This window comes from Arachis ipaensis, chromosome B8, assembly GCF_059453495.1.
Source record: "Arachis ipaensis isolate K30076 ecotype BB chromosome B8, ASM5945349v1, whole genome shotgun sequence".
In the NCBI taxonomy this organism is placed as follows: domain Eukaryota; kingdom Viridiplantae; phylum Streptophyta; class Magnoliopsida; order Fabales; family Fabaceae; genus Arachis; species Arachis ipaensis.
This window is the reverse complement of record NC_142443.1, coordinates 5,472,682-5,543,690: the sequence shown is the minus strand read 5'-3', so window position 1 is coordinate 5,543,690 and position 71,009 is coordinate 5,472,682. Positions and strand designations below refer to the sequence as shown.

General features: G+C 32.2%; 8 protein-coding genes and 2 non-coding genes across 11 annotated transcripts; 6 read left to right on the top strand and 4 right to left on the bottom strand.

Moving 5' to 3' along the window:
• The first annotated feature begins 3,305 nt into the window (after window positions 1–3,305).
• Window positions 3,306–5,069, top strand: LOC107613912 (uncharacterized protein At4g22758). Its single transcript, XM_016316106.3, has 2 exons — window positions 3,306–4,234; window positions 4,376–5,069. Exons 1-2 carry the CDS (start codon window positions 3,841–3,843, stop codon window positions 4,576–4,578), a joined length of 597 nt encoding a protein of 198 aa, XP_016171592.1. The 5' UTR covers window positions 3,306–3,840; the 3' UTR covers window positions 4,579–5,069.
• Window positions 5,070–7,473: 2,404 nt separating this feature from the next.
• LOC107610407 (uncharacterized) lies at window positions 7,474–9,087 on the bottom strand. The gene has a single exon (XM_016312462.1). It carries the CDS (start codon window positions 9,085–9,087, stop codon window positions 7,474–7,476), a length of 1,614 nt encoding a protein of 537 aa, XP_016167948.1.
• Window positions 9,088–13,173: 4,086 nt separating this feature from the next.
• On the top strand, window positions 13,174–15,790 carry LOC107613503 (histone deacetylase HDT1). 2 transcript variants are annotated; one of them, XM_016315530.3, is made up of 10 exons: window positions 13,188–13,413; window positions 13,678–13,751; window positions 13,844–14,058; window positions 14,241–14,260; window positions 14,353–14,397; window positions 14,484–14,647; window positions 14,872–14,946; window positions 15,031–15,121; window positions 15,335–15,458; window positions 15,547–15,790. In XM_016315530.3, exons 1-10 carry the CDS (start codon window positions 13,401–13,403, stop codon window positions 15,602–15,604), a joined length of 879 nt encoding a protein of 292 aa, XP_016171016.1. In that variant the 5' UTR covers window positions 13,188–13,400; the 3' UTR covers window positions 15,605–15,790. The 2 variants fall into 2 exon arrangements, with proteins under 2 accessions (XP_088352603.1, XP_016171016.1); XM_088496477.1 differs by lacking the exon at window positions 14,241–14,260 and having other exon boundaries at window positions 13,174–13,413; window positions 13,844–14,069.
• A 1,487-nt stretch (window positions 15,791–17,277) lies between these two features.
• TRNAL-UAA (transfer RNA leucine (anticodon UAA)) lies at window positions 17,278–17,360 on the top strand. Its single transcript has one exon. It is a non-coding gene; the product is annotated as a tRNA-Leu (tRNA).
• Window positions 17,361–34,370: 17,010 nt separating this feature from the next.
• Window positions 34,371–39,209, bottom strand: LOC107612837 (glucomannan 4-beta-mannosyltransferase 2). Its single transcript, XM_016314592.3, has 9 exons — window positions 38,447–39,209; window positions 38,272–38,370; window positions 37,947–38,199; window positions 36,623–36,733; window positions 36,391–36,527; window positions 36,170–36,283; window positions 35,870–36,069; window positions 35,538–35,768; window positions 34,371–35,047 (listed from the first exon to the last, which is right to left on the bottom strand). Exons 1-9 carry the CDS (start codon window positions 38,783–38,785, stop codon window positions 34,894–34,896), a joined length of 1,638 nt encoding a protein of 545 aa, XP_016170078.1. The 5' UTR covers window positions 38,786–39,209; the 3' UTR covers window positions 34,371–34,893.
• A 9,789-nt stretch (window positions 39,210–48,998) lies between these two features.
• TRNAP-AGG (transfer RNA proline (anticodon AGG)) lies at window positions 48,999–49,070 on the top strand. Its single transcript has one exon. It is a non-coding gene; the product is annotated as a tRNA-Pro (tRNA).
• Window positions 49,071–49,199: 129 nt separating this feature from the next.
• On the bottom strand, window positions 49,200–52,224 carry LOC107614507 (uncharacterized). The gene is made up of 2 exons (XM_016316698.3): window positions 52,060–52,224; window positions 49,200–51,371 (listed from the first exon to the last, which is right to left on the bottom strand). The coding sequence occupies exon 2, from the start codon at window positions 51,350–51,352 to the stop codon at window positions 49,487–49,489; it is 1,866 nt and encodes a 621-aa protein (XP_016172184.1). The 5' UTR covers window positions 51,353–51,371; window positions 52,060–52,224; the 3' UTR covers window positions 49,200–49,486.
• Window positions 52,225–60,134: 7,910 nt separating this feature from the next.
• LOC107613925 (GABA transporter 1) lies at window positions 60,135–64,023 on the top strand. The gene is made up of 7 exons (XM_088497347.1): window positions 60,135–60,451; window positions 61,032–61,262; window positions 62,124–62,221; window positions 62,485–62,671; window positions 62,982–63,112; window positions 63,187–63,420; window positions 63,564–64,023. The coding sequence occupies exons 1-7, from the start codon at window positions 60,172–60,174 to the stop codon at window positions 63,942–63,944; spliced, it is 1,542 nt and encodes a 513-aa protein (XP_088353473.1). The 5' UTR covers window positions 60,135–60,171; the 3' UTR covers window positions 63,945–64,023.
• A 236-nt stretch (window positions 64,024–64,259) lies between these two features.
• Window positions 64,260–67,294, top strand: LOC107613926 (GABA transporter 1-like). Its single transcript, XM_016316128.3, has 7 exons — window positions 64,260–64,573; window positions 65,124–65,354; window positions 65,523–65,620; window positions 65,758–65,944; window positions 66,046–66,176; window positions 66,298–66,534; window positions 66,649–67,294. The coding sequence occupies exons 1-7, from the start codon at window positions 64,456–64,458 to the stop codon at window positions 67,027–67,029; spliced, it is 1,383 nt and encodes a 460-aa protein (XP_016171614.1). The 5' UTR covers window positions 64,260–64,455; the 3' UTR covers window positions 67,030–67,294.
• LOC107610408 (AT-hook motif nuclear-localized protein 6) lies at window positions 67,264–70,286 on the bottom strand. The gene is made up of 5 exons (XM_088497348.1): window positions 69,669–70,286; window positions 69,493–69,557; window positions 69,063–69,191; window positions 68,818–68,970; window positions 67,264–67,643 (listed from the first exon to the last, which is right to left on the bottom strand). Exons 1-5 carry the CDS (start codon window positions 69,697–69,699, stop codon window positions 67,449–67,451), a joined length of 573 nt encoding a protein of 190 aa, XP_088353474.1. The 5' UTR covers window positions 69,700–70,286; the 3' UTR covers window positions 67,264–67,448.
• Between the last annotated feature and the right edge of the window lie 723 nt (window positions 70,287–71,009).

Here is a 71,009-nt window from a genome sequence, read left to right as displayed (position 1 = left end):
ACGGAAGGAGAAGCCCGGAAAACGATGCGAGGCATACCTACAGTGGGGGTACCACTCCGTTAGTCTATGAGGTCGGGAGTCCAGGAAAAACCCAGAAACTATGTCCATCCTATTCAACAATTAAGATCAAGCATGACTAAAGTTATCTATCATGCAAGCTACCTAAAAGCCTACCCTGGAATGGTACCCCTCCCCTAACGCATCTACTTGGCACTAGAAAGCCATCTAGCAACAAAGATCAAACAAAAACAGCAAGAACATGGAGCAAATGCAAGCAGCAAACGTACGACAATGAGGCGGAAAAGAAAAAGGATCAAAGATTACCTGAATCGGTTGCGAAAGCTAAGAAGGAAGAAGGAAAGATGCACGGAGATGCTAGAATGAAGCTCTGAGATTTTCTGAGTGAAGAAGAAGGAGATAGTAGGAGCAAGAATGTAAAGGGAAAGATAAAAGCAAAAACTGTTTAAAACTGCCACCCAGGAAGCGCGAAAGACCTGGGGGCAAAATAGTCTTTGCATACGGGGTTTTTCAGCCCATTATAAGCATTAAATACCCTGCGCGAAGAACGAGGTGACAAACGGTCGTTCCAACAACGAACAGACACGCGCACAAGAGGCACGTCCACCCCACAGACGGCCGACCTGACGACAACACACGAGAAGGGAGATGACGCGCCACCAACAATCCTCACGGTCGTTGCTGGCGCGTCGGGGACACTGTTACGGCCTGGCCCAAGCAGTTTACGGGCCGGCCCGACCCGAGCAGCACCTGACCCGAACGGTCGGGGGGTGAGACGCTCAGATGCCGACCCGGACACGCGTCCCTGACACGCGTCCCTAACAGCTTCGCCACAGCTGTGCGAGGGAGGCCTCGAAGAAGGTGGGCCTGTCCCTGCAGGGCCCACCTCTGACACGATATATATGGGGAAGGACCTACCCTTCCCCCAAGGTACGTCACATACCACTCAATCCTTACTCGCCTGCACACTTCACTGACTTGAGCGTCGGAGTGTTTTTGCAGGTGACACCCCCTCTACATCCAAAGAGTTCGGGACCTCGTCTACCCTCAGCCCAGAGACGTACGGGGCAGACGACCTCCCCTTCAATGATCAGGATATCTACCCCACCCGTCTGGTATCCGACCTACCGAACATCATCAATTTTTTTATTTTTTTTATTTATATAACTACTGAATTACAATATTATTAAATCATGAGTTGTAATAAAATATTAAAAAAAAAGAGAGTAATATTTATTGTTTTTATATAATTATGTTTAAAATTTCAGGTTATCGTAATTCCTAAATGTATATGAAAAAGATAAAGTAATAGTTTCATCACTTTCATGCACAGAACAAAAACTATTAAATCAACATAATAACATAATAACAAAAGGAAAACCTAATACACTAATTAACTAAAAATAAAAGTAAAAAAAAAAAGTCTTCATCAAGTCTACTTTAATATGTGATGGCTTCAATTAATCAATTACAGCAGTGCCAAATAATTCCTATGGTTACTTTGGTGGGTTGATTGTACATGATGAAGGAATTGCAATTTTATTTGTTAGAAATGATGATCATTGTTTTGTATTTGAAAAATCCAAAAAATGTGAAAGAGAGTTCGAGGGAATAAGAAAGGTTGGTACGAAAAGAAATTAAATAAAAAAAATGTTAATCACCAGTAAGAAACATACATTTTTAATAAGATATGAAAAATTTTAACACATGTCAATTTTATATAGTTAACTAGGAAGACTCTGATCATTTCTCTTATCTTGAAAAGTGAAAACACATTCTTAAACTTCAGGATTATAAGAGAGTCATTAGGCATTTATATTTGTTCAAATAACTATATGAAACAAGAAAAATGTGTTACAAAATGAACATTCCCTTTAAACTGATTTTGGGTTCACCAAAGATCGAATACTTGACCTTTCGAATCCAAAGCTCTAATATCATGTCATGATATCACTCATCCCAAAAATTTCAGCTGATGATAAAAAGTAACATTAACAGTTATATATCTAATATTCTCTAATTCTTCATTGTACAGTTATATATCACTCATCCCAAAAATTTCAACTGATGATAAAAAGTAACATTAACAGTTATATATCTAATATTTCCTAATTCTTCATTGTACACATTGTACAAATATTTTATTAGCTCCTCATATTTTTCCTTAGTTTAATTGCTTAAATACAATGCCTCCTCTTTTCATCATTGGCCATTCATACACATGACTATGGAGGACTTAGATCGATTTTCCTCCCACCTTTTTTTATCTAACTTCTTTCCTTAAAATTCGAATAAGGCACACCACTAAATATGTAACTACATCTTGATATGAAATATGTACTCAATAGTGTTTTGGTTCACAAAAACATGACTTGTGAATGATTGAGGAGGCAGCAGTCGGTGGACCTTGACAAAAGAAGGGCATAGATAGGGATGTATTCATGTATACATCACTCAAACAAAAAAATTACTGAATTTAGGTGGCAGGTGCTTATTAAGGGTTGAGAAAATTAAATCATTCTAAACGCGGTTGTCGTCTGGTCCGGTGTCACATTTGAATAATTTGTTGCTAGGTCTACTGTTTCCCACGTTTTAGGAAAAACCCTTCCCATATTATTAATTTATATTAATATTAATCTCACTCTATAAACATACATAAACTATAAGATGGAAACTCACCTATAGTCGACTTAAATTATTTTTAGATGGATGACACGTGTTACTATTTGATTTTAAAAAAATTAGTTTATTTTATATAAATAATTTAATTAAAAAACTAATTGATATAGCTATAATGTTAGATTTTTTATCGTTTTTATTTTAAAAATAAATTGACTAATTTAAATTGAAAAATTGTAGTTAATTGTTTACTATATACTTTTTTTTAACCAAAATTATAATTAAAATTATTAAAAAAATAAAATTATTTAGTATATTAGACCAACTCAATGTTAATAAAATTTTTTTATTTCTATTATAAAATATAAAAAAAATTAATTCTCAAAAGAAAAATCATGTTATTTTTTAAGATTTAAAATTTTTTTATTGTATTTTTTAGGATTTAAACCCATGGAGTTAAGTATTATTCATGTTAAATTGTTAGGCATGTAAAAACCGTGGAATGACAAGAAAACCAAACAACTAGGCCATGCTCGACGGACTCCGTTTCCGGCCGGCACGGCGACAGCCAAGTTGGCTCCACTCTCCACAACACTCCACGTCCAACTTCCTTCCGCAGTTTCTTAACGTCCTTAAACTGTTACTAATAATATGAATATATGATAATTGCCACACACGCGTCCACCCAAAATTAAACATGACCGGAAAACTCTCCCGTCCCAATCCAAATCCGCATTATGCGCCCCTCCACCAATACCGGTTTCACTAACCCTTAATCCCAGTCTCCCACCATAACCGGCTACATCCCGTTACTAACCACTTCTAACTAAACTAGCTCCTTTTCTTTCTTTTTAATTTATAATAATTATAATTATTCGGCATATAAATTGGGAGAGAGGGTGCTGCTTGGTTCTTCGTAACAACAATCATTCCCATTTAACATTTGGATCCGTTCGCTGCCCCGGCGTAATTACAATTGTACCCTTACATGTTATGATATCTCCGGGTCGGCGTGCACCACAGAGCCGAAGCTCTTCCATAGCTCTCGGCTTCCCATGCCTCAGATACGTTAGGTACCGCCGTCTGAGGTAATCCAATTATCCAAAAAAAAAAAAAAACACCACATAGCCCTCTCTTTTAATTTGTGTATATATATTTCCTTCTTCTTTCTTTGAGGGGCTGTGATTCGATACGGTAATCACCATGCCGAGTCACAAGAGCAACCGTAGTGGCCAGATCGACACTCACCGGAAGAATAGGTTGTCCAATAAATCCTCATCGTTCCACAGCCACAACGCCATGACTCAAGCCGCCGCCGAACTCCGCCGCCCGAGGACCTTGCCGGACCTAATTTCATACCGGAACGCTGCTGTGGTGTCACCGGAGGTTCCGCCGCGTCAACCGCCGAAGATTCTCCTCAAGGTGACGTTGCTAGGGAGCGTAGCGCCGGTTCAGCTCCTTATGAGGCCTGAATCCACCGTCGGCGATCTGATATCCGCTGCTGTCAGCCAGTTCGTGAGGGAAGGCCGACGTCCGGTCTTGCCGACCGATGAACCATCCGGCTTCAACCTTCATTACTCTCAGTTTAGCTTAGAAAGTGAGCCTCATCATCAATCTTATGATTTCCATGATTAATTATATTATAATCCTTAATTAATTAGTAGTATTAGGTTAATTTGATTGATTTATTGTACTTTGGTTGGAAATTGATTTCGGTGATTTTGGTTGTTTTATGAAGGTTTGAATAGGGAGGGCAAGCTGATAGAACTTGGATCTAGGAGCTTCTTTTTGTGTCCGAGAAAGGTGACTCAGGGTGGCGCTGCCGTGGAAGGAGGTGTGACGAAGACGTATGCGTCGTGCGCCGAGGAGGCCGGAAAAGTGAGGGAAGTTAACGGTGGTGGTGCCTTTGGTTGGTTCAAGCTCATGCATTTCATGCTGTGATAGACGATATATATATGATCCTATCCGCATGAAGACATGGAAACAAAATTATATATCTATATATGAATATATTCTTGGTTAGTTGCCGTTCGGATACTTTATTGTTTTGAAAATTGATCAATCCACCACCTTTTTTTTTTTTTTTTTTCAAGAATGAATGGCAGGTTAAAAGTATTATTAGTTGCATTTACAAATGTATATAGGTCGTTATTGAGTGAGTAGAGAGTTTGAGCTTAGGTCCTGACTATGCAAATCCAAAATAGAAAAATTGTATTAGTCTTGGCACGTTTGCATATGTGATTATTTTCGGGTATATCTCATATATGCATATTGTAAAGCAAATGTGACTAGATGGAATAGTTAGTATGATATATACTATTGTAATATGCAATCATACCAAGGAATTCGTAGTAATAATTGATGTATACTTGGAAAAAACAATATTGTAATAGTAAAATATCACATCACAGATCAAAGAGTGTTGAACTAAATAATTTGCTTAAACAGTAAGATCTTTTTCTTATCAACGACTTTATGAAAAACTTAAGAGCTTTACTAACCAATAGCATAATAGCTTCAGCAGTTGAGTACAAGAGGCTACACCATTCGGATAACTTAGCTTATCAAGTGGAAGTAATCAAATTATAACAATTTATTGAGAGAACAACATTTTTGGATTGAATAATAAAGATATTTCCGTGAAGTCATCAAAGACATGAACAATTAAGAAGTTTTGATAATTAATACATGGAACTAGATAGTAAAGACAAAGTTAAGAATAAACAGCACAGGTGCCCAAAACTAAGATATCCATGACAAAATATAGAACAGATACTCCCTTCATTTTTTTCAGCGTGTTAAAAGAATGGAGGATTTTGTTTTTTATAAGTTTAATAATTCCTGTAATGCATGAGATAAAATAAAATTTATAATTTGATAAATTAAAATTATTGTATTAATTATATAAATTATAACTTTTTAAATATAAGAAATAATATATAGAATAGATATATAACTAGGGATGTATATGGACGGAAGATGCGTCCCTATTTTCCGTCTCTATCCTCGATTTTTGTTGTCGGTCTTATTTTTTGCGGGACCTATTTTCTATTATCTTATTTTTTGCGGGACCCATTTTTTATTTCTCTTAATAGTTCTGACTAATTAATTTTTAGACGAGTAGAATTGTAATAAAATTTTATACAAAAACATTTGACGTGCTATGGGGACGTGACGGTGAGGCAGAAGCAAAACATAAAGTGGATGAGGTGGGGGACGCGACAATGAAAGCAGAAAACAGCGCGGTGATAGTGCGGTAAAAAGGGAAAACGCGATACCGATAACTGCATAGAGATTGGATGGAATATAGACGATACTAAAAATTTCTAAATTGAAGAAGGATTATACAAATGAACGAAGATTAGAAATTTAAAATATATATATATATATATATATATATATATATATATATATATATATATATCATGTGAAATGATTAAAAAATATATATGAGATATAAATTAGGGCAATTTACCCAAATAAATAAAGTAGGTGAAATCTTTACTCAAATACACAAAACAGAAACATATTATGTGCATGTGCAATTTCCATTTTCTATGTAATCCGTGAGAAGCAACTACGGTTTCTAACTTCTACGTAAACCGTGGCTGCCAGTGACGGATTATGAATGGTTTGTGTTGTGTGTAAACTGTGGCAAGTGGCAACGGATTATGAAGGGAAGAATGAAGGCATAAACCGTGGCAGGCTCCCACGGTTTATGAAGATGGTGCAGTAAACGTAAACCTCTCTAGCCTTCCACGGTTTATGTGTTAGGGACTATAAATACATAATCCGCTGAAGCTCTTCACGGATCATTTGTGTCACAAACAAAATTTTGAAGGTTGTTGGTTTCAGAGAATTTGGGGAAAGCTTTGAAGGTTTCAAAGAGGTTTGGGTGATGGGACCATGGAGGATGAGGATCGCTTGTACGGATTAAATGGCGTTGCTCACGTGGCTGGATACATCGACGAAGAGGTTAGTTATTATTATTATTATTATTATTATTATTATTATTATTATTTATATAAATATTGATATTATTATGGTTGTTGTTAGTAAAAATATTTTATTATTTTTATTTTTATTGTTATTCTTATTAATATTATTTATATAAATATTGATATTATTATGGTTATTGATAGTAAAAATATTTTATTACTTTTATTTTTATTGTTATTATGAGTGCATAGTATTAGTAGTTTCATTGCTAATATTATTATTGTTGTTACCTTTATGACAATAGTAGTTATTATTGTTACTCTTATTTTTTGTTAGTGTTGGGAGCGTTTAGTATTATAATTACTGTTATTGTTAGTAGAGTTATTCTTGTTGGTGTTGTTATTGTTCCATTTTGCTTCGTGATTGTTATTGTTATAACAAGAGAATCAACAAAATCAATGTGAGGATTCTAGTAATTTTTTATAAATTATGTTTGATGTTATTAGTAATGGTCGTATGTTGAGGGATTTTGTTACCCACATTTTGCAGCCTACTAAGGTTATTAGCGACGTTAGGAGACAACAGAATATGCCCTTACACGACCGGATTATACCCTATCTGGAGACCGCGTGCTTGTATCATTTGGCTAGGCTGAACAATGAGTGGTTCTGGGTTGATGAGCCTCTCCTTAGTGCATTTATTGAGCGGTGGCGTCCTGAGACCCACACCTTCCATATGCCCTTTGGTGATGAGTGCACTATTACTTTGCAAGATGTGGCATATTAGCTGGGTTTGTCGATCGATGGTGAGCCTGTTAGTGGGTGCCTGATTGAGTTTGAGAATCTGATGGAGCACGGTAGACCAGCATGGGTGTGGTTCCGCAAGTTGTTCGGGGAGTTACCTTCGCAAAGTAAAGTAAAGCAGATGACAGTGTGCTACACATAGTTCCATGAGAGGTTCCGGGTTCTCGCAGCAGATGCTAGCGATGAGACCGTGCGTATATACGCTCGTGCCTATATTCTGATGCTGTTGTCCTCTCAGCTGTTTGCGGACAAGAATGCAAACCGGGTCCACCTTCGCTGGTTGCCTTATTTGGCATCGTTGGACGACTTGGGCAGATATAGCTGGGGCTCGGCTGCACTGGCCTGGTTGTATAGATGTCTTTGTCGTGGGACAAACAGAAACGTTGTTAACTTGGTCGGGCATTGTTGATTGTACCCCTAGCATCCAACGTGGCAACTCCACGTACGACTCTTCCCAATCTCCATATATTTGTGCCACTACCTTCTGCTTGGCCATCCAAACCTTCCTGTAACTAGGCCTGAAATCGTAATCGGCTTCTGTAGCTTGTTGCAATACCTTTACCGTAACCGCAGCATCTGCCCTAACCAATGGAAGAATCTTCGCACAGATAACGTGGTAATCCAGCTGACGATGATCACTGGAAATAGAGGTTGCCAAGTATGTGTGTGGCCCGTTGTACCTCCTAACCTCCCAAGTGCCCTTTCGTGCAAGCAGCGCTACGCGAATCAACCAAGTACAACCCTTGCCGAATTCCTTACATTTTCCATGATACTTCAGATGATCTGATTTGATCACTCTGTACTCAACACCTCGCCGGATGCTATAGTCCTTCACACTCAACACAGCCTCATCTTTATTCTGGAATGATTGCCCAATCTGAAATTCTGTAGAAGAGCCCCCGACTGTGTTACCACCGTCCTCCTGTTGGCCCAGAGCCTCAAAGTTTAGTGTGGAGAAGTGTAGAGGGTACTGTTGAGAAGCAGAACTTGAAGGCCGATGCTGCACATGTGGATTGGCACCTGTGTCATCGTCGCTGTCCCCTATGATATCAACAGGCTCCTGGTCAGAGTCATCGTCACACATTGCATTCTCTACTCGATCAGGTTCACCATCCCCTTCCCCATCCCCTTCCATATAAGGTAACAGGCCACCACCGGTGCCCACAACGTAAGCCTGCTCAAAGACTCCTGCATTCTCCAAAAGTACAGAACCAACAACCTCCGTTCGGTCTAAATCAGCCGCGAATGAAGGGGATGCTACTGGCGGAAGATACGGTCTGATCGCAGGCATCGAACTAGACGCACCTCCCGCGGCAGTCGAGCTAGGAACTGGAGTGGATGCCCCAGAACTATCGACACTGACCTCCAACTTCGCGAACAACTCGTGGATTCTGATCTCCGGAAAACTCCTTACACAATGGAACAAAACCCTAATATCTTCATCAGTCGCTAGCACAAAGGTATCATACTTAACACCGGTCGAGACAACTGCGATGGGAATCTTGTAGAATAGTTTCTTCACCCACTTGCTACCAAACACGCCAAGCTTCTGCAAGATGCTGTTTTTCAAATCTGACAAAGTGCTTGACGAACTGATGAAAACACTCAGTGGTCCTCTGTCAGTGAACTTCACCCCATAGGTTTTGCTTTTTTTAATTTTCCCAGAGCAATGCACTAAGGCAAGAAAACTCTCTTCCTCACTTGACATTGGGAGAATGATCTCTTATGGAGATTGAATCTCACCCTCATATATATAGAGTTTCTATCATTGTAAACCGTGGGAACCTACAGAGTTTTATGGCCATAATTAATCCTTCATAAACCGTTGTAGCCCACAACGGTTTATCACCATCTCGCCATCTTCATAAACCGTGGGAGCCTGCCACGGTTTATGCCTTCATTCTTCCCTTCATAATCTGTTGCCACTTGCCACGGTTTACACACAACACAAACCATTCATAATCCGTCCCTGGCAGCCACACGATTTACGTAGAAGTTAGAAATCGTGGTTGCTTCCCACGGATTAATAGAAAATGGAAATTGCACATGCACGTAACATGTTTCTGTTTTGTGTATTTGAGTAAAGATTTCACCTACTTTATTTATTTGGGTAAATTGCCCTATAAATTAATAAAGACATTTAAATAAATTTATGAATTTTGAAATTAGCGAGTGAAATTTTTTCTTGAATTCCCGCACTTACCTAAAAAACATTTTGCTCCCGGTCCTGTCTCTGAAAAATTTTTTCCACAGCTGGATTTTTGTTTGGAATGCGAAAATCTCTATGCCTCAAAAAGTTTCACCATTCTTATATGAATTTGGATTTTTTAAATTTTAAATTTGTACTTTAGAGGATAAAGTATGATCTTCTATCCTTAAATGATTTTTCTCTCATAATTATTTTTGGTCCCACCTATAAAATAAATAGTGAGAGATCACATTTTATTCTCTAAAGTAAAATTCAAATTTTAGAGAATCCAAATCCTTCCTATATATAATCACTTGACCAATAGAAAACTACAATAGCGCCGTGCTACGATAAATTTATTATTTGTAACCTATTGTTAAAAATAATGATTCGATGCTTATTCTTTTTTGGGCAAGTAGGGATTGAAAAAAAAAATTTTTTTTTCTTACAAAATCGTCCTTAAAGTTTAACTTGATTTTAAAATCGTCTTTTTGGACCAAAATATCCTTCCCCTTCTTCTCTAAAATCCTCATTTTCTATTATTCCTTTTCTTTTTCTCCATCTCATAAGCAGAACCAGATAAACAAGGCAATACACATTGGGGACAAAAAAAAAAAAACAGAAGACAACAAAGCAAAATCTTGCCTTCATCTTCAACAAAAGAAACAGAAGCAATCAGAAGCATCAACAACAACAATGAAATAAAAAGGAATAAACAGAAATAACCAGAAGCATCAATACGGCAATGCGGTGGTGGCGGGCTGCAAATCGCAACGAGAAGGTGATAAGAACAGCTTTGCGGTGGTCGGCGGCTACAAATCACGAGGGAGACACTGCGGCGGTGCAAATCGCGAGGAATGACAGCACTCTTGAGGGCTAGCGGCGGATTCCTTTCCCCACCTTTCCTTCTCCCTCTTCTTTCCTGAACAACCCCCCTCCACGTGATTTCCCTTCCCCTTTTCCTTTAACTCGTTTTTTTTTTTTTTATATATTTGTTTAGTTAGGAATAATTTGGTAATAAAAAAAAATTTAGTAAAAATGATAATTTTAAAATTAAGTTAAATATTAGGGACGATTTTGTAAGTAAAAAAAAGATTAAAAACGAAAAAATATTTTTAACCCCCTACATTCCGACCAAAATCGTACTTAACCCTTCTTATAGTTTGGACTTTGAAGCAAAATTAGTCAAATTTAAAATTATTATTTCAATAAAGATTTTTGTTCCGAAATTGTTAATTGAACTGCATATGCAGATTGGACATCAGGGGATGATGATCCCAGAAAATCAACAGATAGGTTATTGGATGGTAATTATCTAAATTATCTTTTTTATTGTGTTAATAATTTCAGCATGATAGAGAATTATTTTTTATTTTTTGCATGGATGTAGAGTTCCTAACTTACTCACCAAGTAAGAATAGGTTATGGGTCAAAAACCCGGAAGAGAGCCCGTATGATTGTGAGTGACCTGTTCTACCTATTGGATCAATTTAGATTGGTTTGTTGTTGGGCTTCTCAAATTATTGGGCTAGAAATATTTATTATTTTTAAATAATCTACTTTTTATTTCATTATTTGTTTTACTCCTAATTTTTAAATATTACAAACTTATCAATACCACACTTACAGTCTTACAAACAACATTAAAGATTTTATCTACTATTTTACATCAGTTAAATTTTAAATCCGAAAACACTCATTACAAGATATAAGAAGATGACCACTAAATCAAGACATTGCGAGTCTCATCCACTTTTTGTTTAGTAATCTAAAAAAATATACAGTATCAACTTAAATAATTGAACACAACTTTAACAACAATCATATTTTTATATGTTGCCTTTATTTAAAATAAAAAAGAATAAAATCAACTATACACAAGTAATTTTAAGTAAGACTTTCATAATATGCAACTAAAACAATAGTTCAACTTCTTGTCATCAAATATTACTATGATGTGTATAATTTATCTCAAGTAAACATCAATATAATTTAAATTTTCCAAAAATCAACTTATCATAACTATTTGATGTCTTTTAAAAATATATATGCACCTCAAACAACAACAATCAGTCAATCCGTTTTTTTTTTTTAACGTGTCAAACGAATGGATGCTTTTTTTTTTTTAATTTAAATTTCGGGAACTTATTAGTTATTATGGGGTTTTTTTTTCTTTTTGTCTTTATTAACTAATATTAAACCATAATACACTTTTAGGGTGCATTCAACCGAGACTTCAAAAGCACGTATATCAATAATTTATTGTATGATTTTATCTATATCATTAGTCCAATCCTTCGTAATTTATAGGAATTACCCATAATAACATTAAACTAATTTGACCCAAAAAAAAACATTAAACTAATTCAATATTTCACCATCACAACCTCTACATTTGTCTGCTTGTCAAGTGATTTGGTACCAAAAAAAGAAGTTCAAGCGATCCAAATATTGAAATATTTTGATAACATTTTACCCTTAATCTCGTACGTATCTCAACCTTGAGGTGAAAATAAATTAATTGTTAATATTATAAAGAACAAAAATACTATGTGTATCAGTGTATGTATACCATACGTTGCAACTAGGGGTGCACATGGGTCGGGTGAAGCCGGGTTTGATGTGACCCAGATCCGGTCCGAAATATACACCGGGTCTATTTATTAGACCCGAACCTGGCCCTAGACCCGATGAAACCAATACACTTTCGGGCCACAATTATACCGGGTGAAAATCGGGTGAAAACCGGGCCGTTAACATTACATTACGTTGATACCTTCTTGTAAGCTAGCATGTAAAAATATCCAAATTTTCAAGACTCTAACCATTATTTAACATAGTAAAATTCACTTAGAAAAATATAACAAGAACCAACCCTTCTTCAAAATTAAAGCATAACCACAATCAATACTAAAGTATAACCACAATCAATACTAATATTGTCTAATAATACCAAATATTTAAATCCATACAAATAACACAATATTATGCATTCTAAACATAAAACATTAACTTTATAGTCTTATAATGACTAATAACACAAAATATTAAGATTTACAATACTTAAATTTCACATAAGAATAGTCATGATCCATCACTAATAACACAATTATTAATTGTGTATGATGACCGGGCCACCGGACCGACTTCGGGTGACCCGAGCTATGGCCCGGACCCGACCCGAAATAATGACCGGGTCTATTTTTGAGACCCTTACCCGACCCTAAACCCGATGAAATCACACCAAATTAGCCCCAAAAGTGTTCGGGACCGGGCCGGACCTTCGGGCCGGGCCGGGTCCCCTAGTTGCAACAACTCTAGATGAACAAAGAAGACTATGACATTTGATAGCTCTTTGCCAATTTTTTTTTTTTTTTTTTTTGGTCAAGACAATTTTTCTATTTATATTCTTTGCCAAGTTTTCTATTTATATTCTCTGTTGATCAAGTTTTTTTTTATTGGGTCTGGACTCTGGAGTAGGCAGAATCTTAAAGCTTCCGATCGTTATTTTAAGATATAGTAGGCCCAAAATGGCCATATTTGCAAACTATCACAAACGTAGAATAGGCCCAAAAAAACTGTACCAAAAAAGAAACCAGAAACAAGAAACAAGAAAAAACGAATTGAGAGGGGAGAACCAGAGAAGATTGAAATTCGATCAAAAATCAGAAAAACCCTAGTATACTCAAAACCTTGCCATATATATAGTCACAAAACCCTTCGAGCCTTCTTTCTCTTTCGGTAGTAGAAGTAGTCATTTTCTCCCAGCTCCGTCTCTTTCTCTCTCACTTTTGCTCCTAAAACCCTAGCGATTCTTCATCTCTCTTCATTCAATGGAGTTTTGGGGTAACATACTCTGTTCTTCTCACATATAATTTCCCTCACTAGAAATGATTTCTGAATGCTAGTTATCATTCGTTATTTTTAGCTGAAAATAATCTGATTTTAAGTGTTGCTTTTTCCTTTATATGGCGTACATATATTTCTGTTTCTATAGCTTTTATTGTGTTGAACTTTATGCAATTTGTGAGAATGCTTGTGTTAGGGTTTCTTGATTGGACCGTGGTATGATTATTTGTTAGCTTTCTTTTTTTTTTTTTTTAAATTCAGGTGCTGAGGTTAAGGTTGGTGAGATTGTTAAAGTAGACAACAAGGAATCAGATGTCTGCATACACCTTTCTCAGGTTAGGGTTCTGATTGCTTGGTTCGGTTTTTCTACGTTTGTTATGTATTTGGAAAAAGGCTTATGATCGGTTTATTGTGGTTTTCTCTGTAGGTTGCTCTTGGTGAGTCCAAGAAGGACAAACCCAGTGAGCCTGTGGTTGTTTATTTGAAAGTTGGAGAACAGAAATTTGTTGTGGGAACTCTTAACAAGGAGAAGTTTCCTCAAATTGCTCTTGATTTGGTTGTTGAGAAGGAGTTTGAGCTTTCCCACACTTCCAAGAACGCCAGTGTCCACTTTTGTGGATACAAGACATCTGTCGCTGATGAATATCCTTTATGCTCCTAAATTATTATATTTGAAATTGCTGGTCTTTTTTACCCTTAATGTTTTACACAACTTTGAATGCGTGTATCTATTTACTAGAATCTAAACATGCAACCTTAGTTTCCGTATATTTTTGCTCAATCTTTTATTTTTCCTTAACTTATGATTTGTTTCCTTCTAGCACTGAGGAGGATGATTTTTCAGGTTAGGTTCAAACTGTCACTTAAACTTATCGCATGTAACATTTGAATTGGACTGGCTGCTGAAATTTGTTGTATTTTGTCTGACTTGTGCAGACGATAGTAGCGATGAGGATCATCCATTGCCAGTTGCACAAAATGGTATATTCTTCCTCTCAATCTGCCAAATATTTTTCTGTTTATTAATGTTACATGGATAATTAATGAATTTATAATACTTGTTCTAGGAAAAACTGAAGTAAAAGTTGAGGAAGTAAAGGTTTCTCAATCTAAAAAATCTGATGCTCAGGCTGGTGCATCAAAACAAGTGAAGGTAGTTGAACCAAAGAAAACAGAGGATTCAGACGATGAATCTGATGAGGATGATGAAATGGACAGTTCAGATGAAGAGGTATTTAGGATTGTTTAAAATAATCATAAGATGCACATTCTGTAATCCGTTATTTTTTCGTGAACTGCTATTAATCACTATCATGTTAATTTTGTTCTCCTTTTGAGAGTATTTTTACATATAGGTAAAACATTATTATTCACCTTGAATGAATAGATGGTCCTTTTTTTATTTCCTTGGTTTTAATATTGTCATTGTAACAATTATGCCATTGGTTGTTCTAGATGGAGGATGGCGAGAGTGATGAGGAGGGTGAAAGTGATGATGATGATGATGAGGAAGATACCCCACCCAAGAAGGTAATCATATATTCCGTATTCTTTGTATAATTTGCGTCCTTGTAATAACTCGATCACGAAATGAGAATTTTTTTTAATTTGAAGGTGGACCAAGGAAAGAAGAGGCCAAATGAATCTGCGACAAAAACTCCTATTTCTAACAAGAAAGCAAAAAATGCTACCCCTGAAAAGACCGGTGAGACTTGTATATATAATATTGATTGATATTTGTTGGATAATTGGTTTATTTATAAAATGTTTCCTAGTGTGTTTGCAATGCATAGTTTGGTGTTTTGAGTTGCCCAATTGGAATTTGCTTAGGATTGTAGTTTGTTCTTTAGTCGTACGTTTTCCGTATTATATTCTGAATTTCTGATAAAACAAAAATGTTCCTTAAATTTTGATGTAGATGCTAAGAAAGGTGGCCATACAGCAACTCCTCACCCAGCAAAGAAGGGTGGAAAGACTCCAAACAGTGATGGCAAGGACACTCCCAAATCTGGTGGACAATTCCTCTGCAAAAGTTGCAACAAGTATGTTCTCTTAACCCTTGCAATAATTTGAAATTGTAGTTTTGTTTAAAGGAGTAAATTGTTAATTGGTTTTCATTGTTTTATCCAGGAATTTCAATTCTGAAACTGGTCTCCAGCAACATAGCAAGGCTAAGCATGGTCAGTGATATTGGATTTTAAGCTGATTCATTTGGTATTTTTGCCGGATATATTAGAGTTTCGTAATGTAAGAACTTTAGGTATCGTTGGTCACATTTTGACCTAGTAAGTTATTATGGGGTTCGCATGTTTGAAAGTTTTGTTCTGACATTGCTGGGCGTCGCAATTAATTTCTTTAGTGGTTTTCTGCTTCATATTATGATTTCTTTTTCTATATTTTATGCCAATATGATTAAACATTCTTGCTTAACGTAGGCACGTTATCGATGATGGGAAAAAATTATCTTGTAATATTTCTTGATTTCATAATTAAATGAAGGATTTAACTAAAATATGCTAACAATATAATGTATAATAATGAAAAACATTTTGAATTTTCAATATATTCAATACGTTTTAAATGTGTATAAATACTTATTGGATAACTTTATGTTGAAGTTTTGTTGTGGAGAATGGAGAGGAGTGTATAATTTATCTGAAACTAATAAAAATTGAATGACAGGTACTCTTAGTTATTTAATTATCTACGAGAGAATCTTTATTTTTTCACTATTTTTTTTTACCGTAGTGTGCATCATATTTATTGTCAGAGCTTTAGTCGTATATATATACACATATATATATATATATATTAAAATTTGATCTTTGGATCCATATTAGTAAGACCTTAAAATGAACTCAGCTGAACCCAACGTACGATTCAGCTTCTGTAATTTGATATGTAATTGCTCAGTACCAAATAATGAGTAATGTAAATCTGCAGCAGAAATGTGTAAACGACGATTTCAACTGTTAGATAATGAGTTGCTTATCATTGTACTAAGTTTACCCTAATAAATTAAATTTATATAACGATTTATTTTGGGGTATTCATTTATATAACTAATTTAATTTTTAATGTTTCGTTTCTTTGTTTTTTGGTATCAAATGTTTCGTTCCTATATTCTTTTTGAGTTTACAAATGAGGGCTTTCAAACCCAATACACTAATAGAAAAATAACACTATTTTCTCCCCACGGGGTACTGGCATAACACAATGGACTCGTATGCAATCACGAATTTGTTTATATATTTTAATTCTAATTCAAACTGATCGCCTAAAAAGAAACTTTAATCATCATGTGGATCAAATTTTACCATTGTTTACCTTGCATATCTAGTTTTCTGGTTTCAAATTAGTTAGGCCAATTTTTATTTAATCTTGCAAATATAATTGGGGCTGTGAAAGGTCATAACAACTACTACTACTACTATTGACTCTTTTTACTAGTAAATTTGGATTACAACAGTTATGAGCAAAATAACCAGGAAAAAAAAAACTTAAATGAGCAATGAGCAAGGCGCAATGCTTAAACACAAATGGAATAGGGCGTTATCAAATTAAGTAGACCACCGCCAACTAAAAGGGAACAAATTTATTACATTGTTTCTTGCTATTAAAACGTTCGATCAGGAGTTAAAACAAATAACCAAATTAAATTAAACCACACATGAATGAGATATAACTAACTAACTAATGGGCTAACCGTCTATGAAATGTTCTATCGAGTTTATTGCGGACATTGAGGCTTTTGATTTCACCGTGGCTTGTGGTGTGGGTAGGCTGTAGAGAATGAGAGATATTTTATGTTTTTGGTAAGATATTGTATTTATAAAAAAGTAGAAATAAATTGACCAGCAAGCTGGTTTGCCCGAGAGGTTAAGGGGGAAGACTTAAGATCTTCTGCACATAAGTGCGCGTGGGTTCGAACCCCACAGCCAGCATTTTATAGTTTTTTAAAGTCAAAGTGTGTTTGCTTTGTCAATTCTGCTCATCAAACCATTTTCCTCTCCCTCTACATTTTCTTTTTATTTTCCCCTATGCATGTTTGATATGTTATGGGAGCCTAACTTATATAAAAAAATTTGTAAATTCATTTGAAGAATACATATCTTATTAGTGCAATTTTTCACCATGTGCAATTATATCTGTCCACCATATAGACTTTAAAGTCATATATACCTGAAAAATGAAACAATATTATATTTTGTGCGTAGGACATTGAAGGGGTGTTTATTAGTTTATAGCAATACCCACAATTGCAATGTGCTATCGCTCTCTTTCGTTCTAACCAATTCATATGATAAGCACACCACAATGTTTTTTTGTGTCCCACAATGAAATATACCAGTAGGACCCATGTGGTCCAATATATTTTGTTATCCCACACTATACATTTGTTACCACTTTCTATTTCTCTGCCTTCAATGTCTATGATATATGAGATTGTTGTAACTACATATATAGCCTTAAATTTAGCCAAGCTTTCATCAAAATCACATCATTTTATTTACTTTTTATTACATTTTCATATACCATTAAACTTATCAAGAAGTAGTTATTAGGCTTTAAGAATGGTTTATGTTGAGTCAAGAATTGATTTGGTTTCTTGTAATGACAAACATAATTAATAATATTCTAATATATTTATTTTTTTATAAACATTGTAGGTATTAATAGATTAACAATTAAAGATCATAATCAAACAAGCTATTATTCAAGTAAAAACAGCTTATAATTGATTATTTATAAGCAAAAATGGGTACAATTATAAGCAAAAATGGGTTTATATATAGAGAAAAAGTTGTTGCACATTGAATATAACCAAAGAGAAAAGTTTAGAGGCGGATTTAGAGGGGACTAGCATGGGCCATGGCTCTCCTAAATTTTTAAAACTTAAAATATATTTGATATAATGTCTAAAATTTTTAACAATATACCTTCTAGTTGAATGGTTAAAGGAAAACATTTTATACTCCAAAACATAGGTTCAAATCCATACATTTTAAATTTATTTTCTTTTGTTTTTTCATTTTTTTGTTTGTAATTTTTCTATCTATTATTATATAAAAATACTTTAGTTTTTATAATAATTTCTAATTAATGTAATAAAAAAATATATACATAAAAATAAATTAGATTAAATTTTATTTTTTATGATATTAAAATAAAAATATATTAAGTGAATTATTTATTAATATGAATATATCTTATATATTATATTCATTAATTTATTTTAAATACATATATTAAAAATATTAGAGAAATAATTTATATTATTTATGTTATATCTTTTATAATAAGGATAAAAATTAAAATTTTATGAAAATTTTTTTGATATAAATGATTTTTTAAAAATTAATTTTAGTTTAAAATAATATTAAAATATACAATTATTTTTTTTATTAAAACTGAACTTTTAATTTTTTGTTTTTGGCCTCCTCTTTATGAGATTTCTGGATTCGCCACTGGAGGGAAGGATTTCCTCTTCAATGCTAACGGTGAAGGGTATTTACAAATTTTATTAATTAATAATATTAATATTATTGATATTATTATTAATATTATTAATATTAATAAACGGTTACTAACCGTTTAGTACCATTTGGTTGAACGGACACAACCTTTTAAGGATTGTGTATGTTTAAAATATTGTGTCTATTGGCTAAAGGGACACTACTCTTTAAGGATTGTGTATGTTCAAAATATTGTGTCTATTGGCTAAAAGGATACAACTCTTTAAGAGTTGTGTATGTTCAAAATATTGTATCTATTGAGAGTAGAAAAGATACAACCATTTATATACGTAACTAATCATAATTGCTACGTGCAAGATGTATAAATAAGTCCTTATCCACTATTTCAGATTAGTAGTACTAAGTGTACAATTTACTCAACCATTAAGAGATTTTCTTTGTTCAAGAGAGTTGAGAATTTTTTACTATTGCTAATTAAGAAATTCTTAGGTTTCATTGTATCTTGGGAGAGTATTGTCATCAACCCTATAGCAACTAAGTGTGGGGACAAATATCTCTCTAAAAAAAGCGATCTAATCGTGCCTTGAAACCACTACACAAATATAAGATTTTGTTATCTTACCATCTTCATATACCCAACAATTTTAGAGAGATATTTCTTGAAGATGACATAAGATCAAAACACTACGTTTAAGGTCATGAATCAATAGTTTGTCAAATTAGATCGCTTTGATGGAACGAACTTCAACCGTTGGAAAGACAAGATGATGTTTCTTCTTTCAGTTTTCAATCTTGCATATGTGATTGACCTAAAGACTACACCAATTGCCGATGCCGCTGAAAATTCCACACCGAAAGAGAAAGAAAAGATTGTTCAACTGAAAAAGAAACGTGATGAAGATACTTTTGCATGTCGAGGTCATATTCTCAATACTTTGTCCAACCGACTCTATGATCTCTACATGTCAATTCAATCACCATTAGATATTTAGAAATCTTTGGAAGAAAAGTACAATACCGAACGACAAGGAATATATAAGTTTATTATGATAAAATATTTTGAATTTATTATGAATGATACTATGCCTGTCATGGATCAAATTCATGAATTACAAATCCTTGTAAGTAGACTTCGTGATCTACAAGTGGTGATCCCTGAATCATTACAAGTTGGAGCAATTATTTCAAAATTACCTTCATCATGGAATGGTTATAGGAAGAAACTTTTACATCTTGATGAGGACTTCACAATTGAGAAATTACTAAGGTATATACGTATAGAGGAGGAAACTCGAAAACGTGATGCTGTGTATCTTTCTCAAAGTTCTAAAGTGAATCACATTGGTGAAAATAACACCAATAAGAAGAAAAGAAAGTTCTCTAAAGATTCAAAACAAGATAAGAAGAGACAAAGAGAGTGTTATCATTGTCACAAGAAAGGACACTATAAAGAATGTAGACTTCTGAAAAAGGAAGCACCAAAGACCAACTTAGTGGAAGAGAAGGATCTAATTGCTAAGGTTGTAGAAAAAGTACAAAACATGCATATTGGTATGGTTACAGAAGTTAACATAGCAACACAAGAAAAATCACTTAAATGGTGGTTAGATTCAGGGGCTACTGTTCACGTTGGCAATATTACTAGAGGAGGAAAAAGATATTTTATAACCTTTATTGATGATTGTTCTAGATTTACTTATGTGTATTTGATTAGAAATAAAGAAGAAGCAATAAATGATGAAATAGACTCAATATTATCTAACAATACTTGGTTCTTGGTTGATTTGTCTCCAGGATCAAAGTCTATAGGATGTAAGTGAGTATTTAGAAGAAAGTATAACACTGATGGTTCATTACAAACCTTTAAAGAAAGGTTAGTGGCCAAGGGGTTTAGACAACAAGAAAGTCTAGACTATTTTGATACCTACGCACCTGTGGCAAGAATGACTTCTATTAGGATTCTTATAGCATTAGCATCCATACAAAAGCTTTATATACATCAAATGGATGTTAAAACAGCTTTTTTAAATGGAGATCTTAATGAAGAAATTTATATGGAGCAACCGGAAGGCTATGTGCTACCCGAAAATGAAAATAAAGTTTGCAAATTAATTAAGTCTTTGTATGGGCTAAAACAAGCGCCTAAACAATGGCATGAGAAGTTTGATTCAGTGGTGTTATCAAATGGCTTCTCACATAATAGTGCGGATAAATGTATTTACTCAAAATTTACTAAAGATTATGGAGTAATCATTTGTTTATATGTTGATGATATGTTAATCATCGGAACAAATTTAGAAGGAATTCGTATAACGAATGAGTATCTAACTTCTAAATTCAAGATGAAGGATTTGAATGAAGTTGATACAATATTAGGTATAAAGGTGCATAAGAATGAAGTTGGCTTTACTTTAAGTCAATCTCATTATATCAAAAAGGTATTGAAAAAGTTTGATCATCTCACAATTAAAGAATCCAATACGCCGTATGATCCTAATCTTAAATTAGAAGGAAACATGGGAAGACCTATAGCACAATTAGAATATGCTAGTGCTATAGGAAGTTTAATGTATGCAATGCATTGTACTAGACCTGATATAGCATTTGTTGTGTGCAAATTATCAAGTTTTATAGGAAAGCCTAACAATCAACATTGGAAAGCTATAACAAGAGTTCTTGGTTATCTCAAGAAAACCATAAACTTGGGATTACATTATAGTGATTATCCCGCAGTTTTAGAAGGTTATTCCGACGCAAGTTGGATTACAAATCTTAGTGACAACAAATCCACTTCAGGATGGATTTTCACCATAGGTGGTAGAGCAATAAGTTAGGCCTCAAAGAAACAAACATGTATTACACATTCTACTATGGAGGCTGAGTTTGTAGCTTTATCAGCCGCAGGTAAAGCAGCGGAATGGTTAAGAAATCTGTTATATGATATAAAGCTGTGGCCACAGCAAACGACAGCCATTTCAATCTTCTGTGATAATGAATCAACCATGTCTCGTGCATATAATAAGGTTTATAATGGAAAGTTTAGACATATAAGTTTGAGACATGAATTTGTGAGGCAACTAATAGATGATGGTGTAATTACCATTACTTATATAAGATCTCAAGGAAATTTAGCAGACCCTTTGACTAAAGGTTTGTCAAGGGATAAAATCAAAGAAACTACTGCTAAAATGGGATTAAAACCTATTATTGCTAAATGATGGGAACCCAACCTTATTCTAGTAGACCACTAGTTTCAAGGTTTAATGGGTAATAACAAGTTATTTAGCAATTGAAGCACTAAGGTATAAGATTTAGTGCTATTTACAATAAATTAGGAAGGTGAGTTTAAACTCTTAATGGAATGATAATATTATCTATCAAAAGATTCCACCTATATGAATATAAGAGTGGTGCCGCTCTAATCGAGAATTTTAGAGGTTTTATTCTCGTAAATATTCATGAAACCAGGATGAGCACAAGGCCATATAAGTGCTTAGAATTGTAAACTCTTGAACTTGGAGGGTATAAGTAATGTGTGTGATTTTTGGTACTAGCATATGGAGTATAGGTTTAATCGATTAGACACCTATTACTTCGTTAGAATTTTAAAATTTACACTAAAAGATTGTTTAATCTTAGTGACACATTCTTTATGCATATACTTGTATGACATTTAAATTTTGTAAATAGTGGGGGATTGAAGGGTATTTACAAATTTTATTAATTAATAATATTAATATTATTGATATTATTATTAATATTATTAATATTAATAAACGGTTACTAACCGTTTAGTACCATTTGGTTGAAGGGACACAATCTTTTAAGGATTGTGTATGTTCAAAATATTGTGCCTATTGGCTAAAGGGACACTACTCTTTAAGGATTGTGTATGTTCAAAACATTGTGTCTATTGGCTAAAGGGATACAACTCTTTAAGAGTTGTGTATGTTCAAAACATTGTATCTATTGGCAATAGAAAAGACACAACCATTTGTATACGTAATTAATCATAATTGCTACGTGCAATATGTATAAATAAGTCCTTATTCACTATTTCAGATTGATAATACTAAGTGTACAATTTACTCAACCATTAAGAGATTTTCTTTGTTCAAGAGAGTTGAGAATTTCTTACTATTGCTAATTAAGAAATTCTTAGGTTTCATTGTATCCTGGGAGAGTATTGTCATCAACCCTATAGCAACTAAGTGTGGGACAAATATCTCTCTAAAAAAAGCGATCTAATCGTGCCTTGAAACCACTACACAAATATAAGATTTTGTGTAAATGACTAGTTTGATCAATTTAGGATTGATTCTAATATTGAAAAAAGCAAAAGCTCTATAAAAGAAAATTTCATCCAAGGTAGAAGTAACTATTTTCGTGCATATTTTCAAACCATACAAATACCTTTATTTTCTTTATTTTTAATTGTATTCATATTTTTTTATTGTCTAGATTTAAGTTTATATTGAGAGATACAAAAGATAAAGAGAGTTGATATGAAAAAAAGATAAACAAAGTAACATGAATTGAAATTGAATAAGAAAGATACATTAAAATTGAAATAAAAACAAAAAAGATAGATTAAAATTGAATACAAAGAGAATCACTCTACTTTCTATCCAATTTTTTGATGCAACAAGAAAGAGACTCTTCAACCTAACTTGTCCACATCATAGTTTGGGAATTGAATCGAAGGGACTCCTCAACCTTCTACCCAATTTTTCGTGCAACAAAAGAGGGACTCACTCAATCTCACTTGTTCACATCATGGTTTCATCACAAAACAAAACAAAAAAGTGCTTTGACACCTCTAATCACTCAATACTACGATTACAATAGTTAAAGGAGTATTTATAACCTCTTATTAGGTTAAAATAAAGAAAACCTTAAAGCTCACAAAAAAGTCCAATCTAGTAACTAAATAAATAAAAATAAAAATATATCAAAATAAACTAATAACTTTTAAATAATATTTGATCTTTTCATATCACGAACATTTAAAGTATGTATCATTCTCCTCCTCTTTAAAAAAATTTGTTCTCGAATCTTGTAACTTAAAAAATAGTATATGAAAAGGGAAAAATATAAAAAAAATAATTTCTTTTTTTGTATTTTTCTCTTTTTTCTATATTTTTTTGGACTGTATGTTTTTTTATTTTTTAAAATATAAAATCAATAAGAACGATAAGATAATAATAAAATATAAACAAGAAAGATAAGAACATAATGAAGGACGTGAGAGACACTTGAAGCATTTTTTTTTGGATACAAAAAGAAGATACATAGATTAATAAGGATTAATCAAATACCTGAACTCTGATACCAAATGATACGAAAAAAGATAAACAAAAAGACATGAATTGAAATTGAATAAGAAAGATATATTAAAATTGAAATAGAAATTAAAAAAATAGGTTGAAATTTAATACAAAGAGAATCACTCTACTTTATCAAATTTCTTGATGCAACAAGAAAGGGCACCTCAACCTAACTTGTCCACATCATAGTTTGAGAATTGAATCGAAGAGACTCATCAACTTTCTACCCAATTTCCCGTGCAACAAGAGAGGGACTCACTCAACCTCACTTGTTCACACCATGGTTTCATCTCGAAACAAAAAAAAAGTGCTTTAGCACTTCTAATCACTCAATACTATGATTTTTTTTAAAAGATAATTATTTTTATTTTTTGAATAAAGTTGGTCCAAAACTGGACATCACACATAATAATTGTCCACATAAAAAAGTTTCACCAATCAATTAAACAACTGTGTAATTGAAGTAATGAAAGAAACTGGTAAGGTCATCTTCAAGAAGGGGAAATGGAAAGGCAACAGGTTGTGCACTCCTCCATGAGCTTTCGCACAGCGTGAACAACTTTTACCGGCAACTTTCGCTTACTTTCAAAACTTGCTCATTTTTGGATTTTCAAATCTGTCATGCCACGTTAGCTACAAGTTTCTTTATCTCCTTCAATTGTCTTCGTCCTTTGTTCTGATTTTGCAATTCTTCCCACTACCGCCAAGGCTCATCGGTAACTATTGGGAGATGAATACCCAATAGCCTCCAAGCTTCTGCTGAATCTGGACAGACCCACAAACAATGTGAAGTCCATTCCGTTGAGTTACATCGTGGGCAGATAGGGTTAACTTGGGAGATTCGAGTGTGGAGCTTTAATTTGACTGGTAATCCATTATGCATTAGTTTCCATAAGAAATTTGTTTACCTTGGATTGGCTTTTAAAACTCCATATTCCTGACCATATGGATTTTTTTTGGCACTGGATAGAAAAAAATTTCTCTAGAGGATGATAAACCTGAAATGCAATTTTATAACCAGATAAGATTGAATAGCTTTCCTTCTTCTCCTTCAGTCAGGTAATGTAGTCTTCTCCTTCTACAATTTCTGTGTTAATAATTGCCTCTGCTATTGCTGGGTTGAAATGTTCTTTTATTTTTGTTTGATTCTATTGTCTGTTTAGTAGCATTAGTTCTGCAACCCATTGTGGAGTGTATTCTGTATTTGCATTAGTTATAGGTGTTATGGCAGTAAACTCTTTAACCCATGAATCTTGTGTAATACTTATCATGCTGCCTCGTTCTATTCTCCAAAAAATGCCTTTTTTCAGAATTTTTCGACTCTCCAACACGCTCTTCCAACCCCATGAGGGTTTGGTTCCTATCTCAGCCCGTAGAAAACTAGAAAATCTGTAGTATTTACTTTTATAAAACTTAGAAATCAGGGAATTAGGTCTAGTCAATAGTCTCTACCCTTGCTTAGCTAACATAGCAAGATTGAAGGCTTTTAGATCCTTGAAGTTCAATCCCCCTTATTCTTTCGGCCTACAAGTAATTCTCCAACTTATCCACTGCATCCTCATTTCGCTTCCCTTTTGTTCCCACCAGAACTGCAGAATTTTCCTCTAAATTTTTTTGAGCAGTATTTCTGGCAACTTGAAATAGTTTAAGGTGTAAAGTGGTACAGCAGTTGCAATGGCTTTTATTAACACCTCCCTGCCACTTGATGAAGGTAAAGCCCTTTTACAATGTTGAAGCTTTTGCGTAATTTATCCTTTATGTAATTAAATGTTGCCCTTTTAGACCTTTGGATGACTAATGGAAGTCCTAAATATTTGTCTTGATTGACAACATGAGGAACTTCGAGTATGTTAGCTAGGAAATCTCGCGTATACACTGTTGTATTTCTGCTAAAGAACACTGATGATTTATCCAAGTTGACCTTATGACCACGAATCTCTTCATAACTCTGTAAAATATGAATTAGTTCCTGACAATCCTCTTCCGTAGCCTTACTAAATAGTATTGAGTCATCTGCAAAAAATAAGTGATTGATTTTGGGACAACGGTGATTAAGTTTCAATCCAAAAAATTTCTGTCTCTGTTCTCCTTTGTGGAGCAGATGGAAAAGTCCCTCTGCACAAAATAGAAAGGTAGGGAGAGAGGGGGTCGCCTTGCCGTACCCCTCTACATGGTTTAAAGAAACCATGCGGTTGACCATCCACAGTAATAGAATAATAAACTGTTGTCACACACTCCTTAATCAAGTCCACCCATTTATTACAAAAGCCCAACTTTCTCATCATAGACCATGTGAAAGACCATTCCACCCTATCATATGCTTTACTCATATCGATCTTTAAAGCGAAATCATGACTCCCATATTTCTTGTTCTTTAGAAAATGCATGAATTCATGTGCAATTAATACGTTGTCACTAATCAGTCTTTCATTTGAAATTTTAGGAATTAAGCAAATATTTGTATGATTAAAAGCCTTAAGCAGTTTACCTCCAAAGGAAAAACTTCTAACTGCTTTGATAACGTCCTCTTTAATCACATCCTAATAAGCCTGATAGAACTTAGCAGTGAGTCCATCATCCCCAGGTGCAGAGAAGGGGTCGATAGAAAAAACTGCCGCTTTGATCTTTTTTTCTGTCACTGGTCTGACTAGCCTCCGGTTAGTTACTGCATCTATCTTCTTTGGAATATCCTGAATCTCTTTGGTTCGGGTTGCTTGAGGTAAAGAGAGTCTCAAAATACTTCTGGGCTATTTCTGCTATTTCTTCTATCTCTGTTGTTGTATTCCTTTCTTCGTCCTCCAAATACTGTATTCTATTTCTTCTATTCCTCACTTGGAACTTGGAGTGAAAGAACTTAGTGTTTTGATCACCCCAATTCAGCCAATTAACTTTAGATTTTTCTCGCCAATATCTCTCCTCTTGGTCCAGAACTTCCTCCAATTTAGCCTCTAGATTTCAGATTACGATATCATTGGCATGCTCTCCTTTTCCAACCTCTTTACCCAAATTTTCTTTGACATTAAGAATTCTGACCTTACAGTTAGAGCAGGAAGACTTTTGCCTATCCACAAGTTTATGTCTGCATTTTTTCAGCTTAGTTGCAAGCTGAAACATTGGTGAACCCTCTGTTCCTTCTCTCCAAGTCTCCTTCACAATGGCAGTAACATCTCCCATCTCACACCATCTTTCTTGAAATTTGAATCTTCTCTTAAACCTCCTCCTTTCCTTCTCTGTACTTAATAAAATCGGTCTATGATCAGATCATGTGTCCTCCAAGTGCATGACCACAACATTTGGCCAATCATCTCTCCAAACACTGGTTGCTAAGGCTCTATCCAGCCTCTCCTTAACAAGGTTTTCTTCGAATTACCGATTACTCTACATGAACTTATTCCCTTCATAACTTAAATCAATTAAACCTCCATCATTGATGAAATCATTGACATTTTGTATGAATGAACTTAAGTTTGCTCTGCCACCCTCCTCATGATTTGCTTTGATTGCATTGAAATCTCCTATGACAACTAACTTATCTCCATCAATCTCCATAAGCTGTAACACTTGTTTATATTGATCAATCCTTCTCACCTCTTTCGTACCCACGTGCACTCTTATAACCTTTTATTTTTGCCCTGCTTGTTGATCATCAGCTGTGAAATGAATAAAAAATGTTTAAGAATCTGAACTTGAATATTATCTTTCCACACTACCACCAGATCACCTGCCAACCCAATCGGGTCCACTAAGAACATAGAATTATATCCTCGGGAAATTGTTCTTTGTCTCGCATAAGAACAAAACCTCGGGAGAATGAGATTTAAAAATCTTTTTGATGCCGTGAACTGTCAGGGATACCCCCAAACCCTGACAGTTCCACATTCCCATCTTCATGTCTCTTGGGGCACCAAATTATGGCTGGCACCCTTTCCCTTTTCAGCAAAATGTTGTTCTTCCGAGCATGATTTTTTATTTTGTGATCCTTCTCCAGCGTCTTCAAATTGTCGCTTAACCCCCGAAATTGATTTGAAAGAATATTTCCTCCTTGCTATATATTTCATATTCTTCTTCTTACCCCCTTATTACCTTCAAATTCCTCCCCTACTCTAATAGAAAATACATAATCCGAACAGCTTTTTTGTATTTGTTCAGCTCCATTTTCATCCACCTTTTCCTTGTCTCTCAGAATATGTTGATCCTCCAATCCACCTTCATTTTTTTTCCACTGTACTATTACCATTCTTTCTACTCTGTACTTCATCTTCTTCCTCCCGCACCTGTGAATTATTATCTTGGACAGATAGGTTGGCAAAATCTTTGATTAGACACACCGGTGTTGGTTTGTTTGATCTCTCTCTCCCTTCTCCAGTCTTGTTCCTCCAATTCGGGTGCGGATGTTCCTTTTGGTTCTCAATTCTCCTCCCAAGTTGTTCAGCTCGTAGCCAAGGTCCCCACTGTTCCCCCTATTGACTTCCCTTCATCGAGTCCTCCACATATTGACTACAAGCTCTGATTTCATGCCCTACACAACCACAGTAGTGGCAGAAGTTTTCGATTCTCTCATACTTGATCTGAGTCTCTATGACTTTGTTATTTCTACCTGCAATTCTTAAAACCCTTCTCAAAGACTTAATTATGTCCAATAGTATTTGAATTTTGAGAATTGTTTCTTCTTTCTCTCTCATAGTGAACACATCAGCATCTATGACCTTTCCCATCGCCTCTCCCACCTTTTTTCCTAAACGTGCCATCTTGCATTGTTCAAGTAGTCTCCATATCTGTACCCATGTGAGAACCAAAGTAAATTCCTTCTCATTAATCTCAATCTCTGCTGACCACCTCCATAGGTTTAAAATATAATTTTTAAATAGCCACGGTGCCTCTTTCTCTATTCGAATTAGGTCAATTTCCTTTTCAAAAAAAAAAAAATGGAATAGATTTCCTCTATGATCCATCACCTTAAAGCCCTCTGGTTGTCTCTATATAGCATACACCGATTCAAGAGTTCCAGCACTGAATTGTCTGTCTGCCATGAGTTTGACCACCAGGCTCTTTGTGCATTTTTTCATTCCTTCCTTAATATCTTCATCCTCAAAGTGAAAAACCTGATCCTCCTCTTTATCATCCACGAACTTTTCGTGATCTTGATTATCAACCAAAGCTGCCATGGTTACCTTTAGGCACTTTACAAGCAAAACTTGCAAAATTAGGATTTCTCTGCATACCCTAACAGAGCAAGAAAATAACCCTAGTAGCAGGGCAACTACTCAATACTACAATTACAATAGTTAAAGAGGTATTTATAACCTCTTATTAGGTTAAAACAAAGAAAACCTTAAAGTCCACAAACATAAAGTCCAATTTAGTAACTAAATAAACAAAAAATCAAAATATATCAAAATAAACTAATAACTTTTAAATAATATTTGATCTCTTCATATTACAAATATTTGAAGTACGTATAAAGAGTTGTTCACATAAAAGTCATTTAATCTTTGTTTGAGTATTTTGATTTCAAAAGTGTGCTACGTTAGAGTACACTTTATTTTCCTTAATTAAGTTGAGTTAGCATCTAGACGATTTATTAAGCTTGGGATAGCTTAGGTAGTTTAGAAGAGTGTGAATCTCTTAGAATTGGAGATTGTAATCTATCTTGATTATAATAAAATTTTTACCATTATTGTAGTAAGACTGAACGTAAATCATATTGCATTTTTTTTAACATAGGTAGCTCAACACAATATAGTGGAGCCGAAGGAACAAGGATAACAAAAGACAAACACAAACATAAATGAAAAGATGTTATCCATTGTCATCTCCGACATTGCCATCAACAACCAAATGGATCAACTCCACACCATTCCTTGTAACTCAAGAAGGACAGAATCTTTACTCCTTCAACACTTGTCTCTACTCTCTGGAAAACTCTGCTATTTCGCTCCAACCAGATGTTCCAAATAACCGCACAGAATCCTATCAGCCATTTCTTTTACTCAGACTTCCCACTTGTTACTCCAGTCCAACTCTCAAAGAACTCTTTAACGGTTTTCGGGATGGCCCAAGCTCTATCAGTAAATGTCAACCATGCACACCACACCTGCCACGTGAACTCACAAGCAAAAAAAATAAATAAATGATGTACAAATTCTATATCCTTTTTACACAATACACAAATATTGTCATGATGATTAATAATGCCAAGTCTACTCAGCCTCTCCTTCGTGTTTACCCTGCCTACTAGCACAAACCAAGCAAATAGTTCAACTCTTGGAGGAACCAAGCCTCTCCAAATGGAGCTTGTGAAGTTGTAACTCGTGATGTCGGCTGAAAGAGTCTCTTTCTGTAGCACCTGCACAAAAGAATTAGTAGAAAAAACTCCATTTTTATCAAATTTTCATACAACTGAATCCTCTCTATCAACCGATAACCTTATAACCCGTAACCGGTCGTGTAATTGATTGAGCAACTCTAGCTCCCATTGGAAGAGTTCTCTCCTCCATTGGAAGTCCCATGCCCACTCTAGCTCATCCCAAAACCCACAGTCCCCTATTATGGATCCTTGTTGATTTGAAACAGAGAAGAGTTTGGGAAAACAATCTTTCAAAAAGTCATCTTGTAACCAATCATCCTCCCAAAAACGAATATTTTTGCCATTTCCCACCTCCATGGATAGACCCCTGATCATCATATCTCTTGCCTGTTGCTCCTTAATATTAAGCTGGCAAATAGTGACCAAACCAAAATATATCGAAGCGTCACTCTTCTCTTTTTCTATTTTTTTTACTTTTTGTTCCGGATATTCTAAAAAACAAAATCGCAAATAATCTCTTAATACCAAAATTCTATATAACTTTTTTTTCAACTCACTTATATATAAATATCCCAACATTTTTCTTCCACCCTTCAATTAAAGAACTTGGTTTCAGGACATAAATTAAGCTTTTATTTACACAGCTGCCAATTAGACAGCTCAGGAGAATCAATCTCGAACAATTACCAAACAATAGACAATAAGAGTAAAGGAGACAACTACTTCACAATACAATGTACTTTATCTTCAATAATGTAAATATTACTAGCCTTACTTTTTATAACTCTAGCTTCCCCCAATAAATACCTTGACCAGATCTCTGCCATTGATGTTGGGACATAATTAGTAACTTTCTGGGTTTTTTTTTTTTTTTTGTGTGCTATATGTTCAATCAAAAATACTTACATGTTTCTAGAAAAATAATATATTTAAAGTGTAATATAAAATTATTTGTTTTTATTTATAATATATAAAAAATTTAAGAATGAGTGATTGTAACATGAAACATGCATTGAATATATTTAAGTATATATCATGTCAAATGTGCAATCTGGCAATTTTCTCATTGATCAATCTATACAAATTGCCACATGACTCTACCAATTTTTTCAATTTCTCATCACGTGAAATAAATCATGTCAAAGGATCATCGTCAGTCTTCTTTTGGTTCCTTGCCAAAATCAATTCCTTTATTTAATTAATAAAGGAACAATGCCAAAAATCATGAATCTTCTAAGGATATTATTGTGGTCGAATTAGGCCTAATAGACAAAGAATGCTACAAATATTTTTATAATTTTTCACTGAAATTAACATCTACATTTTGTCTTTCTTACAAATTTAATGAGAGTAATAATACTTAATTAGTATTTAGTACAACAAGGTAATTCAACTTGACTGTTCATTTTATTTTAATTTTCCAGGGGAATCTATTTAGAGCCACAAGAATACTGCAGTGTTACAATAATTGTCAAAATGCTAATAACTTAATGCTTTCAATATATTGTACAGCGTTATTATATGTATGTGAGATCTGAGTTGTATTAAATAGATTTAAAAAAAAAAAATGCAATAGATCTGAAGAAATTTGATGACATGGAACAATGGAACCAAGGTTGAAGCCCAACTTTGCTAATAAATAAAATATTACAGCATAAAGAAGAAATATTAGTTGACTAGTAGTTAACAATGATCTTTGCTGCCCTTCAACTGATTTAGGAAGTTAAGGGTGCATTTGGTTTGTATTTTTATTTGTAGTATTTTTTATTTTTTAAATTTTATGAAGAAAAAGATGAAAACAGAAAATAAGATTTTATTATTTTTATTATTTTTACTTTTTTTTTTTCACAAGATACGAAAAACAGAAAATATTGAAAATGATAACAAAAAATGAAAATACCAACCAAACGTATTTTAAACTTCATGGCCTCTTTATTTTTCTTTAGTAAGCTACAAACATGTATATAAAAAGTTAACTATCTGTATAAATATACATTAAAATATAAAATACACCAAAAATAAATTAAACAAATATATATTTATATATAAATATATAATGACTAATTTATTAATTAATTTTTTGCATATAAATAATATTTTTTTAATCTGTTAGCATGGTCACTTTTTAGTATATTTTATCTGAATTAAAGAACATATTTATATTAAAAATGTATTGATTTAGAAATATACAAAAAAATTAGTAACCATGGATAAAAATAACAAAAGTAATAGTATTTTATTCATAGGGAGGATTAGAATGCATGTGCTTAAAATATTTTAATCGGGAGATAAAAAAAATTAGGGAAAATTTGTCACAACTCACAAATGACAAATGATGTCACTTTGGCTTGAAGAAACCAAAATGACAGTTAATATTTCGTGCCATGGCAGGGTTTACACATGATTGGGCACGAGGCATAAGATGAAACATGAAAATGTTCACTAGGGTTACATCATGCTTAAAAAGTTTGTTAACAAGTTAAGAGTGTGTTTGGTGTGTACTTTTTTTTTTATTTTTATTTGTAATATTTTTATTTTTTAAACTTTGTGAAGGAAAAAAAATTGTAAAAAAAATAAAATTTTGTTTTTATTTTCACCTCTAATTTATTTATTTAATTTTTATAAAATTTTGATATATAAAATATTAAAAATAAAAATACAAACTAAATACTCTTTAAAATTGTTATAATGGGGTTATAATTAAACCAATTGGGTTAAGACAATTGTCTTAATAACATTGGATACTTGAGGCACAAGTCTTGCTTATGGTAAGAACCTATGTTTGATAGTGTGTGTACTGAGAGGGTATAACAAACAGCATATGCTCAAGGGCATGTGATCTTTGGCCAAATGCTAAAAAATATTGCATGTGATCTCTTATCCGTTTATACCAGTTTTTATTTTATACGGCATTGAAGATGTGAACAAAAGCTGAAATTATGGTATCCCATGCTTTTAGCATTATGTTACGTTTGTTGAATAATTAAATAAGAAAAAAAAAGGTGGCCCACTTTATTGCAAATTCAAAATGAATTGATTTAATGACTTGAAAAACTTTTGAAACTATTTTTTATTTTTTACGATATTTTTCAATCCGACAAGTCAATAATTAATCTATGAATATAAGTTTTAGTTATCAATTTATCACTAGCTAATAAATTGATGTATGTATAAGACGGAATTCGAACACTCAACACTTGTTTAAACAAAATAATAAACTAACTACTAAACTAACCTAAGTTAATTTTTTTCGAACTATTATATACAAATACACTATAACTAATTATAGCTCATTTTTTTTTATGTCATATTAATATTCGAAACAAAAAAAATACTAAAAACATTTCACACACTGTAAGTCATGAAAATAGATCCTCTCTAGTTTTTTTAACAATTGAGAGAATAAAGTGTAATCTCTCACCTTTAATTCTATAAGTGGAACCAAAAATAAATAGGAGAGAGAGAGTAATGAAGAGTAAGATTAAACACTGGATACTATCCAATTTTTTTTTCACTGAAAAAGATCTACTTTTCACTGGAAAGGATCCACTGGAAAGTATCCACTCCCGTAAGTCACTTCATAGTGAGGTAATTTGCAAGCACTCTATCAATATGGCATGAAAAAAGGAAATTGATGGTGTCAAATGTGAACATGTTAAGGTTTTGGAAATCAAGTTTGCTTACAACATAAGAATCAAGTTTTGCTCTTAGAAAAGGTGAATCATTATGAAGCATTCATCCACTCTGGACTATTTACTGGTCCATGTTCTCACTAGTATTGCTCCATATATCAATACATATAACATCAACAAAAAATCATTCCTCAGGAGAAAGAAACAAAAATGGCAAACATCATGAATTAAATAAAGTTCATGTTTTATCCAATACATTTATTTGGCTTGAACTATGGATAAAGAAAAAAAAATAAGGAACCAAGAAAAATAAATAACTGTAAAAATCTCACAAAAACAATTCAACCTATGCAAACAAAAGAAAAAACATTATCTAACTTGCTGACTCTAAATTTAAGACCATATATAATGGTACAATCTTCTTGCTTGTCCTTAAGCCTGTTGTGATGGCAATTTCAAAAGGCACACTCTGATCTTTGCCTTTGAATTTGTTTGGAACTTCAATTCTTCACTGAAAGGCAAGGAAATCTTGGGAAGAACGAACTTCTCTTGCTCCACATGAAGAAAATGATGGAGATTTTGCTCTAAAGTAGCTGTAGATTTTTTGGTACAGCTTTAATTTGTTGCTTCAAGAAATCATTTTGCCCCTTTTATATAATGTTACAGAGAGGAGGGAAACTACAAAGATATTGACACTGACACGGATGAAACTTTAAGTAACTGGAGACATTGGCTTAGACAATGGTACCAACGTAGCCAAATCCAACAATTGAGAAGGTTATGGTCTGAAGGAATAGGTAAATAAAGTAGTTGTTCTTTCCATGCACAAAGTCATAGCATCCACAGAAGAAGAGGAATGCAGCAAATCCAAGCTCCAACGTGTTAACTCTGTTTAGCCAAGAATAACAATAATCAAGAATAATTCATTTCAAAAATGCTTTGTGCAATTGAAAAATTAGTCATGAAATTAACTATTATGTATTTGTGTATAAATATATGTGTTATTTAACTCATTTTCAATGTGTATTTTGTGTTCGTGGCTGATTTAGTAACTAATTTTTTATGTGAACATAGCATGGTTGTAATAATTTCAATCACGTGTTGCTTCTAAAATATTGTACCATGCGCAACTGGAAGATACTTATTAATACAGTGAAGAACATAAAAAATGGATTTAGAACAATGAAGAATTTCTAAGTACTTCACTGTCATGACATGTTCAGTTCTTCTACCTATCAAAAGAATCCTAAGTAGTATTATTGCTACAAAATTAGGCGCATTAAAAGTGCTACCCAATCATTAATTAATTTGGGGGCCATCTGGATGATGATAATGCCAGCCAGGGTGCAAATGAATTTATTGTAGAAATTGAACTGACCTTTCGAAAAACCTGGATCTTGGTTTCTTGACTGGTGCTTTGATGGCATTATTGTTGGCTTTGTTCTTGGAAGCATCTTTGTTCTTGTTATTGACAGAATCACCAAGTTTCTCAGTAACAACCCACTCATTGGCTCTCCCAGCTTCTAACAGACCTATGAATGTTGCTTTTGTTCGATGCAATGACATCACATTCTCAAAAAGGATCCAGTAGAACAGCAGGTGAATTGACCTGCATACATGCACGCCATGTGTTTGTTAAATTGCCAGCTTAGCTTTTTAATGTTTTAGGAACTAGTGGTTAGTTTAATTAAAGAATAAAAAGATAGATACCTTGGTGTTCCAACTGAATTGAGGATGGTGATGATGGAAGGGATATAAACAGCACCCCAGATTGGAACATGAACCTCAGGGACCAAGATTGTGAGTGGAAGCACAACACAGTAGAAGAAGAATGTGACCATGTGAGCTATGATCTTTCTAACAAAGAAGAAGCTGTATATAACGTACACTTTCTTCCAAAATCTCACTTTCTGCAAATCAAATAGAAGAAAAAACACTGATCACCAACTTGTTCATTCTCACTTCGTTCACTACTAATCATATAATAATTAATTAATTCCTATAGCTCACCTTGTTCCTTACAATCTCCATCACCATTTTGCGGAACAGATTAGCAGGACCACAAGACCATCTGTGTTGCTGGAACCTGAAGGCCCTCAGAGTACTTGGAAGCTCACTTTTGGCCTAGTTAGTTAGTTAATTAGTTGGTTTATTAACTCCCACATTATTAATTCATTAATTACTTTGATTTTGATATAATGAGTTAAAGTGGGTATAATGTGTATATGTACCTGGAGGTCTCCAAGGTAGACAAATTTCCATCCCCTAAGACTAGCACGAACAGCAAGATCCATGTCCTCCACGGTTGTTCTGTCTTTCCACCCTCCTGCTTCATTGATTGCACCAATTCTCCAAATACCTGCTGTCCCTGCAATTTTAATTTGCAACTTTATGTTATAATGTTTTGGAATTGCATGCACAGCAACAACATCTAATTAAGGTCAAATTATAATTACTACGTACCATTGAAACCAAAGAAAGCATGAGTGGCTGATCCAACTTCTTGCTCCACTGTGAAATGGTAATCAAGGGACATCTCTTGCATTCTTGTCAGCAAACACTCGTCAGCATTCACTGTCACACACAAACCATACTTAATTAATTCTCAGTTTTAATTTTATAGATATTCTTCATCAAAATTATTACGCTACTGTTATTATTATTATTATTATTTGGAATTGAAAGAAAGAAAAGCGAAAAAAACAAATCCATATAAACCTAAAAGTATATGAAAATGAAAGAAATTGAGTGAGTGTGTTTGTCGTCACGTGAGTGAATAATAATAAGAAAAGATGCCACGTAATTAGATGCAAAGAAGGATAAGTGAAGTGGAAGTGTCGGCAACCAAGGACCGAGGTCCACACCATTAGGCACATGGTAAGACCCACAACCACAACGTATACATAATATAGATTGGGAAAATACTATATACTAGCGATATTAAATTATAACCAAACCACGTGGGAAGTGGTCTCGTTGAATTCATGGATTTGCAACTTTGGAATCATGGAAGAACGGAAGCGCTATTATTATTATTCAAGGGGGCAAATTTGATATAGTATATTGACCAAACAACCCTGAAATAATTTGACAAACTTGGCTCCATCTTCATTCTCATGTTAAAAGAAACATCCCACCGACGACACCATTGACTGTGACCATCACCCCTTCAACGTTTTTTCGTTACTTATATTAGAAATTTGATGATTCAGTGACCATAATTGAATGTTGTTCACTTCATACGCTATGACACTACACACCCCACCACAGATTTTCCCTTATTACGATCTTGATTTTGATGCATGGCTAAGTTAGGGGGTGGTAGAAGGGGTATGTAGCATATATAATTGCAGATTTTGTCTTTTAAAAGAGAGGGGAGAGGGGGGCCATAAAACAAAAACAAGCTTCAGAACCATGGTCATAGCTAGGGTGGTCCCACCCTTCTTCTCAGCTTAACAAAACTTCACTACTCCAATGCCTCTGTAAATTTATTTAATTATTTAACTAAAATAAATAATTGCGACCTTAAGATCACAGATTATGAAGTACATTATACCTTTTGTACGACTCTTTTTCATTATTTCCATTAAGACGACATGTTTGTGCACTGAGTTTCTCTTATTTAACTAAAATAAATAAATAAGACGTAATGATAAGCAGTGATTAGTTGTCACCGACAGCTGGATTTGATAATAATGAAGTTATAGATGTAGTAGTATTAGTGTGATTTAATTATAGTTAGGGAGTGGGGTTAGGTGATGGTGGAAAAAAGTAAATAAATAATTACCAAATCTCCAGCGAGCTTGAACAAGTGCGATGTCAGGGTTGCCAATCAAGAAAGGAACGGCTCTACGGAGGAAATCAGGCTCAGGCCTGAAATCAGCATCGAAGATTGCCACGTACTCACAGTGCTTGACGTAGCTACGTTTTAGACCTTCTTTGAGTGCACCCGCTTTGTACCCCGTTCTGTTCTCTCTGATTTGGTACGTTATGTTTATCCCTTTGCTCGCCCATCTCTGACATTCCATTTCCACCATTTGCTACAAATCAACACAAATTAGTTAATTAATTTCACTTCTTAATCCCTCACTACACAATTAAAATATATGCACCTTAACCACGGGGTCGGTAGAATCATCCAGGACTTGGATCACGAGACGGTCAGCAGGCCAAGAAAGATTACAAGCTGCTCCAATCGAAACCTTGTAAACCTGAAATTAACGCCATAAAACTAAGAAAAATTCTTATAATAAAGTCACTTTAGAGAATGGAAGTGAATGAATGAACCTCTCTTTCGTTGAACATTGGGATTTGGATGAGGACGACTGGGAAGTTAGAGCTACCAAGCTCGACATCATCTTGGATGGGCTCATAATTGTAGCGTTTTTCCGGTTTCTTCCAGAAGAGCTTCACGAGGATGATGACAATGCCCATGTAGAGCCTCTCGATGAAAAGCATGAGCGCCATTGCTAAGGAAATGTAGACGGAAAGCTTCAACAGTGGTACTATCAATGGCGCCTTCACAACCTCCCATATCATCTGAATCTGCCCCGCCAAGTGGTTACTCACACCCTGGATTGACTCTGGTATGAATACCTTCACTCCTTCTGCTCCCTCCATATCCATAATGATACTAGCTACAATCGGCAACAAGACTGGTGGCACTTAAGAATAGTGACAATAAAGAAAGCAGTGAAGTGGTTTTTATGAGCTTTCAAAAGCTATGGATTTTAGAATAGGAAGGGTGGTTATTCATAAATCTCCCTCCACCCCGCATATGGAAAAACTAACAACAAAAAGCTAAGAATGCACTCACTTTTTTTTCCCTCTTTCTCTCTCTCACACACACACTAGTGTGGTTGGTTCAGCCAAGAAATGCTGGGGTGTTTTATGGTTTCTTTCTATCTGAGAACACAACCCAACAGAGGCATGAACAGGGTGTGTGTGAGACTCTGAGAGCAGTGAGTGAGAGAGAGAGAGAAGGGGCAATAGATGGAGAGAGAAATGGGTTACTTTATAGTTAGATTTTGGTGATTACATTTTGCATTTACTGCATTTTTTTATATTATAATTTATTTTTATTCTTTTTCGGACGTTTGATTATATTTCATCAGGATTCAGATGTGGTTGCCTTTTTGGTCACCAGGGAAAAAAGAAGGAAAAAAAAAAAAAGGCTTGTGGTCCATGGCTAAACTTAACTGTTCCTTACCTTGGTGTTAATTTTAACTTTTCAGTCTGTTCCTGTATCCTATGATTGGAGATATAATAGTATCAAAGGGTATTATAGTCATTTTATATAGGGGTTTTTTCCTCTTCTGTTTTGGGCTTTTGGCTGCATTGCCAGGGAGATGAGGTAAAAAACGGATAAAATATCATCCAAGGAAAAGTGGAAAACTGACAAATAATGCTCATTAACACACTGGATTTTTTTTTCTTTTCAAAATCTTTTATTTACCGTTCGGTAGAGAAGAACATATCTAACTTTTGTTCACAAATGGGAAGCTTCATAAATATAATGCAGGTTTAATTTAGTGTTTTGTTTATAGGGAGATACGATAATTAGTCAAATATATTTAAATAAATATATTAAATAATTAAATGATTTGCAGTACTATTTTGTATTTTCATATAAAAAATGTTATCACCAGAATAGTCATTTTATTTCAAAGCTTAAGTAAAATAATTTACGTTCGTTAATTAACAATTTTTAAAAATAAAATAAAATAAAATCTGAGTAATGCCAAATTAGTCTTTTCCTTAGTCAACAAAAAAAAAAAATAGTCGTTCCTTTTATGAAATATGAAAAAGAGGCAATCAAATTATTCAAAATTCAATAACATACACTAGATGAGTGCATATATAGGTCTTTATTTTTATTCCTGTAAAGTGTAATATTTAAAATTCTTCATTACGCTAATGTGGTAAAATAGGTAGATCCTCAGTTTCAAATTAACATTTTTTATATTTTATTTAAAAAAAAAAGAATATTCAAATTATACAACGAATTAGTAACGGATGATTAACATCTCAAAAGAAAAAGTAAGTATTAATCTTAGAGAAATAGCTAGTAAACAGTGATGGATTCCAATTGTATGAGATTTTATTGTTGGTGACCCCTGAAAGAGACTTGCGTGTTAGTGTATATATATGTGAAGGGAAAAATGAGACACGTTTTGATGATCTGAGCGATTTTACACACAAATGAGACAGCCAAAGTAGGGACACTCTTGTCTTTCAATAATGCGATATATTATGATGAACCCATGTTGGAGTTCACGGAAATAATGTTTAATCTCCATATTTATTTATTTTTAATAGAATAATCTCTATATATTTATATAAATATAAAGAATATATTTATTCAAGCTTTCAATAATTAAGAGAAAGGCCAACATGGGCAGAGAAAAGCAGGCAATCCTATTAAGTGGTCTACATACGTTTCATAACTTCCTCCTTTACCCTTTGCTACAAACTCATTGATTAAATGGATGTTCAAAAACACCAATACACTTGCCATCTACATTGATCCTATTTTTGTTTCCCATTAATAAAAAAATCAAAGTGAAGAGTTACGTGCAGTTGTCTTAATATAAAATTGATAATTAAAAACTGTTAAATAATAATTTAGTCAAATATATTAAATTATTTAACTGCAGTCTGCATATGAGTTTTTATCAAAAATAAATTAGAGTTGTGAGTAGTTTAGTCCAAAATCTCAAATTGTAAAGGATAAAATTAGAGGTTTAATTTTGATATGAAATAATAAGATAGATCCATCACTAACAATCGTTTCATTCAATTTTATCATAATGTTGAGTGAAAGAACATGTAAATAGAAAGTTTATTCATAAGATTACACACACGATACATGCATTGCTCTTAAGATGTAGAAAATTAATAATTGAATTATAAATAATCAGCACGTTTTCAATATCATATTATTTCGAATCAATTTGATGATGTTGAAAACAATCAAGAAAAGTAGCGTGTTCAAATATATTATTACATTTACGTCCGTAATGAATTTTACACACTTTTATATAATTCAAGTTGTAATAGGATACTGTAAGTAGGAATTATAATTTGAGGCCAAAGTAAGAGAAGGGTGATGAATCACGAACATGTTAATTAGTGACTTAATTAGTTCAACTAATTAGATAATCAACGAAAGTAGTGAAGAGACATTAATTACTAGCGGATACTAATTCAAAAATGCAATAGGCAAAGGGATTGACTTTGTAATTGTGAAGAAGTGATTTGAATCTTTTAAGTACATATATAACTATTCGTATGACTTTAGATTCAATTGTATATATGATAAAATAATTAGAATTTAATTTTAATATGTTGGTAGAAATTTAGATACGGTTGTCTTCATGTGAAGTTAATATTTAAAAATTATTAGATAATTTAATAAATTTAACTAAATCACCATCTAATGATTTTTAATTATTAACTTCATACAAAGATAAATACATATGAGTATTCACCATAAATAAATTTTATATAAATATTTAATCACGTATTATTATATCAATAAAAATAATCAGTTTTTATAATTACTGTATAAATAATTATAAAAAAAATAATTACACGATTATATAAAATAATTTATAATTAATCTCTCAACTTTTGGATAAGTACAATGCTTAAAAAACAAAATCATACCTAGTGGTCAACTCTACAATTAACCTTACCAACTACGAATGAGGAGGTGATGGCAATAAGCCAATTAATAACCTTGCATTATTCTTCCTTTTCATTAATCTCAATTTTTAAAAACTAAAAGTTAAAAAATTTATACTAAAAGATATAGTTATAAATTTATATATATTTTTTTAAATTAGACTAATTTCAGATAGAAACACAACAAAAATATAAACAACTATTTGTTAGTCTATCTTATATGTAGTGAAGTTGCTATATTATACACTGAATGATTAGGCGTTGGAACTTGGGATAAGTAGTAATAATGTGAGGTATATATAAAAATGGCATGAGACTCAGCGCTATGGAAATGGAATGATGCCTATCTAGTTATTAGTTGCCTTGCAAGTTGCAATTGCATACACAATGCAACAAGCCTTTGATTTAGGAATCATGTTCATTATTATACACTTCAAATCTTAACCTCTTTTCATGATTATTTGTACTTATACTTACCACTCTATATTATATTTGTTGTATAGTTCTTTTTGTGCAATAAACAAGAAAGGACACTACACAAATCTATAATTACAAAATTCCCTTGTAATTTATTATTGCTGTTTCACTTTTCAAAATGTCAAAAACCTGAACCTCACATGTTGTGTCTCTTGCTCTCTTCTAAGTTTTGTAGATTAGGGAAAAAAAAAAAAAAAGAAGATACACGATTTAGAGTAAACTTTTACGAAAAGATTTTTTATCAAGTAATCTTTTTTAAAAAGATATTTTAAAAAAATAAAAATAATTTATATTTAAATATCTCCTGTAAAAATATTTTTATTTAGCAATTATATTTAAATACAATAATATAAGAATACTTTTTATTTATTTATTAGGTTAAAAATATCTATTTTTTAGATTAAGAAATAGAAATTATAACTTTTAAAAAAAAGATAGTTTTTATTTTTTTAATTTTTTTATTATTAAAATTTTATTAAACAAATTAAAAATAAAAAAAAATTTATTAAAAATTTTTTTAGAGTGAATATCTCACCCGGTCTCTGACAATTACTTCGAAAAGACAACGAGACCCCTAAACAAAAAAAAAATACCAAATCTGGTCCTTAAGATTTTTTTAGGAGCTCCCGTGAAAAAAAAACATTGACTTTTTTTTTATATAGAAACTTCGTTGTTCTTTCGAGGTAGGAGTCGAGTTGGATTTTTTTTTGTAAAGGCTTCATTATCTTTCGAAATAATTCTCAGGGTTGTTTTAGATTTTTCTTTTTCTTAACCAGACAATCCGTAAATAAGAGCCTTGCCCAAATTAGGACATTAACGAGTAACTTCTTGTTCTGCTTGTGATTGAAAACTACGTAACTTGGCTCTTGCCTCTATTATTCTTGTCTCCCTGGTTTACAAAATTATAACCAATAATCCATTATTGTTATTATCACTCTGCTCAGGCGATCCAAATTATTCTCATCATTAATTGGATCCTGTTTTTCATTAGATTAGACTAGGAAACTACTCCTGTTATTGTTTTTGAATTGACTTATTGGTCTCAACCTTTTGTTTTTCCTTCAATTAATCAATAATTTCTTTAAACACTTTGGTTGAGCTTAATTAAAGATATACAGTTTTTGGATCAATTGGATTTTAATTTGGTTGTGATTATTATTATTACTATTATTATTATTATTATTATTATTATTATTGAGCTTCTAAAGAGATTATTATCACATTAATCATGTGAGAAAAGGTTAGAAATATATGACCTACCACAATGAGTGCTGACTAATGAGGAACCTACCATACCTTTTTTTTTTCCTCCTTTTCCTTTTCTTGCTTTATTTTACTAAAGATGGCTAATATTTATTTCACCTATAGTAGAATACATATAAGAAAAGGATACACACACCGCCACGACTGACTTTAGAAAATGAATGGAAAAACATGGAAAAGGAAACTAACAAATAAAGAAGTGGGTGAAGATATGAATAATAATAGAGATCATGCGTTTCATGTACAAAGGTTCCTAAAGTTAATAACAGATTGGAAAAGATGTTTACTCATATGAGTTCTGTATCTTTATGTGTATGCATAATAATGTTACATGTACGAGTATTTTTGACAATCAAATTCAACTAAATTAAAAAGTGATAAAACGGCACTTAAATTAAAATTAAACACCTAAATAATATAAATAAAAAAATATGCCTAAAAATACTTAGTTAGACTTAATATAAAAATTAAATTAGTTATATAACTCATATTTTATCTATCATTTAGTGAAATATGAACATGATTTAAGAATCTTACATCATTTTCTACATCATATTCAATAGTAAATAAATTATAAGTTGGTCAACTGTGTCACAAGATATTTACATGTAATAAATAACTTTTAACGTGTGTTACACACTTACATTACTGTTACATTATACTTTACATAGATAAATCCTACAATCTTTGATAACAAATTAGTCATTAACACCACAAAAGATCTACAAAATATATTTAAAATACACCACATTAAAATAAGTATAAATTATAAAATGTAAATATAACTATAAAATTGTCATTAAAAATAAAAAAATCATATTTATGAATCATATAAATAAACAGAAACTAAAACAATTTAACTAAAATAATAAGACAATTTATCCTTCGTTAGATAAAAAGTCATAAACTGTAAATACACCCAAACTTTTCTGAAATACACCTAATTATTACTGATCTACACTCGAATATCTGATATAAAATGGACAAAATTATTTTAATTCTACTGAGAACTAGTATATTAGATTCAATTTAAACAAGGAAGAATAAACAGCAAATATCACAGGCAAGGTTCACGCATTATTCAACTACACAATAAAAACTACTAATTGGAATCAAATTCAGATTCAATTACTAACTAAAACTAAATCACACCTCAAGAACTTCATTGGATTCAATTTCAAAATTCAATTTGCTCTGATTCAGCTGGCAATCTGAAATTAAATCATCCATTATCTTCAAAAACGATTTTCACAACTTGATGTCAAAAAACAATGGATAAATGCATAATGATAAATCTGAAGTACGTAAATGAAGAAGGAGAAAGTAGAGAGAAATGCACGTAAAAGACGAAGAAGAAGGCAGAGAAAAACACACTAAAGAAATTGAAGAGAGAAGGCAAGAAATTTGAAAAAAAGAAACGAAATCCTTTCAAAAAAGGAAGTTATATATTCGCACGTTGATTGAGTTAAAATCTGTTAGAGACGCGTGAAACATACGTACATAACAGACGCATTTCAACTTTCAACGTAACATCAATTAAAAGACTTGTAAGACTTGTAGAGCAAAATTATGTCAAGATTAATTGTATTTATATTTAGAACCAGCCAATCTTATAATCGTGTGACATAGTTAACATCACATAGAAGACACAACATGTCAATTTATGCTGTACCTTTCCAAAACCCCAACCATAATTTTACCACTATTAATTTTTCTCATTAAAATAATTTATGATTAAACTTCTAATGCTTGACCTAAGGAGGAACAAGAACTTTCGCTCTCAATAATCAAAATTGGACAAAGACCATTTGTTTTCTTAGATAGACAAGGATTCAAGGAACATAAATAACAGGCCTATGATGAGTATGAGCTATAGTAACTGTCGGTGGATAAAACCATATATAGCAGAAAAAAGAAAAAAAAAAAAAAGCTAAGATTCTAAAGAAACCTTTTCTTTAACAACTCTATCTACTATCTAGTCCGAATTTGTCACGTGATATGTCACGTGCATAGCCTGAAATTAAAGTTATTTTATGTAATTATTGGATATTTTCTCACAAACACTAATTTTTAAAAAAAAATTAAGAATGAGATTCGAACCTACGACTATTATGTGAATATAAAAAGTATATGTCATTTAAATTATAACTCGTTAGTGGTTCACAAGTCACAAACACTAATATGTCAAATTAAGTCTATTATTATTAATTGTAAGTCTATTATGGTGGTTAAGATAATTATGTAGATGTTATTAATTAAAATTAAAGTTATATTTTTTCTATAGTTTGATTATATTTTTTAAAATATTATAATGACTATACCATAGTCATATTATAATGACTCTATATATATATACTTTCAACAACTACTCAAATTTGTTAATCTCTAAAGTGTGATCTCAGCAAAAATAAATAAGTGGACTTACCCACCACCCAAAATAATTATTATAGATATAGAATATACCCTGGATTCATTCTTTATATAAATCATAACGTATGCAGAGACCGCTCCAAAGTCCAAATATTTTTCTGGCTGCCATCAATGGCTAACTAAACCAACCAACGACCTCTTCAATATAAATCTATATATTATTTTGTATGCATTATGCCCTCTCTCAAAAGATTGACGATTCATTCTATCAAAGGATCCTCTTATAAGCTAAGCTAAATAGATATGAATCCTATCTCTAATCTCTTCAACTAAAAATAAAAATGAGAGCGGATCATACCACCCCTTAAATGAAAGAAGTTCAAGTCATGATTAATAATAATTGATCAAATAAGGGAACAAGGCAACCCAATATTGGTTACTTTGCTTTTACTGTACACCCGTGGGGAAAATAAATTTTCTATGCACTGTCACTAAAAAAAAAAATCACTTTTAATAATAATTTATTTTGTTTTTTACAATAATAAAAATAGTCACTAATATATTTATAGACAATAAACATTATTCATCTTATACTTTATTGCTAAAAAACTTTAATGATACTTATACAATTATTAATAAAAACTTTTTTAATAATCGCAAAAAGTATACAATTATCATAATAATATATAGTAACAATAATAAATATATAATTATCACGAAACATATAAATTAAATAACATATATAATGATTATTATATTATTGTGGTTCAAAATTTAGCGTTAATCTACCTTATTCTTTTACGATACCATCACAGTTACCTCCTCTATTCTAAAGTTGGCTTCTTCAATTAAAAATTGCATCGCTTCCTGTAATCCTATTAGTATATATTGCTTCTATCATTGTTTGTGTATCGGTATAAATTAATAAAGTTAATTACCATAAAAAATATTGTAATAAATATATGATATACATGCTGATTCAACATGTTATAATAATTTATTAATAAAAATGTGAAATTTGTGATTTTATATATATAAATAAAAAAATACCCCACCAAGAGCAGCTTTAGTTTGTGGGTTCTAAATCTAATTGGTGTATCAATCATCTTGGATGCCATTTATGAGAGTGTCGGTGGAAATGGTTCTCAATCTTCTAGACTTCTAGTACTAATAAAAATTGACAGCGCAGACACTAGTGATTATAATCACCAATGCAATTTGTAATAACCCGAATTTGATTAATTATTATTAAGTATATATTGTTAAACAAATGCTACTTGGTCTTATTAAGAGACGTTGGGTCCTTTAGGAACATCATATGCACATCAAGTCTTGTCACTTTCATCCTTTGCCAATATAATTCGTGGTTGTAGGGTGTGATTTTGGGACGTAAATTAATTAAATTATTATAGAATAAATTAAAATAAAATTTAATTATTGTGACAGTTTTTATAATTTTATTAAATTTTTAATTAAATTTTTATATTTTTTTTAATTAGATTTTTATACTATATTAAATTTTATAATTAAATTTCAATTGTGATAAAAATATTAAAATTAACTAAATATTTTATTAAACTATACAGAATATTCAGTTAAGTATTAAATATATTCATTTTATTTAATAAAATATTTTATTAATTTCAATATTTTTAACGTGGCAAAAATTTAATTATAAAATTCAATATAACATAGAAACTCAATCAAAAAAATATATATAAAAAATTAATTAAAAATTTAATAAAATAATAAAAAAAGAAATTGAATATCTTCCGACATTATTTCCTTAATTATTGTTTTTATTTGTGAATCCAGAAGAGCAACGCTAAAATTACCCCCCCTCATTTTAATTGGGTGTCTCTGCCATGGCTCCACTTGCCAGCTATACTCGATTCAAAATAAAATAAAATAAAATAAATCCACAAATCATCACCAATTCAATGTGTCGGCCAAGAAGAAAAAATGTGACAACTGACTTAATAGGGTAATAATATTAAATCATTAATTAGAATCCGCTTGCATTACGAAATTAATTAATTAAAAGTGTTAGTTATTGTTTTGTAATTCTTAGATATCTACCAACTAAAGGAATTTAAATTATGCTATTATTGTGTAGTCATTCCTCACTACTATAATTAAACTAGCTAGGGGGTTTATAACTTATTATAGTAATATAGTCACTATCTTCAGACCCATTTACTTTTTTGAGTTTTTTCTTTACGTCTTTACTTTGTCCCTTTTTTCTATTCAAAAGCAAAAGAGAAACCTCTTGTGTAGATATGTATATAAATTTGTGTATAATATCATTCTCTGATTTGTGTTTTTTCCTAATCAAATTTGTCTAAGAAGGTTGATAAAGTAAAATATAAAAAGTTTAATTACTTTTAAATTAAAAGAATAAAATTTATATGTTACAAAATTAATAATAACTAATTCTCACCTTATTAATTTTCTTGCTTTTTAAAAGATCATTTTCAATTTGTTTTTTAATATCGTTCCACTTTTCTATGCATTTTGCTGATAATTCCATTTGCCCTTCCTATGGATTGACTTCGAGTAATTAAGAGTCTGTATAAAATATAGTTTTATATTATAGGAATACTTAGGTCATACGTAACAGTGATATTTGTATAATATAGCTAGGTAGGGTACACACTCGTCATTTATGTTTGGGACACTTTACCTTCCACTAATATAATCCATATTCCATAGATCTAAGACAAGGAGACAAAAAAGTGATCATAAAACTGTCAAAGAATTTCTTAGTATATAGTCTCTCATGCCCTTTCAATCAATGTGATGATAGTGACCAATTTTAACGATTTCATGGGATTTCGAAGCAATGAACGGAAGAGTATGATACTGGTATAAGTACTGATAATAATAATAATGTAGTTTCTATATAAGATATAATCTTCTTATGCATATTCATTTGCATCCATGATTGTGTAAATTTTTTTTTTTTTTTTTTGTTGAGATTTTGACAGATCAAAAAGTATGTTGACTAATGGTAATAGACTTTATAAAGATACTGACTAATGAAGGGCATTTGGTCTAGTGGTATGATTCTCGCTTAGGGTGCGAGAGGTCCCGAGTTCAATTCTCGGAATGCCCCGTTTCTTTTTCTTTATTCATCTTCAAGTTTTTGGAGGCTGCTGGGCTGGGCCGAGCCCAAAACACCTGCTTCTTGCCTTGAAGATCCTAAGGCCCTAAAGTTCCCAGAAAAAAGTGCATATCAGGTAGATTGTAGACAATAAAGCTAGTTAGAGAAAAATGATTCAATTACGTAAAGATGCTAGGAGGATTCTAACCTAAGCTTATTAGTGTTACTTGCATATAATTTGTACAAAGATTAATGGCCTAAGATATCTTACCACAATGAATATCAGCTAAGATAGTCCTATTTCCCACTCTAAAATTGTTAGACATAAGAACTCCAGCTGCTCCTCTTCCAGCACAAACAGAAATTTCTACTACAAAAAAAGTTCAGAGTCTATGCATTATTTACAAGGCATCCAGTAACATCATAGGCTAACACAATCTGTCAGAACTAGAAAGCACTTCCTGTCTCTTCAATTCTATGGGGGAACTTGGTACCATGTCTTTAACATGTGTAGCATGAGAATCCATTCTGTGACTTTGGAGTCTTAGATTGTTCTTTACATATACAAGGTCTTCCAACCCAGCATCTGTTTCTTGGCATGGATTACCACCATTATGTTGCCAACTCTCTTCACACATTGCAACACTTGAAACCTGACTCAGCACTTTTATGGCAAGTGTTTGTAAGTGTGGCATCTCAAAACCAAAGTTCTCCCACCAAGCAACCGGATCCATTTTATCTCTACAGTCCACTGCATCTTCCTCTCCTAATGATCCTTCGAGTCGCCAATAAGAGCTGAGCTGCTCCCGCAGAACTCTTCGACTAGCGCTTTCACACTCATATCTCTCCAATGTTGTTTTCCAACCCCTCATTATGGTTTTGTCCTTGGCCTGACCTCGGCCGAAGTATTTCGGATTCAATATATAACCTGCAGAATGAAGGGGTGAAAACAGCACATCCCACCGGTTATCTATCAACCCTTCTAGCTGATTGAGTGCACCAGCATCTATTATTCCTCTACTCTTTACAGCCTCGATAGCCTGAACACGCCACTCGTGGACATCTCCCATGATGCACCGGTTGATATCAAGTGTGGAAAACAATCTGACAAAAGGTTCACATATTTGCAACATCATATGACCCCTGCTCCAGAAATCTTCCTCCAATATGGTTGATTCAATGCTTCCAATATCTTGTTGAATACTAAGTTTCCATTGCTTCCACTCTTCAGTCACAATCACTTCTTGAAATTCTTTCTTTAGTTCAAGAATCTTTTGGACAATGTAACAGGAGGGTGCGATTCTGGCGGTCAGTGAGTCGGAAGACCCTTTCAAGTTTTCACCGAAGACAGAAGGAGAGAAATTCTGAAATGAAATTATGCACTTGTCAATTTCTTTAGCACACAAAACAACAGGTCTTAGCCAATCCAATTCAGCTATATCTTCCATCAAAATGCGGATAGAATGTGCAGAGCAAGGAGACCAAAATATATGAGGAAATTCGGCCAAGGTATAGGATTCAGAATACGTTTTGGCAGGGCCAAGATATGAGATTATCTGAACCACATTTGTAGGTCCAACATCCATAATTGTGTTTCTAAGAATACTAACAGCAGAGTTTCCTGCTCCATCAACACTGTCTACATCTACAGATTTCAAGAATGAGAGTCCCCTTGGACTAGATACAAATATGTTAACCTGAAAACTATCCGACATACTGTGTAAACGTCCAATGCAGAGTAATGTGCATCCTGTATGCGGCCAAGATTCCCTAACTAGACCAACATATTTCTCAATTCTTTCTTTTTCTTTACTCAAAAAGGAACCAGACAACTCATGTATTGACATGGGTTCATAGCCTGGGCCGAAAGCTGCAACTGCTTTTATCATCTCATGAAAATAAGGCGAGTTAATAATGTTCATGTTTAATCCATCAGCAAAGAAGAATCTTGCTAGCATTTCATCTACATCTTCTTTGGTGACACATGTGAGACTAGGTCGAGGAGTACGAATACGCTTGCTATGCTTACCAGTTATAGAAGCTCTCTTCTTTTTCCGGGAAACCCTCTCTTCTTCTAACATTTGAAATGATTCTTTCAAAGAATTATCTATAGCCGGACAGCTTTTGACTCCAACACCAGAAAAACCAAGCAGATGAGCTCTAACACGAGAATAGGATCCATTGTATCTTATATTGCAGTGATTGCATTTCCATCTTTTTGTACCACTTCCCTTATCAAACCCACCAAAAACACTGACATGCTTCCATCCCCATTTATCTGATTCTGATTGCATCCTTCCAACCCAGTATATGCTGCATAACATCCAACAAAATGGAATTCCCAAGAAGCAAAAACAGCATATTAAATCCATAATTCATCATGAAAACAATAGAAGACAAACTCGATGCTTCGGATAAACTAATGGAAACCAACATAAGCATATTTACGCTAGAAGCTACAACCATTTTCACATTAATACACTATCACAACTAGCAACCTTCAGAAATTGCTAAATCTGTTAGCTCATGTAATTTGAATCATATAACATGATTGTCATTGACATGAGAGACAACATAGCATCACTCTAAATTTGCAACATTCAAGTGACCAAATTCCAAATTTACAATAAAAAACATTTTTATGCTTCCACCAAATAGCTTCCAATACAAGGTGACAAGGTTGCTTATTCACGTTAATTACTCACCCAACATGATTTAACGGGAAGCGGAATAAAACTGATCAATATTGAAAAGATATATTATCTTGACATCATTCATTTACCATTATTCTGATTATCCGCTTCACATCACACTGAACTAAAAGTGAACTTGCTTTTCAAGTTTAAACCTTTACTTTAAAAACCGACTGAAAATAGTAAGCTTTCAACGGGGTTATTGAGGTACGACACGATCATCATTCACAAACATCAGAAGCCCCATTCAAGATGAAGATAAATTCTGGAATCGAAAAAGGACATGCTTGGAGGGAAGGTTAATTTACCTGAGCTTGAAGAGAATTGAATTGAGACGAAACGGCGCGTTTCTTTTGGGGAGGGGTTTCTGAGAAAACCTGAAACGACGGATTTGGAGGAAGAACGCGTTTCGATTTTTTTTTTTTTTTGGAGGGGAGTTTTGTTTTGTTTATATGTGGATTGACGGCTTGTTTAGTTGTGGGGTCAGGATAATTACGGTATTAGAATAACTACTTATTCTTAATGAAGATTACAAAGGGCCCGTTTTGCATAGATTCATAAGGTTTTTTTTTTTTTTTTTTTAATTTATGAAAAGATATAGTATTAATGTTTGGAATAATTTTTTAAAAATTTATTTTAGTATTTATAAAAAAATTAAAAATAATAAATTTTTTTAAATAAAAAAATTTTTATTATTTTTTTATTAAAATAAATATTTTTAAAATTAAAAAATTAAATATAAAATAATTTATTTATAAATTATTTTTAATATAAGTATTTATTATTTAAATTATTTTTTTTTAAAAGTAACTTAATTAAACTATTTATTCAAATTGATCAAAATCAAACATGTTAAATTCTCGCAACTTGTCTCAATGATACCTTTGCGGCTTTCTGCTACTTTTTAAATTGATTATTTTTTTAAATTGTAATTGATGATATAAGAAATTAAGTAGGTATGATTTATTTTAAAAATTAGTTTAAAAAATAAAGATTGTCTAAAAATTTATTGTGATATAAGAAATTTATTGTTTAAAAAATTAGTTTAAAAGTTAGCTCAAAAGATAAGAGTTATCTCACATTTATAAGAATTATCAAATTTTTAATTTTAGACAATATAATATTTAATAGATAAAAAACTTATTTTTATAAATTTTGATATTTTATATTATAAAAAATACAATTATATTTTATTTGTCTTACTATCATTCTAATATTGTAAACTAATAACTTTATATTGACGATTATTATTGATTTAATGGCCAAACATATGCTAGAAAAAATATTTCGACTTCAAAACATGCAATTTCTTGTAAAATATTTAATAACTTTTAACACGTTTTTTTTTAAGATGACCAACTTTTAATAAAAGGTAGAAAACATATAGGCTTTTTAGTTTTTATTTTGATAATGGAAATTCTCAATGTATTGTATCCCTAAACTTTGAGTTTGTCTAGTTTAGTTCTTAAATACGGTACTCTTTTACTTTATGTTCGCATACCCTAAAGTTTTCTAATAACATATAACACTAGATGAAAATTTTAAAATAAGTATAAATGGAAAATTTCATGGTCAGTTTATTCAAGCTATTCTTGTTATATTTGACCATGCAAAGTGAAATTTAAAAAGGGGAAAAAATAGGAAGAACAAAGTTGGTCAAAATGATATTTGACATTGCAAACTCAAAAACTAATAATGAGAATTATTATTGCTAGTTAGTCGGCTTGTATTCCTGTAGTATTAGCAGCGGTTTCTCAGCTAAGCGTCATGTCATCGAGAAGTAATAACGAGAATTAGATAGTTTTCCACCTACCTTTCCATCACCAATTATTGGTTTGAGTGTTAGAAATAGTATGACTCAGTTGTTCTTTAATTTAAAGAAAAATCATATCAATCAACTTTGGTTGGTCGAATGATCAATTCATTTATTTGCATAAATAAGTATTGAAGTTTGAATCTTGCTTATATTATGCATATAATAATTTATTAATCAATTCTTAAATAATAAATTTAAATTCACGGCGAATTAATTTTTAACTTATCAAGTTGGGAGATACCATAAATAACAAGAAAAAAAAGTCATATTACCTATATACAAAATTAATCACTAAATCAATTATATGTATAGTGATAGGTGTCATGGTGAGAGTGTTAGTTAAGACAGGTAGTTCTGTTATGAGTCAGTACAAGTCACACCTTTTCACACCCTTAAGATCTCCGGAAGCTTTTATAACTCTCTATAAGTAGACGCATGCTATTGTACTGAATTGATTTTTATTCATTTTTGCTGAGCAATCAATAAAGTTTATTTTTCTCTGCTCTCTTCTTCAATCTTCAGTCTCCTTTCTTCTTCGATCCTCACCCTCTAAGATCTGGTACCTTCATGGTATCAGAGCTTATGGTGCCACAACTTCTGCGAAATCATAAATTCAGAAGAGTTCAAGCTAATTCAAGCTAAGTCACGATGGCTCAAGGATTTGTAACAACACTGATCTCAATGAAGCTGGATGAGGAAAAAGATTATCATTTTTTTAAGTCTAAATAATTGATATTAAATTTTAGAAAAAATCTCTTCATACAAGTTTGTTGGAAAGGATAAGAGAGAGTATTGAAAAAAAAGTTTATATGTATTTAAGTTGTATAGAATAATACAATATAGAAATGTATTTATAGGTGGTAAGATAATCGAAATAATAAATACATAATATCTTATAATAATTATTCATATATGCTAAATAATTCTAATAAATGCTAATTAATCTTAATATATTCTAACATCTTCCCTCAAACTCAAGTGACAACATGAATTTGAAACTTATTAAAACAAAGAAATAAAGAAAAAAAACTGGATAAACTGATAGAACGGGTGCAGATGGAACTGCCGAAAGGCACAAACAAAACTGCCGAAAGGCGCTGGACGGAACTGCCAGAAGAAAGCGCAGACAGAACTGCTGAAAGAAAATGCAGACGAAACTGCCACAAGAAAACGTAGATGAAACTGTCACAAGAAAATATAGACGAAACACAGATGAAACTGCCGTAAAGAAACGCAGACGGAATTGACACGAAAAAATGTAAGACCTAGAATTTTTGAAAAATATTATTATGAGTTAATTTCAATATATTTATTTATCAAAGACTTTATTTTTGGAATCCCTGACTCCTTGGTAAGTGTTTCGTTTTCGAGCCATTGAAATCAATATTCTGTTATAGCCTGTTAGAGTTTATGAGATTTTGGTACGGTAGGGTCGAGTTCTGAGAAATTGCATGTCAATTTAAGGTTGTCGTTGAACCACTAGAGTTTCTAGCCACTGTCGGACTGCCGCTGGGTCAGCTCGAGATTGTGGCTACTCTGTTTTACTGTTACCGTAAGTGTACTTTATTTCGAACTCCGCCGTTAGTTTTCCGTTATATGTAATTAAGGCTTCCGTGATATTTATGTTTTAGGATTGAGTTATCGAGATTGTATTTTTAGATTAAAGTTGTTTCTGCTATTGCGGAAGTGAGCAGACCTGTGATTGAAGCTGCAGTTGATTTCGGGTTGAGAGAAAGGGTTCTTGTGACACATTTAACTTATGGGTTTGACTTTTCAAGGTAGGGGTAATTTTCTAAAACAGCTTATTTTATACTTTGAAATTGTTATAAATGGATATGAATGTGATAAGTACAATTTTTGGTGATTATGTAAGTCTTATGTATTGTCTGACTGTTTTTGATGAATATGACTATTGTTTGATGGATTATTGTTTGGTTTTGTTAAATTAATTCTTTAAAGTTTTGGAAACGAGTTTGGTTCATTGAAAATGATTTGAGTTTGAAGTTGTTTCTTGAAATATGAATTTTTGGAGTTAAACTAATTTGGTTTTGAGCCATGGAAGGGGCTACAGAATGGTTTGGTTGGGACCCGAAAAGGGTGGCAAAGTCCAAATTTTAGGGAAGATGCTGCCGAATTTTCATGAAAATTAAGATTCTGTTTTGAAATGTGATTTAGAAAAAGAATGAATTTGAGAGGTTCCATTGCTTGGTTTTTTATTTATTAAGAAATAGAGTTTCAAGTTTAATCTGTTTACGGGAAGTTTATGTTTTAAGATTGATTTAAATATGAAAGAACATATGTTTTGAAGTTTGATTAAAGAAGTAATTTTGGAAAAAATTTTAGTGGATTTTAAAAGAAATTGAACTTTGATTAATTAAGTTCGTTTTGCTTTTAAAGTACTCTTTAAATTTTGATTTAGCAATAGTAAACAATTTTGGGCCTTTGGGAAGGTTATCGATTTAAGAATAAAATAGAATTGATTTGGAACTTAGTGTTTTAAACATGATTTAGTTTTTGTTTTAAGTCTCTATCTCAATTGACTTCAAATTAAGTAACTATGATTTCAGGAATTTCTAAAGAATTAAGAAATGGGGTAGGCTATTCTTCCCTAGAGTCTTGAGTCTTTGCCAAAGTTGTTAATTAATAACTCTGATTTAAAATAGTTAAACGGATGACTTTAAAAGTAAAAGATTTGAGTCTTTTCAAAAAGAATTCCCATTTGATATGATTTTTTTTAAGAAAATGTAGATTATGAACTTGGAATAATTTGAGACATGAGGATTTTAGAGTTAAGACTTAGATGGATTGACTTTGGTTTCAAAGTAAATAGATTTGAGAAAAAGTGATTTATGGCTTGAATGATGATTGATTTGATGTGAATTGTAATGAAGTGCAGAAATGATGATGAATAAATGAATATGTGGCCTTTGCACTTCTTTTATCTGAGATACGAGTTTCCGTGGATAAAGTACCGTGACTTGCCACCACGTGTTCCAGGTTGAGATTCGATACTCTGTTGACCCTACGACGTAAGGGTGACCGGCACGTATAAATTTCCAGGAATGGTACCCCCATTGAGCAATTTGATATATATATATATATATATATATATATATATATATATGAGAAAAAGCTATGCATAGATTCATGGAGATGCGCGTCGGGGGACAGTCTAAGGATTTAGCAAACTAGACTCTCGGGTTGGCTTGATAAATGATAACCGACAGATGAGACTCATTAGCCATAGGGCAGGCATTGATCATATGCATCTACGTGACATTGTTTGGGTGTGCATATGGTAATTGATTTGCCTACGTGAATAATTATGTCTAATTACTAATTGCTCTGCTTGATATAACTGCTTGATTGTGTTTGAACCTTCTTACTTGTGTTTGTGACTGAAAAATGGTTGGATTGTGGTGGATTGACTGTTGATTGAAATGTTTGGGCCTATGGCCGTGATTGATTATGTGATGGGTCGAAGGCTGTGAATGGTTTGTGTTTTTAGTTTAGTAAAGTATGAAAAACTAAACTGGTTCAGCATAGACTTAATGAACCTATGTTTGGAACAGTTTGGTCATTCATACTGCCTAGGAAAAACTCTTTTAAAAAGGTTTGAATTTTTGGAGAATTAATGGATTTCTCTTTTAAAAGGATTTCAAATTTTGAATGTGGATCTATGGTTTTGAAAAGACACATAAGGCGGGTAACAATCACTATACTTTAAAAACAGTTTTTATTTTCACGTATCCTATTATAATAATTCTGTAACCCTATAGTGAGAACCCTTTCGAGAACGATGTTCTCACTCCCCTACATGTCTTTCCTTTTTCAGGTTATAGACGACGAAGTTCGGAAGAGCTTATTTACTCATCTTTTGTTTTAAACGATGTTTGTGCTGTATTAGTTACTTTTTCCCTCGCCTTTTATCTTTGCGAGTTTTTATAAGAGGAATAGGTATTTGATTATGTAATGCTTGTAAAATTAATATATATATATATATATATATATCTTGTAAGTATTGATATTTGTATGGATGTAAGTTATCTATTTAAAAGTCTTCTGAGCAGTAATTCGGTTTAAGTTTTTAAACAAGCTCATATTTTAGTATTAAATATTTTTAGAGTCGTCGTAATACCCGAGCTATCAGAGTGGCGCATCCGGAAGTGTGACATTTTGATAGTTAGGGTGTTATAGAAAATGCATACGGAACTGTCACGGAGAAACACAGACGGAATTATTACGAAAAAACGTAGACGAAACTGCCAGATGAGAGTGAAACTATATGATTTCTCTATGAGAATAGGTAAGTAGCGGATGACAATGGTGTTTGATCATTCGACTCGGAGAGACACAAGAGGAAGAGAATAGACTAGTCGGTGAGGTGAAAAAGTATATAAAAAAAGTGACAAAATACAAGAAAAAATGAAATGGAGAAAAAGTTTGAAAAATACGGTAATTTAACCAAAAGAAAAATAATGTATCCTCCTCAAAGAGGATACCATGGTTTTGATACCATGTTAGAAAGAATAAGAGAGAGCGAGAAAATGTTTATATATATATTTAAGTTGTATAGAATGATTTATATGTGTTAAGAGAATTAAAATAATAAAGACATAAGATCCTATAATAATAAAGACATAATATCCTATAATATATAGAAGGGTATTTATTCCTTTTTTTTTCTTATTCATCTTTTCATTCTTGTTTTACTCTTTTAACAAGAATTAAAAAAATCAAACAAAGAAGAAGAAGAAACATATAATGCTGCAAAATTACTTGGAAGCTGATGAACTTACATTCATTCAACTAAAAGAAAGAAAGAAATTAAAAAAAGAAGAAGAAAAAATGCATTAAAGGAAACATTTTTGTATATTTGTAGCAAAATTTCGGTGTAGGAGTTCTGAATCTAAATTATTATTGTGATGAATTTATTCTATTCTCGTTTCGGTGTATTTTGTAAAACTTTCGGTATATTTTGGAAATCTTTCAGTGTATTTTGAAAATTTCTCGCTGTATTTATATTCTGATAAGTTTTGCATAATTCAAAACTCTTCCTCTTCCTCCCCCTCTTTATCTTCTGCTGCTTCTTCTTCATCATCATCATCTTTTTTTTTTTGTTATTCATCTTTTCTTTCTTATTTTACCTTCTCAAGTTTCTTGTTGTTTTACTCTCTTAACAAGAATAAAAATAAAAAAATCAAACAAAGAAGAAGAAGAAACACATAATGCTGCAAAATTACTTGAAAGATGATGAATCTACATTTATTCAACTAAAAGAAAGAAAAAAAGAAAAAAAAAGAAAAAATACATTAAAAGAAATATTTTTGTGCATTTATAGCAAAATTTCGGTATAGGAGTTCTGAATCTGAATTATTATTGTGATGAATCTTTTCCATTCTCATTTTAGTGTATTTTGAAAATTTTTATGTGTATTTTGAAAAATTTTCGGTGTATTTTAGAAATTTTTCGGTATATTTGTATTCTGGTAAGTTCTGCATAATTCAAAACTCGTCCTTTTCCTCCCCTCATCTTCTGCTGCTGCTTCTTCTTCATCTTCTTATTTCATTTTCTCATAATTCTTCTTCGGAAGAACAAATTAAATAAAGAAAAAAATACATAATGTTGCAAAATCAATAAAAAAAGAATGAGGAAAAAAATGCAGCAGCAGTAGCAACAACAGCAATAAAAAGAATAATGATGAGAATGAAACACTCAAAGAAAAAGGAATGCGAAGAAAAAAGAGGAGGAACGCAAAGAAAAAGGAGGAGGAAGAATGCGTGATTTAACCGTTGGAGGAGGAACGCGAAGAAAAACAACAGAATAAATGTTTGTGAAGAAAAAGAAACGCGAAGAAAAAGGAGGAGGTACACAAAGAAGAAAGAGAAGAAGAAGAAGGAGGAGAAGGAGTAACGCGAGATACAAACGTCAGAGGAGGAACGCGAAAAAAAACGGTGTGATTTTATGCACGCGTTATGTATGTGAGTTTTGTTAAGTTAGAGTTAACTTGTTTGGATTTGTTTGCCAAAAAGATTTGTTATGTATAAGGAGAGGGTAAATTTTATTAGTACTTATTAGAGTAATAATCTGTTGTTACGGGTTAAAAGTATCGTGCTATATACATACTAAATGTGGAATTATGCTACAAATAATAGATCCGGAGTAAATAATCTTTGGTGGAAATTAAGTTAATTAATTGGCAGACGGCAGTGTAATAGGGAACACTTACATCCGGCTTCAATTATTAGAGTATAAAAATATCATGTAAATGTCACATTTTATTTAATAATAAATGCATGTGTTTTCATAAAAAAAAAATTGAGTAGAGTAAGAACTATATAAGAACAAATAATGCTAATAATGAACAACTACGTACGCTCTGACTTTCAAGTTTCAACAAACAACAGATCCAAGACATTATGAGTGATGTACAATCTGGACATTATATATATTATATAATAATAATAGTAATAGTAATAATATTATATTATAATACTATTTGTTGCTGCTATTATATATTTATATGTACAAGTCGGTCATAAGCCGTAACCATCTGTCAAACAAAGAAATTGTTGACTACAAATATCAACAGAACGTGTGATGAATGTATAGTTGTTGGAACAAATTGATTGTTCTGTATACTATTCGGCTCTTTTGTATTATTATTATATATATGAAGACTTTTTGCTCATTTACTTATTCGGTATTAGAGCCCTTCAACACAAACTCTCAGGGAAAGAAAGATAGAGAGAAAGAAGCTATGGACACATTGCTTCCAACCTCAACAGCAGTACATGAAGCAGAGAAACCCAACTATAACAATAATCTTGCTTTTCAAGAAAAAGATGTGGATGCAGGAGCTCTCTTTGTTCTCAAATCAAAAGGTATGTATGTAATACCAAAAACATATACTCTTCTTAATTATACTAAGCTTTCTTCATCTTTTTAGTTCTGTAAACTTTGTTAACCCGAATCATGTTAATTATTTAACAGGAAATTTTTGGGATCGATTTGTTTCTGCTAGACGAGAAATGAAGAATAATCATTTTTAGTATTTGTGGTCAAATAGCATAAATACTAAATTATCTTTAACAAATAAATTTTACTAATTTTTGTGTGCAAATTCTGAAAATATGAGTGCAAACTGTATTGATTCATAAGTACAAAATTCTGATAAATGTAAGTACAAATTATATACTTATTGTGTGTAAAATATGGTAATATGAGTACAAATTATTATTGACTAAGTGTTAATAAAAAATGATAATATTTACTAACTACGTAATATTGCTCTTATTTTAGTAACCATGTATATGTATGATTTCATTTTGATATCAGTAAAAATAATTATTTTTTACATTGACTAAGTAAATAATTATTCAAAAAAATGATATGATTATGCGATTATGTAAAACGTTGTACATTGTATCAAAATTAAACTCTATATAATTAATTAATTTGTAGGTTCATGGATGCATTGTGGTTACCACTTAACAACATCAATAGTGGCACCACCACTCCTAAGTCTTCCATTTGCTTTCACGTTTCTTGGATGGACGGCTGGGATCTTGTGTTTGGTTATTGGAGCTGCCACCACTTTCTATTCATATAATTTGATATCTCTTGTTCTTGAGCACCATGCTCAGCATGGTAGACGCCAGCTCCGATTTAGAGACATGGCTAGCGACATTTTAGGTACTAAACGTTTTTCCTGTGTTTATATTTCATCATATTTGTTCTTAAATTGTCTTTGTTTTGTCCTCATGAAAAATGAATGATTTATTTGGTAGGTGGATGATTTAGACAGAAACTAATTTTCTATAGTTTTATATTCTTTCTTTTTTACCTTTAGAATCTTATTAGTTGAATATATGCAATTTTTTTAAGAAAAATCAAAAAGACTTTTGTGCTATAAGAGACAAATTAAGTGAGATATAGCCGGAAGCAAAAGCCAAAACCAAAAGTCCAAAACTCGTGTTGAAATTTCTTGTTAAGGTTATCTATGTTTTGTTAAAAAAATTTAATTTTATCTAAACATTTTTTGTATTGTTACTTTAAAAAATTTTAAATTTATAATGTTTTAATAATTTTTTCAATATATAAAATACTTCGATAAGTGTATTTAACTAATATTCAATTATTGAACAGTAGTTGACCGTTGAAAAATATTGGCTATAACATGTACTACGTGTATAATGAAATGGAAGGTACCTATCTTCTTAGTACCACAAATATTAAATGACTACACAGATATTGTCTTCTTTCATTAAAGGCTTCTTTCCTAACAAGTTGTATTAAATTATCACCAATTAGTAATGTCCTTTGATGTTAACACTTAACAAGCAAAGATTTCATGAATCTTGTTTGAACTTCGCTAGTCTTGAAAGAAGTAAATGAAACATTGACATGTGTAAACAGTTAAACACACAAATGGAGTCATTTGGTAGGCCCAACTCAAATGGGCCTATTAATTGGGCCTGAGATAATGAATCGTCATTAAAAAGAAAAGTGATCAGTATAATTAATTAATTATTAATTAACATTTAATTATGGTAGGTCCTCGGTGGGGTCGGTATTTTGTGGGACCAACACAATTTGCAGTGTGCTATGGAGCTGTGGTAGCTTGTACTCTACTTGGAGGACAATGCATGAAGGTAAGTAATGCAAAATTCGAAGTTTTAGAATTGGCAGCGATTTGTAATTATTAATTAATTATTATTAATATTTTTAATAATATAAAATTATATTTAATAATATAAAATTATTTATTTTTTTATTAGTTATATATTTACTAAATTTTAATAAAAGTATTGATTCTTTAAATTTTTTTTATGCAGAATTGAAATGCAAATATATTCTATACCTTCATTTTTTGTTCTAACTCTAAAAATATATTTTTGTTTAACTATATATGCAGGCAATTTACGTGCTAGCAAACCCAAGTGGTAATATGAAGCTTTATGAGTTTGTAGTGATATTTGGCTGCCTAATGCTGATTTTGGCTCAAATCCCATCTTTTCACTCATTGAGGCACATTAATCTTGTCTCCTTAATCCTTTGCTTGGCTTATAGTGCATGTGCTACTGCTGGTTCTATATACATTGGTACTTTCCTTCCCTCCTTAGTAACATAATAGTTAAGAGGAAACTATCATTTTTACTATCCTAAATTTATGATATTGATAAATCTAAACTGTTTTGTGTCTTTAAAATATAGTTTTTGTGTGACAGATTTGTCAATATTTTAAACATTCATAGATAGAAATAGTAATTTATTACTTTTCGTGAATATATGATAAGTTAATTTCATTTATTTATAGATAGATTTGTCAAACTTTTATGGATAAAAATGATAATCTATTCAGCAATGTCATTTGAGGCACCACACTAACATATTCTGATCCTACTTAACCAGGAGACTCTTCAAAAGGGCCAAAAAAAGATTATTCCATAAAAGGTGATACAGAAAATCGAGTATTTGGAATCTTCAATGCTGTTGCCATCATTGCCACAACTTACGGAAATGGAATAATCCCTGAAATCCAGGTCTCATTGAACATCTTAATACTATTCAATCCGTCATGAAACTATTCATCTTAACACTATTCTTTTGGTCACAGGCAACATTAGCAGCACCAGTGAAAGGAAAGATGTTCAAAGGGCTATGTGTTTGTTATATTGTGCTTATATTCACTTTCTTTACCGTAGCCATATCTGGCTATTGGGCATTTGGAAATGAAGCTTCAAGCCTCATCTTAACCAACTTTGTGGACAATGGGAACCCTTTGCTTCCAAGATGGTTCATCTATGTCACCAATATTTTCACAATAGTGCAATTATCAGCTGTTGGTGTGGTAAGTAATCATAATATACTCCGTGCTAACGTACCATCTATTCACTGTTAAATCGAGCGTGAACTCTATTGAACAGTGGATGGATGGTACGTAGTTTACAACTATTATTCAACATTGAAATTGAAACATATTTTTTGGTGCAGGTGTACCTGCAACCCACAAATGAAGTTCTGGAGCAAGCATTTGGAGATCCAAGAAGCCCTGAATTCTCCCCAAGAAATGTAGTCCCAAGATTGGTTTCAAGATCACTAGCCACAGCAAGTGCAACAACAATAGCAGCAATGCTTCCTTTCTTTGGTGACATAAACTCACTGATTGGAGCATTTGGTTTTATACCACTTGATTTCATTTTGCCAGTAATATTCTTCAACATGACATTTAAACCATCCAAGAGAAGCCCAATTTTCTGGCTCAATGTTACCATTGCTGTTGTTTTCTCAACTGTTGGAGCCATTGCAGCTGTTGCAGCAGTTAGACAGATTGTTCTTGATGCCAAAAATTATCGATTGTTTGCGAATGTATGATGACGCGATCATGTAAAATATCATCCAATAGTTAAACTAATTAGAATTTTATCTATAAAATGTTGTCATTTGCCACTAATTTAACTTGAATACTACACAAGATGAAAACAACGGATGAAGAGAAAGCATCACTGGTTGAAAACAATTGGATATAAGCTTAGGCTTAAGTTATAAAAATCACTTATTTGAGCACCATTAATATTCAAAAGTTTGCAGCTTATGTTATCTAATATAGTTGAAAATTAAGGAGGTCTTGACTTTTCAGCAATCAGCAAACTCAGGATAATGTGAATTGTGGTGTCCATTTTTTATTTTATGCACGAGTAGTCAAGAAAGTTGAAACGAAAATATCCTGCTATGAATATTAGTCAATCTTCTATTTTTTGGTCGCCGCCTTTGCCTTTGCTTCACACACACCCCACATACACAAATATATATATATATATATATATATATATATATATATATAGAGAGAGAGAGAGAGAGAGAGAGAAGAAGAAGAAGAAGAAATATGTTGGTTGCAACTACCACTATATCACATGAAGCAGAGAAGCATAATGATTGTAACCAAGTTGATGAGCACCAAAAAGATGTTGATGCAGGTGCTCTCTTTGTCCTCAAATCTAAAGGTAACTAATGATCTCTTTTGTTTGGTCCGTATACCTTTCTTAGGTGCCCTTTTTACATGTTTGGATGGACACTAGAGGACTCAAACCAGAGTTTAGGAGTTTGTAGTAACCATATTATGATCACGGCTCTAATAGGAAGTCCTAAACAGAATTTATTTCAGTTCAAAATAAACGTGGTATCTTTGACTACTTTCAACTGTGATTGAACTTCTAAACTTCAAAAAAAAAAAGGTTAAGATTATTTATTCTACCTATGACCTGTTTGTTATTGAAAATTTTTAATAATTATTATAAACTAGAAAGGGACATAGAGTGATATGTAGGTGACTTTTTCAAGATTCAACAGTTCTTATAAAAATATTGTTGGATTGATGCAGACTTATTAGTCAAATTCTTTCAAATTTATTCTTACTTCACACTGATAACTAAGTATGAACAAAAAACTGACACAATTTTTTCTCACCAATATAATCAAAATAATCTTTAGGAGTTGATACAAAAGGATATCCTGTAATGCAAGATGTGATTCATGAATGTGATTGATTTGTAGGTTCATGGGTTCACTGTGGTTATCACTTGACAACGTCAATAGTGGCACCACCACTCCTAAGTCTTCCATTTGCTTTCACTTTTCTCGGATGGACGGCTGGGATCTTGTTCATGGTTATTGCTGCTGTTGTTACTTTCTATAACTACAACTTGATATCTCTAGTTCTTGAGCACCATGCTAATCAGGGTAGGCGCATGCTTCGATTTAGAGACATGGCTCGCGACATTTTAGGTACCAAACAACTTCCCTACTCTAGTGATCTAGCAGTTAAGGACTATCTTCATTTGAGTCCTGCATAAAATTAGAATATTGTTATATTAACAAGGTTTGGCATGTTAGATTAAAATACAAATTTTTAAAAATGAATTACAAAACTTGACTTTATTGAATTTGATATAGGTCCACCATGGGGTCGGTTTCTTGTGGGGCCAATTCAATTTGCACTATGCTTTTGTGTTGTTGTGGCTTGTATCCTTCTTGGAGGACAATGCATGAAGGTGAGTTTGGTTTACATTTCTCACATATCAAGTGATGAGAAGATGATATACTATACATGCCAAAGTGAGTAGTAGTGAAACAAAGATCACTTGAATCTTGTTATAATGTGACTAAAATGATGAGGTGTTAATTGCAGACGATTTACCTACTATCCAACCCAAATGGTTCTATGAAGCTTTATGAGTTCATCGTGGTATTTGGCTGTTTCATGCTGATTTTGGCTCAAATGCCATCTTTTCATTCATTAAGACACATTAATTTAGTGTCTTTGATTCTGTGCTTGGCCTATAGTGCATGTGCTATTGCTGGTTCCATTTACATTGGTACTTTCCTTTCCCTCCTTAGCACCCAAATTAATTATCAGCTATGGTTCCATTCAATCAATTAACTTATCCCTTTACTTCCTTAATTCTTGGCTAATCAGGATACTCATCAAAAGGGCCCAAAAAGGATTATTCAATAAAAGGCAACACAGAGAGTCGCATTTTCGGAGCCTTCAATGCTATGTCCATCATTGCTACAGCATATGGAAATGGAATAGTCCCAGAAATCCAGGTCTCAAAGTAGCTAGATCAGTTCCTTAAAAGTTGAAAATCTTAGTACTACTCAAGTCATCATCAGATAATTCATTTAATGCAAAGTGGTATGTTTATGCTTGCATTTTCTTTGGTCACAGGCAACATTAGCACCACCAGTGAAAGGGAAAATGTTCAAGGGACTATGCATTTGTTATGCTGTGATTATAGTAACTTTCTTTGGTGCAGCCATCTCTGGCTATTGGGCATTTGGAAACCAAGCAGAAGGCCTCATTTTAACCAATTTTATGGACAGTAATGGGAAGCCATTGGTGCCAAAGTGGTTTATTTACATGACCAACATTTTCACAATTGCACAACTAGCAGCTGTTGGAGTGGTAAGTGCTAAGTATCACTGAAGCAATATTCTATATAGTTTGCTACTTTTTATGATTAATTAGCATACAAATAAGAGAACTAGCATAACTATATTGCTAACATTTCTGGTGCAGGTGTACTTGCAGCCCACAAATGAAGTGTTGGAACAAGCATTTTCAGACCCAAAAAGCCCGGAATTTTCGCAGCGCAATGTAGTCCCCAGATTGATTTTGAGGTCACTAAGTACAGCTATTGGAACTGTTATAGCAGCAATGCTTCCCTTCTTTGGTGACATAAACTCTCTCATAGGAGCTTTTGGTCTTATGCCACTTGATTTCATTCTACCACCGGTCTTCTTCAATTCGACGTTTCGGCCGTCCAAGAAAACTCCCATTTTCTGGCTGAATGTGAGTATTGCTGTTGTTTTCTCCATTGTGGGAGCTATAGCAGCAGTTGCAGCAGTTAGGCAGATAGTTCTTGATGCCAAAACTTATCAGCTATTTGCTAACTTGTGATATAAGATTGTGTCATGTTGCAATTTAATGATTTTATTACAATATAATCCTCAATTTTATTTATATAGAGTTTAATTTTGATGCATTGACAATATAAAATGTTTTACACAATCGCGTAGTTATTTGCTTTACACTTGTAGTGCATCAAAATTAAATTCTATATAAGGAACCTAGAATTCTAGTTATTATCAATTTTGGTAGCATGAAATCTAGACAATGTTATCATAGAAATGTGATAAACAATACATGAATAATCTTATATGTTATATGGATGGATTTTTAGGTTATATTTTAATTATATGTTCTCTCTACCAAAAACAAAACAAACAATATATGCATGCAACAATAGTATGCTATCCTGAAACAACAGTGAACCTTTACATATCAAACTAATCACATTATTCTGAAACTACTCTTGCTCATGACTCATATTGTTCATCAGAATCAAAGAATTCATAATCCATAGTACACTCTATGCAAGGATCATCATTTGCACTTGCAGAGTTAGAGTGCTTAATTATGTTCTTCTCTGATGATGCTGTGGCATTTGTTGGAGCAGCTTCGCCTTCCATGGTGCTCTTTCCCTCTTCTTTCTCTGAGTACGCCATAAGAAGCTAATGGACACAATGTATGGTGTTAGATAGAGAACACAATCTTATCCATTTTTAACAGTATTAGAAAGAATCAAATCAAGAATTAGCACAAATAAAAGGGTAAAGGATACATTTTGTTCCTAACGAAATTTAGATTCGGAACAAATATGCAAAAAGCTAATGCTATGAGTTTTTTAGATAACTAAAATGATAATAGAAGAATTTTTATAGTTAGTTATAAAATAATATGTATATATAGCTCTTAAAACAAATGTAATAAATTTTATAGTATAATACTATAATGAAAATTAATTTTATTAATCTATATTTTATATATATTGAAGTATTTGGTTAAGTAGTATTTTTTTACTCTTAAGAAAAAGATATCATAATAAATTTTATAGTATAATAAAATATAATTCTATCAATCTATAGTGGATATATATTAAAATATTTATTTAAGTAAATTTTTTTGATAAAGTATAAGAAAAAAGAGTCAATATTTTTTTATTTGGTTTTGATAAATCTAAGTATTTTTTTTTTAAATATCATTGAATATCAATTACTTTATAACTTATAATATCATCTTGAAAATTCAAAAATTTATAAAAAAATATAATATTTAAATTATTTGATCTATAATATAAAATATATAAGAATAGAGTAGTATTTTAATAAATAGAATTAATGACAAATAAATAATATGATAGTTATTTTGTAAGAAAATAACCTACTAATATATTAAATTTATTATTAATTAAGAGATATGCTAATAAAGGTCATTAGATGAGAAGACACAATTGAAAAAACAAAGTTAAAATTGTATAAAAATTACAACCTGACAAAAGAATTTATGTGACAATAGAATAAGATAAAAGAGATGTCATTTTTCTAGTTGTAAGAAGATATGAGTATCAATTTTTTTAAAAAAATATTTTTAATGTTTAATTTTATTCAATTTTATTTTTAATATTTTTTATTTATTTAATTTTATCCCTAATTTTTTTATTTTGTGTCAAAACTTTTTTTAGATATTTTAAATTTTATCCTTAACATTTTAGATGTAGTTAATGTCCAAGATAATTTTGACACAAATAAAAAATATTAAAAATAATATTAAGAATATTTAAAAAAAAAACTACAAACGCTGAGAACAGGTGAAAAATAAGTTAAGAGATACTCTAAAAATTCTTACTTGAACAGTGTCATTGGCCATCAAGGTGTTGATGAGGGTACCAGCAAAAGCAGTTCCATTAGAAGCAGCCAGTGTGATGCTCAAACTCGAAGCTTCAGAACCATCGTCTCGCAGCATATAAAGTCCAGACATTGACAGAATCTCAAAGCTCCCCTGCATGCACATTGCACAAAAGCATTAAATAAGTGGACAACAACATGAAACAATGACACGCATGAACATAATAAGTCATTGTTGCTTTGTACCTCATATATACGAATTTCATTTGAGTTTGGTCTGCCAAATACGGCTCTTGCTATACTACCAGAAGCAGAAAGTATGCAACCAAACCGATTGCTTGCTCCCCATGCCTCCAATATCTCCTTCGCCACATCCTGCACCAAATTTAAACCAAAACTCCTTATTATGTTGGTTTATTCATTTTTAATTTGTAATGATGTTAGATTGTAGTTAGTAATTGATAGTTAAAGATATTTATGATTTTCGTTGTAAATATCTCTATAAATAGCTAATTTCCATCTTGTATCTACACATAATTTTAAATACACATAATATTTTCTTCAGTTTTTTCTCTTGGATTCTAACAGATTGATAACTTTTAATGACCTTTAACATGTAGCCTCGGTTAAATCCTAACTGATATAATAGAAATTTAAGAGTGTGATAGGATGGTACCTGTCCAGGATTCACAGTCAACTCATAAGGGATAAGCTTCCCCAATTCTTGTACTTTGATGCCATCTTTAGCATATCAAGTTTCAAATATAAGAGATTTATAAAAAAAAACATAATATAAAGCTTAGATTGAATCATTAATGTAATAAGCATAATTGTCAAATCGTAAATCATTACGTGAAACTTTTGAGCAATTAACAGAGGGCATTGGCAGAAGGCAAAACACAGCAGCAGGGGCTCTCTGATTCTATTATATATTTATATATAATTTGTGACCCATCAAACAAATTTTGCCACTGAATCGGAAACGGAGCGGTTCCCAAGATGCATGCGCGATTCAGAAGGGAGGCCATTTCCAACCTTTGCCATTTTCAAACAAATCAATCTCTTAATCTAAAACTTTTCCATGTCTCTTCATATGTTAAGACTTAAGAGAATGATATTACCTATAACCAAATTATGAAAGATATTAGTGTCTATTAAATAGGTTACTTAACCCTTATAACTCGGAAGATAACAGTTATACTTCGGATACTTAATCAAAACATTTTAAAAACTGCTTCCACCTCTATAGGACTTGCAGAAAATCTCGGAGAAGGTAACGAGAGTTCAGTTACGCAAAACAACAATAAATACAAGGACTAGGCGGACAGGCAAATCAGAAACATAGTCATAACTCCAATAATGTCAGTTCTATTCACCCTCATTTTAGTAGATTCTTATTTGACTTAGAGAGTCGGTGTCCAAGTAATAGACAAACAATAGCGGTGAGCTATATCTCGGAAGTGTATTCTTGACGGAACAAAATAAATCAAAACAAAATAGATTCAAGTAGAAATTTACATACAGTTATCTTTACAAATAATTAATAATAAAGAATGATAAGATGAAATATGTTAAATCATTTAATGTTTCTCCGTTCTCAACAACTACTTCTATTATATATATCTCAGCAGCAGATAACTATCAAATATTTAATAATAAATGTGTGTACATTGAGACAGGCCATAAAATTGTCAATGATAATATCCAAAGTCACAAGACATGGTCTACTTTATTTATTTAGAGTTTGTTTGAAAACTTATAAATTAGAATTCACTCTATAATTAGAATTCTTTTTTCTTATTTTGGAACTAAGTAAAAAGAAAGGATTTAGACTCCTTTGAGAATTTCAAGTCTCACTTCTCTTTCATTTACAAATCAGACTAAAAGTGGCCTAATTTTAAAATTAATTCTCACATCAATTTAACTTAATCAATTCTCACACCAATTTAATTTAACATGTCAAATGTCAAAAATATCCCTATTTAAATAAGTGAAGATTTAATAAAATAATTTTATTAAGGACAAAATTGTAAAAGAAAAAAATTTAATTCATGTAAGAGTTATTCCAAAGCAAAGAATTAAATTCTATTCTATAAGTATATTAAAGTTATTCCAAACCATGAAATTAAATTTCAAATAGAAAATAAATTCTTTTCTTAAAAAAAATAGAATTCTTTTCTTACCCTCAAATAC

What these genes read in the sequence shown, in the direction of transcription:
- LOC107613925 (XM_088497347.1), top strand. Translation starts at nt 60,172, where the DNA reads ATGTATAGTTGTTGGAACAAATTGATTGTTCTGTATACTATTCGGCTC. An exon ending in CTTTGTTCTCAAATCAAAAG is followed by an intron (nt 60,452 to 61,031) that starts GTATGTATGTAA and finishes ATTAATTTGTAG; the next exon opens with GTTCATGGATGCATTGTGGT. An exon ending in CATGGCTAGCGACATTTTAG is followed by an intron (nt 61,263 to 62,123) that starts GTACTAAACGTT and finishes TAATTATGGTAG; the next exon opens with GTCCTCGGTGGGGTCGGTAT.
- LOC107613912 (XM_016316106.3), top strand. Translation starts at nt 3,841, where the DNA reads ATGCCGAGTCACAAGAGCAACCGTAGTGGCCAGATCGACACTCACCGG. An exon ending in CTCTCAGTTTAGCTTAGAAA is followed by an intron (nt 4,235 to 4,375) that starts GTGAGCCTCATC and finishes TGTTTTATGAAG; the next exon opens with GTTTGAATAGGGAGGGCAAG.
- LOC107614507 (XM_016316698.3), bottom strand. Translation starts at nt 51,352, where the DNA reads ATGCAATCAGAATCAGATAAATGGGGATGGAAGCATGTCAGTGTTTTT.
- LOC107610407 (XM_016312462.1), bottom strand. Translation starts at nt 9,087, where the DNA reads ATGTCAAGTGAGGAAGAGAGTTTTCTTGCCTTAGTGCATTGCTCTGGG.
- LOC107613926 (XM_016316128.3), top strand. Translation starts at nt 64,456, where the DNA reads ATGTTGGTTGCAACTACCACTATATCACATGAAGCAGAGAAGCATAAT. An exon ending in TGCTGGTTCCATTTACATTG is followed by an intron (nt 65,945 to 66,045) that starts GTACTTTCCTTT and finishes TTGGCTAATCAG; the next exon opens with GATACTCATCAAAAGGGCCC. An exon ending in AACTAGCAGCTGTTGGAGTG is followed by an intron (nt 66,535 to 66,648) that starts GTAAGTGCTAAG and finishes TTTCTGGTGCAG; the next exon opens with GTGTACTTGCAGCCCACAAA.
- LOC107610408 (XM_088497348.1), bottom strand. Translation starts at nt 69,699, where the DNA reads ATGCCCTCTGTTAATTGCTCAAAAGTTTCAC. An exon ending in TGACTGTGAATCCTGGACAG is followed by an intron (nt 69,192 to 69,492) that starts GTACCATCCTAT and finishes AATTTGGTGCAG; the next exon opens with GATGTGGCGAAGGAGATATT. An exon ending in TGGCCAATGACACTGTTCAA is followed by an intron (nt 67,644 to 68,817) that starts GTAAGAATTTTT and finishes TGTGTCCATTAG; the next exon opens with CTTCTTATGGCGTACTCAGA.
- LOC107613503 (XM_016315530.3), top strand. An exon ending in AAGATACCCCACCCAAGAAG is followed by an intron (nt 14,947 to 15,030) that starts GTAATCATATAT and finishes TTTAATTTGAAG; the next exon opens with GTGGACCAAGGAAAGAAGAG. An exon ending in TGCTACCCCTGAAAAGACCG is followed by an intron (nt 15,122 to 15,334) that starts GTGAGACTTGTA and finishes ATTTTGATGTAG; the next exon opens with ATGCTAAGAAAGGTGGCCAT.
- LOC107612837 (XM_016314592.3), bottom strand. Translation starts at nt 38,785, where the DNA reads ATGGATATGGAGGGAGCAGAAGGAGTGAAGGTATTCATACCAGAGTCA. An exon ending in CTACCGACCCCGTGGTTAAG is followed by an intron (nt 38,200 to 38,271) that starts GTGCATATATTT and finishes GTTGATTTGTAG; the next exon opens with CAAATGGTGGAAATGGAATG. An exon ending in TGGAGATTGTAAGGAACAAG is followed by an intron (nt 36,070 to 36,169) that starts GTGAGCTATAGG and finishes TTTGATTTGCAG; the next exon opens with AAAGTGAGATTTTGGAAGAA.